This window comes from Aegilops tauschii, chromosome 2, assembly GCF_002575655.3.
Source record: "Aegilops tauschii subsp. strangulata cultivar AL8/78 chromosome 2, Aet v6.0, whole genome shotgun sequence".
Classification (NCBI taxonomy): Eukaryota; Viridiplantae; Streptophyta; class Magnoliopsida; order Poales; family Poaceae; genus Aegilops; species Aegilops tauschii.
In genome coordinates, this window is record NC_053036.3 from 17,552,757 (window position 1) to 17,624,845 (window position 72,089).

At 43.6% G+C, this 72,089-nt stretch overlaps 3 protein-coding genes and 1 long non-coding RNA gene across 5 annotated transcripts in view; 2 read left to right on the forward strand and 2 right to left on the reverse strand.

The window, feature by feature from the left end:
- Positions 1–24,355: 24,355 nt before the first annotated feature.
- Positions 24,356–30,522, forward strand: LOC109778539 (uncharacterized). Of its 2 annotated transcripts, none has more exons than XM_073507726.1 (5): positions 24,356–24,806; positions 24,983–26,212; positions 27,834–29,517; positions 29,664–30,015; positions 30,266–30,522. In XM_073507726.1, the coding sequence occupies exons 1-5, from the start codon at positions 24,537–24,539 to the stop codon at positions 30,309–30,311; spliced, it is 3,582 nt and encodes a 1,193-aa protein (XP_073363827.1). In that variant the 5' UTR covers positions 24,356–24,536; the 3' UTR covers positions 30,312–30,522. The 2 variants fall into 2 exon arrangements, with proteins under 2 accessions (XP_073363827.1, XP_020192694.1); XM_020337105.4 differs by having other exon boundaries at positions 25,025–26,212.
- An 83-nt stretch (positions 30,523–30,605) lies between these two features.
- Positions 30,606–36,676, reverse strand: LOC109778540 (uncharacterized). The gene is made up of 3 exons (XR_002236585.4): positions 35,898–36,676; positions 32,120–32,209; positions 30,606–31,052 (listed from the first exon to the last, which is right to left on the reverse strand). It is a non-coding gene; the product is annotated as an uncharacterized lncRNA (long non-coding RNA).
- Positions 36,677–67,845: 31,169 nt separating this feature from the next.
- Positions 67,846–68,376, forward strand: LOC141040620 (uncharacterized). Its single transcript, XM_073506737.1, has one exon. It carries the CDS (start codon positions 67,846–67,848, stop codon positions 68,374–68,376), a length of 531 nt encoding a protein of 176 aa, XP_073362838.1.
- An 849-nt stretch (positions 68,377–69,225) lies between these two features.
- Positions 69,226–72,089, reverse strand: part of LOC109778509 (putative disease resistance protein RGA1) — an 11,204-nt gene continuing 8,340 nt past the window's right edge. The window contains exons 3-5 of the mRNA XM_045232485.2: positions 71,647–71,746; positions 70,072–71,563; positions 69,226–69,909 (exon numbers count right to left, since the gene is read on the reverse strand). Coding sequence (XP_045088420.2) covers positions 69,837–69,909; positions 70,072–71,563; positions 71,647–71,746 — 1,665 coding nt within the window. The 3' untranslated portion in view covers positions 69,226–69,836. The remainder of the gene's footprint in view (positions 69,910–70,071; positions 71,564–71,646; positions 71,747–72,089) is intronic.

Genomic DNA, 72,089 nt, shown 5'->3' on the forward strand with positions numbered 1-72,089 from the left:
TTTATGACAATTATGCCGACCAACGTGACATAGATTTTATTTATCTAGGAGGTGGTTGAACCGGAAATTCCAACCGACCATATTGTCGAGAGGTTAAATTTAGTTGAAAAGGAAAACAATTACTTGAAGGAAAAAATAAAAAAAATTGAGGAGGAGAACATGATATTGGAGTTGCATGTTGCGGATGTCGTCGATGATCACAAGATCAAGATGGATGCAATGCGGTTGAAGATTAGAAAGATTAGAAAATATGCCATTCATACCGAGGCTTGGTGTCATTATGCAGTTGGATCAATTGTTACCTTGGTTGCGATTATGATCGCATTTGTTGTTGCATTGAAATGTTTTACATAATTTCAATGTATGGTTTAATTAGATGCTCTGGATAGCTATATATATGTTGTTCAATGAGAACTATGTATGTACTTTGGTTTTAATGTGATGATGAACTTTTATTAATTTGGTCACTTATCTATTCATGAGAGCTATATGTTGCCTTCAATTTCAGGGTCTTATAGCTCAAAATAATCAGTAAATGCATGAAAAATAACAAATAAAGTCAGAAAGGTTGAAAATTATTGATGTGGCTTTGAATGGTGCATTTTGAACACAGAAAAACTATGGAGTTCAAGTAAGTTTAAAAAATGAAATCCCTTTATAGTAGATGAGTTTCCGTATGAAACCCTGATACTTCGAAAGAGATTGTCCGTTTTGTACACGAAGTGCATCCAGTTTTTGCCGTAACCCTCTCTACGTTCTTGCACATGCTATGTGGGTGAAATGATGATACCATGCCAACTTTTAACCTTTTCATAGTTGATTTGAAATGTTTTTCAATTTCAGGGTTTTATAGCTCAAAATAATCAGTAAATGCATGAAAAATAACAAATGAAGTCAGAAAGAGTTGAAAATTGATGATGTGGCTTTGAATGATGCATTTTGAACACAGAAAAACTATGGAGTTCAAGTAAGTTCAAAAAATGAAATCCCTTTGTAACAGACGAGTTTCTGAATGAAACTCTGATACTTCGAAAGAGATTGTCCGTTTTGTACACGAAGTGCATCCAGTTTTTGCCGTAACCCTCTGTACTTTCTTGCACATGCTATGTGGATGAAATGATGATACCATGCCAACTTTCAACCTTTTCAGAGTTCATTTCTAGTGCTTTTCAATTTCAGGGTCTTATAGCTCAAAATAAACAGTAAATGCATGAAAAATAACAAATATCATAAAAAATAAATAAATAATTAGAAACAGAATAAAATAAACTTTCATAAAATATATAAGTAGAAACAAAATAAAATAAACTTTAATAACATAAATAAAATTTATGAAACTAAAATTATCAACGTATTTTCTGTTCAAAACATTATAAGCAACCTCTAGTATTACTGAAACTAAAATTATATAAAATTGATGCAAATAAAATTATCAAAGTTTTTTCTATTCAAAATCATTAAAAGCAAAAAGAATTTTCATAAAGAACTTTTTTTGTTAGAAACTTTAATAGCAAAAAGAATTATCATAAAATAAATAAGTATTTTGTTGTAAGTAGAAACAAAATAAAATAAATAAAGCAAAAAAGAAAAGAAATAAACTGGGAAAAATAAAAAAACACCACCTACTGGGCCACCACGGCCTGAATACGACTAGAAACCTACCCATGGGCCAGGATTCAGGCCCGTAGAAGGCCCAGTAGGACGACAGGCAGATACAGTGTGTTTAGGCCTGAAAGCCTGCATTTGAGAGGAGCTCGAGAGGGCAGCGGGAGTGGGGCTTATAAACCACTCTCGAGCTCCCTCAGCTAGCGAGGTGGGACTAAACTTCCGTGCCGCGATGCGGGCAGCACAAAGCCTTTAGTCCCGGTTGGTGCCACCAACCGGTACTAAAGGCATACATTGGTACCGGTTCGTGGCACCAACCGGTACCAATGCCCCCCTTTAGTCCCGATTTGTGCCACCAACCGGGACCAAAGGCCTCTACTTCCCGCCCTTTGGGCTGCTGAAAAGAGGCCTTTGGTCCCGGTTGGTGGCACCAACCGAGACTGAAGGTGGGCTTTGGTACCGGTTCGTGCCACGAACCGGGACTAAAGCTTTTCCTATATAAGCCATCACTTAGCATTTTTTCAGATTTCATCACCAGTTGCCGCCCGACGACGCCGACCCTCCTCGCCGCCGCCAGGCTGCCCCGCCGCCGTCGCCGTCTACCGTGCCCCCGAGCCCACGCCGACGTCGTCCGCCGCCCTCGAGCCCAAGTCGTCGCCGGCCGCGCCCCTGCGCCACGCCCCGACGTCGTCCCGCCCCGCCCCGACGCCGTCGCCGCCCCGCGCCGCCCCTGTCCCGACGCTGCCTCCTCGTCGCCGTCGCCGCGCACCCTGTGAGCGCCGCCCCGATCCCCTCCTCCTCCTCCTTGTAATGGCCGCCGCCGCTGCTGCCGCGCCCCCTAGCTAGCTATTATATATGTGTAGTTTAGATTTATAATTTAGTTGTATTAATTTGGATGTGTAGTTAATTTAGTTGTTCTAATTTAGATGTATTAATTTAGATGTGTAGTTTAGATTTTTTTTGGTGATATTATTATTGAATATGCAAATGTTCATATGTTCATATATATGCAAAGAATATATCAATTTTTTCATAGAACTTTTATGATTTTTTTATGTTGTAATTTTGTTCATAGAATTTTTATGATTTTTTTGTTCATATAATTTTCTTTGTCAAATTATGTATATGTACATATTGTGTAGGAATCTGAAAATTGTGTATGATCAAAGTCATTTATGTATGTTCATATTTAGAAGAAAAAGAAGGAGAGAAAAAATGAAAATAAGAAGAGGAAGAAGGAGAAGAAGAAGAAGAATAAGAAGAAGAAGAGGAGAGGAAGAAGAGGAGAAATAAATAAGAAGATGAAAAAAAGAAAAAAAAGAGTAGAAGAAGAAGAAATAGAGGAGAAGAAAAAGAAATAGAATAATATATTATTCTATTTTTTCTTCTTCTCCTCTATTCCTTCTTCTTCTCCTCTCTTTTTTCTTTTCTTTCTTCGATCTCCTCCTCTATTCCTTTCTTCTTCTCCTCTTTTTTTTCTTCTTCTTCCTCTTCTTATTTTTTATCGGGTATGTCGTTGTCGATATACGTACGCCCCTCCCCGATAACTTTTAGTAAGTACTACTTATAAAGTGTTTAATAGAATTAGTTAGAAAAATAATAGAACTAGTTAAACTAGCTAGTTTATTTTTAGTAAGTACTACTTTATTCTATTTATAGTAAGGAAATTAATAGAACTAGTTTTTTTTGTTAAAGTAATTATTCCCGCATCGACATCGACGATGCCTATCCCGCATCCTCGTCGTTGACTCGGCGGAGGAGGCCGGCTTGATCAGAGGGGCCATGTCCGGGACTGGGCTCCGCCGGGCTGGTTTTGGGAGGTGCTACCTTCCGGGGGGGCGTAGGTTGGTGAGGAGCCAGCCTGTCGTTGACCCGATCCTTGTTTGGTGGCGGTCGCGTGGGCCAGTGACGGTGCCGAGGCTTCCGGACACCGCGGAGGTGGTACGTCACCGTTTCAGCGAGGAGGACCAGCACGTCCGTCGCTACATGGTTGCGTTAGAGGGCAGGTTCGACAATACCTGGCAGGTTCTTCAGGGATCTCACTGGAGCTATTGTCCTGTGATGGTTCCTTCCCTTTCGGTGTCCACCGCCCGCGCCGATACCCGTCGGGCGCCCGAACATGTCCCTAGCGCTCATGCGCCAGCCCAAGAAGAAGGCAAGCTCTCGACTGGTTCCCTGGTTGCTCGATCTCGTTTGACTCTCCATCGCTGACTTTTGGGAATAATACAAAAAATAATAATTTTTTTTAAAAAAATAGTGAATTCCTAAATGTTAAAGAATTTTGAAAAAAAATTCAAAAGCTTTGAAAAGTTCAGGAATTTTAAAAAGAGTCATAAAATTTGTAAAAAGTTCATGAAATCTGGAAAAGAATGTTGACAAATTTAAAAAAAGTTCAAGAAGCGAAGTAAGACGAAGGCTTGCCGGCCATGTCAGCTGCTGTGTAGACGTGTAGTGCAGCGGTGCAGGATGATGTGAGCCACCGTTTCCAAGGCTGGGCGTATGTCACAAACAGCGTCTTGGGTGGAGCACTTTCAGGGCCATGTTGCGCTTTGCGTTCAGTTTTCCTCTGTAAACCAGCCACGTGTTCTTTATCGAGAAAAAAACACAGCAAAAGTAGTTGGCCATCGGGTGAGTCTGAATGTGCAGTTGGAGTTGCCAAGTATACTGTCAGCGACCTTATGCCTACCGCTGGGCTGGTCATGGGGCGGCCAATATGGTTTGGGCTTGCGAATTCACTAGACAGATACAGTACAGAGCAATACAAAGTGGAGAGGCAACAAGTGCAGGGGTTTCGGCCTCCTTCCTCCTCTAGTCCTCTCAATTCTCCATTGACAAGCATACACCCCCTCTGTAATTCTGATTTGTAAACCGAACCTTGTCCCAATTGAGTGAATTAGAAGCCGGATGCCCACAAATGTCATCACGGATTTGTCAGCGTGCCGTGCGCCACCTGCCACGGGCAGAAAAGAGAAACAAATTGCATTGAGAACGTACTTGAACCACAGGCAACTTGTATTAGTATACCAGCCGGCCCGCACATCATGGCTTTGTCCTTATATTAGTGTAAGATTACTACAATTCCTAATCCTTCTTTTTTTTGCGAGATAATTCCTAATCCTCCGTTAATCGCCCTGTCCATCTATCTATTGGTTATTGCAGTTTGGTTCAAATGACACGATCAATCATGCCACCAACCCACTAATTGGAGGTGACGTGCTCCACCAAAGGTCCAACGATGACCTCGAGTTTTGTTCTCTTCTGCCGCCCATGTGATTACCTCTCTTTTCCCGATAATAATTATGTAAACAAAGATTCCCAAGAATAGGCCGTCCACCGAGACTGTTTAAAATACGGAAAGACGAACGCTAAAAGATAAAGCCAGACTAGAGACGTGTTACCACACCTTGTTTTGTCGATCTCCTTGGAGGAATGTGCAGCTAGCTGTTTGATTTGAACCAGTCCGGCCTGATCATATTTATTTTGCGCCCGATCTCATATTCATTTAGGGGTACACTGCCAGCCTTCGTTTTCCAGCGTCTGCCAGTGCAAAACATCAATATATTTGGGCATTTCAAACTTATCAGTGCAAATTATCAGATATAGGCTGTTTATTTACCGAGGTTGCATTCGATTACTGCTTTTCAAACATAAAATAAGTAAACGGCCTATATTCGAGGATTCCATACGTATCACGGAGACAATTAATAGCAGCGTCAGTTTTGCACCTTAGATAACAAGATCTTAAACACTACACAAGTAGTGAGCTAAACGGTCTTATATTAGTTTACAGAGGGAGTACCAAACATCAAATTTGGAAGATCCTGATATTGCTCATCAAACACGCTTCACATAGAATCTCAAGAAAAAGAAAACTGAATGTATAAACATGTACCCGGGTGAAGCATCATCTTTGTTTCGATCAGTAGGTTTGCACAAGTAACTTCAAACAGGCCAGTAGGTTTTGCTCAAGCAACTTCGAACAGGCCAGTAGGTTTTGCTCAAGTAACTTCAAACAGGCAAAGGCATGGTGATTTTCAACATGGGAGGGCATAAAAAGCAACACAATTATTGGATTATCTTAGGGTTCTCACCATGCTGCTAGGTGTCTACATGAGCCAGCGAGCCCATTACCACCAATTATAGTGATGCAATTCTATTCACTTGCCTAAAGCGCTAAACTTACCCTTGAACACAAATAGTTGAACAAATGGCCCATTGATCATGCGGGAAATTCTGAAGACTGGTCTTTCCGTATTGAGGAAAAATGAACTCACAGAAAAGGATCCATGTATAAACAGGAGCTGAATATAATGTTGTGTGCCCAAGTTTTTCACAAAGTACCAAAATTCCGAACACACTTCCAAAATAAATTCGAAGCCCACTGCAAGGATAGATACTAAACATGGCCATAATTCCAATTTACAAGCCCGAATGAGCATTTGTGCACCCTTGCACGGTAGTGATGAACTACATCGAGGTAAAAGTGTAGCAACGTTTAGGATTCACCAGAGCTTTACACAGCATGGAAGGACCTGGGGAAAGCTTCATCTGATCATCTTTTGCTGGCTGAAAGTCTCCGTGACTGATGAATACACCTTCTGACCTTCTTAATCAACTCAACTTAAAAATTCTAGGAGTACTAAATATAATACAAGGTTGAGCGGAGACTGCTCAACAATTTATTACATGCACACCGTTAAAACATAATGGCGGATAGGGTGGCATAACTACTAGCTCACGATAGAAGTGGTGGTGAAAATATCACAACGGAGCGGGTGATATGACTCCTGAAAACTACACCTCTTCGAGCGTCGGGGTGAAGCTCGAGGAGATTTATTGCGGGTGGCGGAAGCGTATATTATACAAGTGACCAATATCCAGGATCGCACGGGACTGACTGGGATTCCTCTAGGCGTCGGACTCACTATCAAACTCTTCATCCATGAGATCGCCTTCGTCAACATCTGGCCAAATCAACAAGCCAGGTGAGTACTATGAAAGTACTCGCAAGACAGTTCGGACATAAGATATAACAAATGTAAACATGATGCATTTGAACAGGTTAACAAGTGCACTCAGACATAGAGATAATACTGCATGGGAGATAAAAGAGAAGTCGGGCGGTAGTCCTCCCGAAATCCCAAAATAAATACTGGGTGCCAAACGAGGGTCTGAATGACTCCTCGAGAGGAAAATGCAGGAACAATAATGCCGTAGTCGGGCGTCGGGGCGACACCACATAAAGGGCTTATAACAGAAAATGAAAGACAATGCGTGCCACAGTCGGACGTCTGAGCGACATCACATAAAGGGCTTATATTGAAAGTAAAAGACAAACATGCCACAGTCGGACGTCTAAGCGACATCACATAAAGGGCTTATATCGAAAGTAAAAGACAAACATGCCACAGTCGGACGTCTGAGCGACGTCACATAAAGGGCTTATATTCAAAGTAAAAGACAAACATGCCACAGTCGGACGTCTAAGCGACATCACATAAAGGGCTTATATTCATAGCTTAGTAGCTCATGAATTTTAAATCATATCAAGAGAATAATCAGGCATGAGATAAATAACAGGGTTAGTCCATCCTTAGGAAAAAAATGTTTAACCAAGTTTACCACTCAAGTTTGGTTACCGGGGATAATACCACGAGGACTTGACATAGATATGGGTACACTGATCACGATACTTGACCTTGGATACGATGACTCGGAAGGATTTGACTCTGCAGAGTTTGTACTTTAACCACAGCCAACGGATTTCAGTAGTCACGGGGACTAGTTCCGTTTACGGTGTTTTGGAAGAAACACGTATAACCAGTACACACCCATTCAACATTCCGAAGCCAGGAATCACCCTCGGCAACGTTCAAGAAAAACCTTGAGACGGGGAGGCTACAACCTCGCGTAGCATGGGATCAAATTTCTATACGCGCGCTCTAAGGGGTGCCCCCCTCTCGGTCCCAACCGGAAACACCCATGCCCCCTGACCGGATGACTGGCTTTAATCCAGGGCCATGGAACCCTCATCCCGGCCCCTCTGTTTGGTGTGTACACGGAAAGAGGTTACCAACTTACTAAACCGCATTCTGGCAGAAAACATGTGGTAGCACGGAAGGGGGAAGAACGATAACGTGACTCCGTCCACGTTAACGTCGGAAATAAATCGGATGACGTAAGGCTGGCATGCTACAACAGTACCACCTTACTGCCCTTCATGTCACCACATGACTAGGCCATCTCTCATCAGAGATCACAGTAACTTTGGAACACACGGGTAGTTGCCTCACATGCAACGAGATACTCACCGATACTCATATGCCATGCACAACCTTTCACGCAAACATGCAAAGCACCTATCATATCAAAGGTTCAAACGTGCTTGCCTGGTTCGGAGAAGTCGGAGTCTAGCTCGGCGAAGTTCGCGGCTCCGTCACCTCTCCCGGAACCTACGGTATAGCGAAAAATGCATACTAACGTGAAAAACCAATGCGTGCATAAAATTTGTTCCAATTTTTTTTCAAATAAATCCCATAAAAAAACTAGACAAAATTATAAGACTGTCAGAAAAAGAATCACTCAAAAATCACTTTTTATTAAAAAGTTATAAGTGTTTCTGTCCAGGGACTCATCTGTAATGAAACAGAAAATATCCAGGGACTTAACTGAGAAAACAGAAAACGGTTCGAATAGAAACGCGCCAGCCCACAGAGAAAACGTACTCTGCCCGAAGGCGCCAACAGAAAACGCTTAGGGGGTGAAAGAAGAGAGGCTGACGTGGGGGTCCACATGTCAGGTTTGAAAAACCTCGCCGACGCCCGAAGGCTGCGGTGGTCGCCGGCGTCGAACCACGGCGAGTCAGGGAGATCGGAGTGTACCAAGAGTATCAGCATGTCCTTCCGCGTTGGTGGGTGGTGGACTTGGGCGTCGGGGAGCACCACGTCGACGACGACACTTTCTCCGGCGGACGGCGGCTCGGGCGATGGTGGGGAACTCCGGTGGTGTGCTGCAAACTTCGAATTGAAGCGCGGGTCAGAAGGAGGGATGCACTAGAGAGCTACTGGCAAGAGATGGGAGGCAGAGGTGCACGCACGGGAGCGAATCGAGCTGGATCTCGTGGCGGGTCGCGGCGGCCGGAGTTGAGGAAGGAGACTCCCTCGGGGCTCTTCCAGTGGCTAGGCGGGGTCTTGGTGGAGTGCAGAGGTGGTGTGGGTACTAGCTGGAGCTCGGGGCCTCTATTTATAGGCGGCTCGAGGGGGTGGCCGTGAACGGAGAATCTCCGGCGAGCGATTACGGCGAGGCAGTGGATGGTCAGTGGGTTTAAGTGGCCAGGCAGCATCAGTGAGATGTACTGGTGCCGTTCCCCCGCTAATCCTGGTCGGTCATGGCGTAATGGCGCTGGTCCACGGCGGGGTGGCCGTACGGGCACGACGGCGGCAGAGAGCGCGCTCCGCGCCCAGTGGTTCACGACGAGGGTGGCAGCGCGCACGGGGGAGTGGAAGACCACGCGGCGGCCTCCGGTGGCTTGGGCGGCGCTGGACGGCGCCGTCTGCGCTGCGCCTCTCTCTGGCGGCCGCAAAGCCGCCGCTGGCGTCGGTCACGGGGCGGCGCACCTCCTGCTGCTCGTCGCCGATGCCCGCAAGCATCCAGGCGCTCGTGCGGTGCAGAGGACAAGGGGGAGGGGACAGGAAACACGGCGACGCCGGGGCACTGGTGAGATTGGCAACGAACACTGAAGAAACGACAGGGGTTCAGACACTGTTAACTGAATTTGACTGAACATGGCATTGACAGTGCTCTGAAGGTGTTCGATGAAATGATATGGTATGAAGAAAAATTTTCCTGGAGCTGGGACTTGGTGAGATGACCTCTCAATGCACCCAGAGGCTGCCTGATTTTTCTCAGAATTTTTGGAGAAGGATTTGAATGAATTTCATCAAATTTGGCAAATCTGGTCCAAACTTGCAGCAAGTATAGTTTGAAAAATTTGAACTGAAGACCAGTGGATTTTCATGGATCTTGGTTGAGGGTTCAAAGGACTAGGAAGGGAAATTGGTTTGGGGGAAAAAATCAAAACATAAATGGTAGCTCCTTTGTAAATCTCCAAGAGCTAGAATAGAAGGCAGAAATTATTTTTGATGAGAAATAAATGGAAAACAAATATATGGCGAGGTTCAACTTGCTGTAGTTGAGGTACATCATGATCCAAAGGTGGGGAAAGGTTTATGGAAGATGATTTGCACATAGGTCATGGCAAGAGAGATTTGTTGAAAGTGGAAAAAGATCATTCCAAAAGCTATAGGGCTTTTCAAAGAAATTTTCAAAAGACATTTTTCCCAAGTGAAAAGCATTTTGGTTTGAGTCAAAATAAAAAGAAAGAACCTCCAAGACCAAAATCAAGTCTTGGGTGAATCCAAATAAAATTCTTGCCATAAAGAAAAATATTTTGAAAGGGAGGGTTCTTTTTGAAGAAAAATTTAAAACACCTCCCTCAAGTCAAATAAATTTTTTGAAAAGGCCAAATAAAATTTTGGGTGTCACAACACCTACCCCCTTAGGAAAAATCTCGTCCTCGAGATTTCAGCTGATCCTCGAATAGATATGGATATTCTGCCTGAAGAAAATCTTCCCTTTCCCATGTAGCTTCATCCTCAGTGTGGTTGCTCCTCTGAATTTTGAAATTTTTTGTTGTTTTCTGACGGGTCCTCCTTTCAGACTCTTCCAAAATCTTTACTGGCCGTTCTCTGTAGGTGAGATATGGTTGCACATCAATGCTCTCATGAGATACATGCTTCTCCGGGTTGTTCACACATTTCCTCAATTGTGAGACGTGGAACACGTCGTGTACGTCTGACAGTTCCTTGGGTAGGTCTAGTTGGTAGGCTACCGTGCCTCTTCGTGCAACTATACAGAATGGTGCAATAAATCTCGGGGCTAGCTTCCCCTTAATTTTGAACCGTTGCAGGCCCCTCATAGGAGACACTCGTAGGTATACGGAATCACCGGGTTCAAAGCTGACCTCACGATGTTTTTGATCGTAGTAGCTCTTTTGTCGGTTTTGCGCTGTCTTGAGTCTGTCCCTGATCTGCTTAACTTTCTCCTCGGCCTCTTTAAGCATGTTTGGGCCGAAGATACGGCTGTCACCTGTTTCTGACCAATTCAGTGGGGTACGACACCTCCGTCCGTACAATGCTTCAAAGGGTGCCATTTGCAAGCTGGCTTGGTAACTGTTGTTGTAAGCAAACTCGGCATACGGCAAACTCTCTTCCCGACTGGATCCATAGGTGAGCACACAGGCTCTCAGCATATCCTCTAGGATTTGGTTCACACGTTCCGTTTGTCCATCAGTCTGAGGGTGGTATGCTGTACTGAAAGCTAGTTGCGTGCCCAGAGCTTGTTGCAGGTGATCCCAAAATTTGGAGACAAATTGGGTGCCTCGGTCGGATATTATAGTCTTTGGGACTCCATGCAAACAAACTATACGGGAGAGATAAAGCTTGGCCAGCCTTTGTGTGGAGTAGGTAGTCTTCACGGGAATGAAATGAGCAACCTTGGTTAGTCGGTCTGTGATGACCCATATGGCGTCATTTCCGCGTTGTGATTGAGGTAGTCCGATGATGAAGTCCATTCCTATTTCATCTCATTTCCACTCCGGTATCCTGTTTGGCTGGAGTAGCCCTGCTGGCTTTTGATGCTCGGCCTTGATGCGCTGACATGAATCGCAACAAGCAATAAATGTGGCTATATCCCTTTTCATACCGTGCCACCAAAATCTTTCCTGAATGTCTTTGTACATTTTGGTTCCTCCAGGATGAATCGAGTATGGAGCGGTGTGGCTTTCGGTTAGGATTTGTTGCTTGAGTTCCTCAATGTTAGGTACGCAAAGTCTGTCTCCGTACCATAATATTCCTTCATTGTCTGTGACGAACTCTGAAGCCTTACCAAGGTTCATTTTCTTCTTTATACCTTCGATGCTGGGATGTCCCTGTTGAGCTTTCTTAATTTGTTCCACTAGGGTGGGTTGTATCTCCAGATTTGATATGGTGCCCTCAGAGACTAACACCATGTTGAGCCTAGCGAACTCTTGCTAAGACTCAGGTCTCAAGTTTTGCGGACCGTCGTTGTCCGGGCTGGGGTTTCGACTAAGGGCATCAGCCACTACATTTGCTTTCCCTGGATGGTAGTGAATGCCGACATCATAGTCCTTGACCAATTCCAACCAGCGTCGTTGGCGTAAATTTAGCTCCGGTTGTGTGAAAATATATTTAAGGCTCTTATGGTCTGTATATATTTCACAACGATTTCCCAACAGAAAATGCCTCCACTCCTTGAGTGCATGGATGACTGCTGCTAGCTCCAAGTCATGTGTTGGGTAATTTTCCTCATGTTTCCGCAGCTGCCTGGAGGCATACGCGACAACTTTGCCATCCTGCATTAGTACACATCCGAGGCCCTTTCGGGACGCGTCACAATATACTTCAAAACTCTTGTGTATATCTGGCACAGTTAGGACCGGTGCGGTTGTTAGTTTCTACTTGAGTTCTTGGAAGCTTTTCTCGCACGCTTCCGTCCATACAAATTTCTTGTCTTTCTTGAGCAACTGTGTTATTGGTTTTGCCACAGTGGAGAATCCTTCAATAAATCTTCTGTAATATCCGGCCATTCCCAGGAAACTCCGCACATCTGTCACGTTGGCGGGTGGCTTCCAGTCAAGTATGGCTTTGACTTTTTCTGGGTCTACGGCCACGCCTTCTTGGTTTAATATATGGCCTAGGAAACCAACTTGCCTTAGCCAAAATTCACACTTGCTAAATTTGGCGTACAACTGATGTTTCCTTAATTCTCCCAAAACAATTCTGAGATGCTCAGCATGCTCTTCTGGTGTCCTTGAGTAAACCAGAATATCATCAATGAACACCACAACAAATTTGTCCATGAATTTCATGAACACTTTGTTCATGAGGTGGACGAAATATGCGGGGGCGTTCGTTAGTCCAAAAGGCATCACTGTGAACTCATATAATCCGTATATGGAGGTAAATGCTGTCTTAGGGATATCTTCTGTCCGTACTTTCAATTGATGATATCCCGATCTCAAATCAATTTTTGAGAACGCCTTGGCTTGTGCGAGCTGATCAAACAAATCATTTATCCGTGGCATCGGATATTTGTTTTTGATGGTGACCATATTGAGAGCTCGATAGTCTATACACAATCTCAGTGTCCCATCCTTTTTCTTGGCGAATAATACCGGCGAACCCCAAGATGAGGAACTGGCTCGAATAAATCCTTTGTCCAATAACTCCTTTATCTGTTTCTTCAATTCTACCAATTCTGAGGGTGCCATTCTATAAGGTTTCTTATAGATGGGAGCGGTGCCAGGTGCTAGTTCAATGCTGAATTCTATCTCTCGGTCTGGTGGCATGCCTGGTAGTTCTTCAGGAAATACGTCAGGAAACTCGCATACCACTGGAACCTTTCTCAGTTCTGAAATGTCCACTTTGTTCAATTTTAGTTGCTGTGACCGTGGTCTTTCTTGAGCTGTAACCTTAATTGTCTTGCCGTGATGATGAGTGAGAATCACGGTCCGATTGAAACAGTCAATAAATCCTTTGTTGGTGGTTAACCAGTCCATCCCTAGGATGACATCCAGTCCTTTGTTTTCCAGCACGTTAAGATTAGCTTGAAACTGTAGTCCTTCGAACTCAATGATCACTCCTTGGCAGTAACTCTGAGCGATTTGCTTATTTCCGGGGGACTTGATGATCATAGATTTTTCCAAGGGAAGTATCGGAAAACCATGTTGCAAAACAAAACTCTTCGAAACGAACGAATGGGAAGCTCCAGAATCAAACAAAACCGTGGCAGGTACTGTGTTGACAGGGAACGTACCGAGCACGATGTCTGGGGCATTCTGCGCTTCTTCTCTGGTCACATGGTTCAGGTGACCCTTCCTGTGGTTGTTGTTGGGATTGAAATTGTTGCGCTTGGGGGCTGGATTATTCCCACCATTGTTCGGCTTGGGGGCCGAGTTCCTCGGCTTTGGGCACTGTTTAGCATAGTGCCCTTCTTCACCACAAGCATAGCATGTGACCCCTGGATGGTATGAGAAGTCCTTGTCCCTGGAATGAAACTGTCTGGTTGGCCTTACAGCAGTAGTTGTGGATTTCCTTGCTTCAGTCCTCTGAACATCCGTCTTGCTTCGGTTGTTGCGAGCAAGGGTCGTCTTATCCCTCTTTCGCTTACGGATATCTTCCAGACTACGGCGCTCATTCTCCAAGGTGATGGCCTTGTCAACCAGAGTTTTAAAATCCGGGAAAGTGTGTACAACCAGTTGGCATCTTAGTGCCGGTGCTAGACCGTCCAAGAACTTTTCCATCCTCTTGTTCTCTGTCATGTGCTCGTCGTAGGCATAACGAGATAGCTGGGTAAACTGACCGTTGTATTCGGTCACTGACATGCCTCTTTGCTTGAGGTCATCAAATTCTCTCTTCTTGATTTTTATGATGCTCCGGGGGATGTGTGCCCCACGGAAGCCTTCCTTGAACTCTTCCCAGGTGATGTTGTGTTCACTGGGATGCATGTGTAGGAAGTTTTCCCACCATGCTGCAGCTGCTCCAGTAAGGTAGTGTGGTGCATAAAGCACCTTCTCATTATCTGAGCACTGAGCAATAATCAGCTTCCTCTCGATAGGGTGGCATAACTACTAGCTCGCGATAGAAGTGGTGGTGAAAATATCACAGCGGAGCGGGTGATATGACTCCTGAAAACTACGCCTCTTCGAGCATCGGGGTGAAGCTCGAGGAGATTTATTGCGGGTGGCGGAAGCGTATATTATACAAATGACCAATATCCAGGATCGCACGGGACTGACTGGGATTCCTCTAGGCGTCGGACTCACTATCAAACTCTTCATCCATGAGATCGCCTTCGTCAACATCTGGCCAAATCAACAAGCCAGGTGGGTACTATGAAAGTACTCGCAAGACAGTTCAGACATAAGATATAACAAATGTAAACATGATGCATTTGAACAGGTTAACAAGTGCACTCAGACATAGAGATAATACTGCATGGGAGATAAAAGAGAAGTCGGGCGGTAGTCCTCCCGAAATCCCAAAATAAATACTGGGTGCCAAACGAGGGTCTGAATGACTCCTCGAGAGGAAAATGCAGGAACAATAATGCCGCAGTCGGGCGTCGGGGCGACACCACATAAAGGGCTTATATCGAAAGTAAAAGACAAACATGCCACAGTCGGACGTCTGAGCGACATCACATAAAGGGCTTATATTCAAAGTAAAAGACAAACATGCCACAGTCGGACGTCTAAGCGACATCACATAAAGGGCTTATATTCATAGCTTAGTAGCTCATGAATTTTAAATCATATCAAGAGAATAATCAGGCATGAGATAAATAACAGGGTTAGTCCATCCTTAGGAAAAAAATGTGTAACCAAGTTTACCACTCAAGTTTGGTTACCGGGGATAATATCACGAGGACTTGACATAGATATGGGTACACTGATCACGATACTTGACCTTGGATACGATGACTCGGAAGGATTTGACTCTGCAGAGTTTGTACTTTAACCACAGCCAACGGATTTCAGTAGTCACGGGGACTAGTTCCGTTTACGGTGTTTTGGAAGAAACACGTCTAACCAGTACACACCCATTCAACATTCCGAAGCCAGGAATCACCCTCGGCAACGTTCAAGAAAAACCTTGAGACAGGGAGGCTACAACCTCGCGTAGCATGGGATCAAATTTCTATACGCGCGCTCTAAGGGGTGCCCCCCTCTCGGTCCCAACCGGAAACACCCATGCCCCCTGACCGGATGACTGGCTTTAATCCAGGGCCATGGAACCCTCATCCCGGCCCCTCTGTTTGGTGTGTACACGGAAAGAGGTTACCAACTTACTAAACCGCATTCTGGCAGAAAACATGTGGTAGCACGGAAGGGGGAAGAACGATAACGTGACTCCGTCCACGTTAACGTCGGAAATAAATCGGATGACGTAAGGCTGGCATGCTACAACAGTACCACCTTACTGCCCTTCATGTCACCACATGACTAGGCCATCTCTCATCAGAGATCACAGTAACTTTGGAACACACGGGTAGTTGCCTCACATGCAACGAGATACTCACCGATACTCATATGCCATGCACAACCTTTCACGCAAACATGCAAAGCACCTATCATATCAAAGGTTCAAACATGCTTGCCTGGTTCGGAGAAGTCGGAGTCTAGCTCGGCGAAGTTCGCGGCTCCGTCACCTCTCCCGGAACCTACGGTATAGCGAAAAATGCATACTAACGTGAAAAACCAACGCGTGCATAAAAGTTGTTCCAATTTTTTTTCAAATAAATCCCATAAAAAAACTAGACAAAATTATAAGACTGTCAGAAAAAGAATCACTCAAAAATCACTTTTTATTAAAAAGTTATAAGGGTTTCTGTCCGGGGACTCATCTGTAATGAAACAGAAAATATTCAGGGACTTAACTGAGAAAACAGAAAACGGTTCGAATAGAAACGCGCCAGCCCACAGAGAAAACGTACTCTGCCCGAAGGCGCCAACAGAAAACGCTTAGGGGGTGAAAGAAGAGAGGCTGACGTGGGGGGTCCACATGTCAGGTTTGAAAAACCTCGCCGGCGCCCGAAGGCTGCGGTGGTCGCCGGCGTCGAACCACGGCGAGTCAGGGAGATCGGAGTGTACCAAGAGTATCAGCGTGTCCTTCCGCGTTGGTGGGTGGTGGACTTGGGCGTCGGGGAGCACCACGTCGACGGCGACACTTTCTCCGGCGGACGGCGGCTCGGGCGATGGTGGGGAACTCCGGTGGTGTGCTGCAAACTTCGAATTGAAGCGCGGGTCAGAAGGAGGGATGCACTAGAGAGCTACTGGCAAGAGATGGGAGGCAGAGGTGCACACACGGGAGCGAATCGAGCTGGATCCCGTGGCGGGTCGCGGCGGCCGGAGTTGAGGAAGGAGACTCCCTCGGGGCTCTTCCAGTGGCTAGGCGGGGTCTTGGTGGAGTGCAGAGGTGGTGTGGGTACTAGCTGGAGCTCGGGGCCTCTATTTATAGGCGGCTCGAGGGGGTGGCCGTGAACGGAGAATCTCCGGCGAGCGATTACGGCGAGGCAGTGGATGGTCAGTGGGTTTAAGTGGCCAGGCAGCATCAGTGAGATGTACTGGTGCCGTTCCCCCGCTAATCCTGGTCGGTCATGGCGTAATGGCGCTGGTCCACGGCGGGGTGGCCGTACGGGCACGACGGCGGCAGAGAGCGCGCTCCGCGCCCAGTGGTTCACGACGAGGGTGGCAGCGCGCACGGGGGAGTGGAAGACCACGCGGCGGCCTCCGGTGGCTTGGGCGGCGCTGGACGGCGCCGTCTGCGCTGCGCCTCTCTCTGACGGCCGCAAAGCCGCCGCTGGCGTCGGTCACGGGGCGGCGCACCTCCTGCTGCTCGTCGCCGACGCCCGCAAGCATCCAGGCGCTCGTGCGGTGCAGAGGACAAGGGGGAGGGGACAGGAAACACGGCGACGCCGGGGCACTGGTGAGATTGGCAACGGACACTGAAGAAACGACAGGGGTTCAGACACTGTTAACTGAATTTGACTGAACATGACATTGACAGTGCTCTGAAGGTGTTCGATGAAATGATATGGTATGAAGAAAATTTTTCCTGGAGCTGGGACTTGGTGAGGTGACCTCTCAATGCACCCAGAGGCTGCCTGATTTTTCTCAGAATTTTTGGAGAAGGATTTGAATGAATTTCATCAAATTTGGCAAATCTGGTCCAAACTTGCAGCAAGTATAGTTTGAAAATTTTGAACTGAAGACCAGTGGATTTTCATGGATCTTGGTTGAGGGTTCAAAGGACTAGGAAGCGAAATTGGTTTGGGGGCAAAAATCAAAACATAAATGGTAGCTCCTTTGTAAATCTCCAAGAGCTAGAATAGAAGGCAGAAATTGTTTTTGATGAGAAATAAATGGAAAACAAATATATGGAGAGGTTCAACTTGCTGTAGTTGAGGTACATCATGATCCAAAGGTGGGGAAAGGTTTATGGAAGATGATTTGCACATAGGTCATGGCAAGAGAGATTTGTTGAAAGTGGAAAAAGATCATTCCAAAAGCTATAGGGCTTTTCAAAGAAATTTTCAAAAGACATTTTTCCCAAGTGAAAAGCATTTTGGTTTGACTCAAAATAAAAAGAAAGAACCTCCAAGACCAAAATCAAGTCTTGGGTGAATCCAAATAAAATTCTTGCCATAAAGAAAAATATTTTGAAAGGGAGGGTTATTTTTGAAGAAAAAATTAAAACACCTCCCTCAAGTCAAATAAATTTTTTGAAAAGGCCAAATAAAATTTTGGGTGTCACAAAGATCTTAAACACTACACAAGTAGTGAGCTAAACGGTCTTATATTAGTTTACAGAGGGAGTACCAAACATCAAATTTGGAAGATCCTGATATTGCTCATCAAACACGCTTCACACAGAATCTCAAGAAAAAGAAAACTGAATGTATAAAGATGTACCCGGGTGAAGCATCATCTTTGTTTCGATCAGTAGGTTTGCACAAGTAACTTCAAACAAGCCAGTAGGTTTTGCTCAAGCAACTTCGAACAGGCCAGTAGGTTTTGCTCAAGTAACTTCAAACAGGCAAAGGCATGGTGATTTTCACCATGGGAGGGCATAAAAAGCAACACAATTATTGGATTATCTTAGGGTTCTCACCATGCTGCTAGGTGTCTACATGAGCCAGCGAGCCCATTACCACCAATTATAGTGATGCAATTCTATTCACTTGCCTAAAGCGCTAAACTTACCCTTGAACACATTCTACCGAAATAGTTGAACAAATGGCCCATTGATCATGTGGGAAATTCTGAAGACTGGTCTTTCCGTATTGAGGAAAAATGAACTCATAGAAAAGGATCCATGTATAAACAGGAGCTGAATATAATGTTGTGTGCCCAAGTTTTTCACAAAGTACCAAAATTCCGAACACACTTCCAAAATAAATTCGAAGCCCACTGCAAGGATAGATAGTAAAACATGGCCATAATTCCAATTCACAAGCCCGAATGAGCATTTGTGCACCCTTGCACGGTAGTGATGAACTACATTGAGGTAAAAGTGTAGCAATGTTTAGGATTCACCAGAGCTTTACACAGCATGGAAGGACCTGGGGAAAGCTTCATCTGATCATCTTTTGCTGGCTGAAAGTCTCCGTGACTGATGAATACACCTTCTGACCTTCTTAATCAACTCAACTTAAAAATTCACATGTCCTTCAGTATCCATAGACCAACAAAGCTTCAATGTTTCAAGCTCTTCTTTCTTCACCAGTGTCACATTCTGTACTTCCTCCATAGACTTCACGTTCTCAAGGCGGCTAATCTCCAACTCTTTACAACTTACATCATTTAGCTGAACAAAGTTGCTGCTCCTACTATTATAAGAGCAAACCACAAACTGGTATGCTTCAAGACCCTGGGAGTTCCTCACAACTATTGACTTCAGGGAGTGCACCTCACCCATCCATCTGTCTACTCTCTCCAGTCTTGCACAGCCCGAGAGATCCAGTGTATGTAGCTTGTTAAGCTTAGCTAGGTTGTTTGGTAGATCAACAAGAAATATGTTATGGGATAGGTCCAAGTACTCCAGACTGGAAAGGCCACTGATACATTCAAGGTAATTGTTGAGACTGTCATCTTCTGGTAGTTGGTAAAAGATAGGATTTAGGAACATGGATAAATTTAAATACCGGAGTTTGGGGAGTTTGCCCCAAACATCTTTTAGCTCCAAGAGTTGCGGCCAGTGATCAGCAAGATGACAACAAGGGTTTGATAAGTTCAAACTCTTGACATTGATAAGGCCACCAAGTGCTTCCACAATCCCTTTAAAGCAAGACCAGAATGATAAGTCCAGATGCTCCATCTTCTTTAGATTGCTGAATGACTCTGGAAGTTCTGTTAGTCTGTAGCACCGTGATAAATCAAGATACAGCAAATTTATTAAGTCCCCAAATGACTGGGGCAGATTCACTAGTCCGGCACAGCCCGATAAATCGATATGAAACATATTTATTAGATCCCCAATTGATTCTGGTAAAGTTACTAGCCCAGAGCATCCTGCTAAATTCAGATACCCCAAGTGCCTTAGTTGACAGATAGAATCTGGTAGCTTCTGAAGGAAGCTCTCCTTCAAGGTTGATCAAGACTAAGTCAAGAGTGAATCAAGTTGATCAACTCAAAAAGCGTAGAAGATGTACCAAGAGGGATCAAGTGATCCCATGGTATGGTAAGCATTGTCCATTGTGCTTTGCGTACTAACCCATGGTCTATGTGAGAGTTCTATGTGGGGTTAGGTACATGTATGGGCATGCGTCAAGAGGAAGATATCACTCAATCCATGGAGAGGATGACATCAAGTGGTGATCGTCAACAAGATTGCCGTGTGCAAGTTCAAGTGGAGCATCACGAAGAGGTCAAGTGCTTGAAGCTTGCCATCCATTATGGTATCAATGGACTTGTGAAGATGTTCCAAAGAGTGGCTCACCCATAGTGGAGTATGGGGGAGCAATCAACTAGTCTTCATCGAGCGAACGCAATCAAGAAAGGTGGTCCAACTTGAGGGAGTCAAGATCGTCATCATCTAGCTCAAGTGGACTTCGTGCAAGGCAAAGGTTTGCCCTTGATAGGTTTTATATTTTACCGGTCTCATGGTGATAATTTGGAGACCGGGTTATAGGATCGATAGCCGTACTATCAAGGGGGGCTCTCAAGTGAGTAGCTTGATCGTATCGTTCATCGAGAGCTCAAACCTTTGCATCCTTGCATCATCTTTCTTGATTCTTATTTGTATTTTATTTTGAGGTTTTAGAGCTTGTGGTTATCTTCGTGACAAGCTCTAGTACTTCGAAAACGGATTTCATATGCCTCTTCTATTGCGTTTTCGGTGTTGGAGGTTTTACCGGTCTTATTCAAGGAAGGGTTCTCACCATTTTCTCTTGGGACTTTTCTATTTTGCTTCTTATTTATATTTCTTTCAATATTGTGTTAGCTCTTGTCGCTAGCTTTCCAACAAACTTGGTTTCATCGAATTCGGAGTCCGTTTGCAAAAGTTATGGCAGTTTTGGTGTTCTAAAAAGGCTGCAGCGGTACTACTGCGAATTGGAGCGGATGTAATTTTTTACTACCACTCCAAAGTGGTACTACCGCGGCTCCTACAATGGTAGTACCGCTCCGGACCAAAAACTCGTCCGAAACTCAGCGGAAGTAGGCACGGTTGTATTTTTTTAGTACCGCTCGCAAGCAATAGTACCGTTACCCCTAGCGGTAGTACCGTGAGGACGAGCGGTAGTACCGCTCCGGCGGTTCTACTAGCCCTTTGCCTCCTCACTGTTGTTTTTCAAAGGGGTTCTACCGCCCTAGCGGTAGTACCGCTCCTTGGAGCGGTAGTACCGCTCTGTGCGGGCTGTGAGGTTAACGGTTGGATTTTTCCCCACCTATAAAAGGGGGTCTTCTTCCCCAATGGACCTTATCCTTTGAGCTCGAGTTCTTCCCCATTGTTGACCTTCTTTGAGCTTGCTAACTCTCAATCCCTTCATGGATTCTTGCTAGTTTTTTGAGGGAAAAGAGAGAGGAGATCTAGATCCACATTTCCACCAATCACTTTCTCCTCTATGTGAGGGGAACCCCTTGGATCTAGATCTTGGAGTTCTTGGTGTTCTCCTTCTTGTTCTTCCTCTCACTTTCCTCCCTAGCATTAGTTGCTTCAGTGGGATTTGAGAGAGAAGGACTTGGGCACTCCGTGTGCCCTTGCCATTGCATTTGGTGCATCGGTTTGAGTTCTTCAGGGTGATACGTGGAAGTTACAAGTTGTGAAGCTTTTTACTCTTGGGTGTTTGGTACCCTTGAGCTTGTTCCTCTTGGGTGCTTGGGCTCCCTAGACGGTTGATGTCACCTCGGAGCCATATTCCATTGTGGTGAAGCTTCGTGGTGTCGTTGGGGAGATAGCCCCAACCTTTGTGGTGTTCGGAGCTCAATCATTGTGGTGTAAAGCTCCGAGCAAGCGTCGGGGTCTCTAATTAGGTTGTGGAGATCGCCCCGAGCAATTTGACGGGTACCGGTGACCGCCCCCAAGGGTTGCCAAAGTGTACGGGTTCGGTGACCGCCCCCAAGGGTTGCCATTTGTACGGGTTCGGTGACCACCCTCAAGGGTCTCTTAGTGGAATCACGGCATCTTGCATTGTGCGAGGGCGTGAGGAGATTACGGTGGCCCTAGTGGCTTCTTGGGGAGCATTGTGCCTCCACACCGCTCCAAACGGAGATTAGCATCCGCAAGTATGTGAACTTCGGGATACATCGTCGTCTCCGCGTGCCTCGGTTATCTCTTACCCGAGCCCTTTACTTATGCACTTTACTTTGTGATAGCCATATTGTTTCTTGTCATATATCTTGCTATCACTTAGTTGTTTATCTTGCTTAGCATAAGTTGTTGGTGCACATAGGTGAGCCTAGTTGTTGTAGGTTTTGTGCTTGACAAATTAACCGTTAGGTTTATTCCGCATTTGTTCAAGCCTAAACCGTAATTATTTTAAAAGCGCCTATTCACCCCCCCCTCTAGGCGACATCCACAATCTTTCACCGATGACTTGATAAAATCCACAGATATTATGGACCATCGACGGCGGAGAGAAGCGTCGACTGGTCAAATCAAAATTTGTTTCATTCATCGAAGAACTCAATGATCCGCATCCAATATGTGTTGATTGGTTGCTTGGTTCCGACGGACGCATCAATTCTTCCAACCCATACATAGCAATATACCTTCACCATTTGTGTGGTTTCCAGTTCTTCCCCTAGGATAATAGCATCAAGAAACCCCTCATCCTTCTTCATCATCATATGGGGTTTCAAACTCTTGAGATGGAAATTTGAGAGATAAAATATTTATTTTCAACATTTAAATATTGCAGAAATGTTTCATCATCAACACTACATTCACACAGTTCAACATAAAAACACATCACTTGTCATTGCATTCAACACTAGAAGCACAATCGAAATAAAAAAGGAAGGAATTTTTTTCTTTACCTTTTGGACATACTATCGAACATGTTGCGGGCGCTAGTGATGGTCGCGCAAGTGTTGACAGCTCATCCTCCACGACCAGCAGCGGGGAAGGAGGAGGAGGAGGAGGGGGAGGGTCCGGAGTAGCAGCGGCAGCTAACAGAGTAGCCAGCTTTGGCTGCCTTCGCCTTCTTGGATGCTGCCACAGCCCAAGGGTCGCACGGTGGGCGCTTCATGTTAGGTGTTGCGACTCCTTTTTTTTTTATCTTTTGACTTGCTTGTATGGGCTACTCCCCACCACCTTGTTTCACTTCGGTCGTTTGGGCTTATCTAAAGCGAAGCGAAAGCCTGTTTTGAGGTCCTATTGCTGGCGGTAGCTACTACTTTCCCCCGACGGCCTAGCCAATTCATCATGCCTCTCCTTTTCAAAAAAAAAATTCATCATGCCTCTCTCCTCATTTGCTACCTCCCTCCACCGCGAATAGCTCGCCCCTTTCCTCAGACGAGGACAGACTGACACAATGCACCCCATCCCTCCATCTCAAACCAGATGGGTTTTGCTAATAATACACTAAAACTCATGAGCACGAACCCCAAAAAAACGGAGACAAATATTCTAGGAACACGCTTTGAGATTTGTGTATGCTCCAAAATTTGCCAGTCGGAATTTTGGCTGAGCGTCAAATTGAAATTAGGCAACTACAATTTAGCAAAAAATTTGTTTTAATGCACGTAGCACATGCTAATTAGTATATATTTCAAAAATGAAGAAAGGAAGAAGCACCAAATAACAATTATAACACTCACATCGGCCGACCCATTACCTCTTGCACGCGGAGAAAACAAATCTAGAACTCGTGATGAAAAAAATTGTTGGCTGCCCTTCCTAAAAAAACTGTTCATCCAGCTTTTTTACAGACTGAAAAATGTATTATTTGAAATACATGTGAAATTTAAATTTTCATACATTAGAAATTGTTCATGTACAAGGAAAAAATTGATAAGTGTGTTAGAAAAATATGTTAATGCGTTTGGGAAAAACTTTATGGATTTTTAAAAATGCTCATGTGTTTGAAATGTTTTTCATAAACTTTAGCAAGGTGTTCATAAACTTTAAAATATTTCCTATAGGATTTAAAAAACTCGTGTATTGGGGAAAGTTAAAAATATGACCAGAAAAATGAAATGGATTTTAGTTTATGATTTTCAATATTCATTTAATCTAAAAATATATTCATCTGACTAATTTATATCATCAGCTTAGAAAACAATTAAAAATTTTGTGTGTTATAGAATGATGTTCACATATATGAAAAATAATACTCGGGTATTTTCAAAATGTGCTCAAACAATTTTATTTTTGGTTGTGAACCGCTTCCGATTGATAGCCTCTACCTGGTTGCTTCCGCTCCTCCAAGGGCATGCCCAGCGTGAGCGTGCTCAAATTTGCCACCAAACCAAAATTTGACGATGGACCTAAATTTCCACATATTTTTCTCTCTGTAACTGATGTACTAGCTCAAATTCTACACTACTAGCTTAAATTCTACAAGGTGGGGCCCACCTGTATCAAAACTAAAGCCGCGGTCCACACACATGGTTTTCCCTATCCATTCACGCCGTGTCTTCTATCTCTACACTCTCCTTGCCCACCAAGCAAAATTCTGCAGATCTTTTCTTTTCTCATAGCCAACCCCAAATCCAATCCTACATTGGTAGGCTCCGGACATCCCCAAAGGCCCCTCTGCTTCTCTCTCCATGTACCTATCAACCCCTCCCCATCCCCACTCGTTGACCACAGGTAAAGAGAGCTCGTTGCAGGAGCAAAGGAGCAGCCATGGCCCAACACATCGTCCAGAGGGCATGCGCGAAGCTCAGATCTGCCATAGGAGATGAAGCCGTTGTGCGTTCCAGCTTCATCGGTGACCTGCGTTATATGTTGGGGGCGCTGGAGTCCATCCAACCGGTGCTGGTGGAGAGAGCCGAGATGGAGCAGTTCAGGAATACACCGGCGGCGAATTGGCTGCAGCTTGTCTGCAGCGCGGCCTACAAGACCATAGACACTGTCAATGAGCTGCACGACGCGAGACCACAGGCTGCTGCAACGGTATCCCACTGCAACTGGCCGTTTATTTTTTTTCTCCTTATTCCGGCGAAGCAAATACTACTATCCATCGCTTGCTTGCTGTCTTCACCGACGTGAGATTGGTTAGAGTATAATTCATTTATCGATATTTTAGCTGTGGTATTGTTAAAATTTCCAATATTCTGATTTCATCACAGTTTGATGTTTTATGTAAGCAAGATAGTGGTCCATATTTGCAGTTGACAAGGAAGCTGCCCCACCTTGCCATCGTGAAGAATGCCATGGCCATCGAGGTGCAGGAGACGAAAAAACTAGTGATCTCAGCAAAGCAGGAGTCTTGTGTTTTATCAGAATATCTGGCAGACAAGAGGTCAAGTCGGTTTCCAAATTATTACCCCGAAATTACCGAGCAACGAAAAACTGGACCAGTTTTTGAGGAAGCAATGGTTTTAGGAAGACGATCAGATAAAGAAAGGATAATAGCCACCCTGCTATGTAGTACTGAGCCCAACATCACGCAAGAGCACATCACCATTCTTCCCATCTATGGGCTTGCAGGCAGCGGCAAGACAACCTTGGCACAAATGGTATTTAACGGTACCCACTCCCTTCAAGGCTATGACTTCCGGGTATGGTTTCATGTGTCTCCCCAGTTGGACTTCCATGCACTAGGTAACTCCATTATTTGTCACGTGTTGGAAAGGCGACAAGAAGCTTCAGACATGGAGGGGATGGAGGGTATAATGAAGCGCCTTCACGAGCTACTTCATCGTAAGAAGGTGCTCCTTATATTGGATGACTTGTGGGAAGAGGATCCCATTCAGTTACAGCTGTTGAAGTCCATGTTAACTTTCTTGGGAGACAAGATGGACGTAATAGTAACGACAGGCAACCAAGCCATCGCTAGGAACATCTGTACAGTTGAGCCGTACAGGCTAAATCGGTTGAGTGATGACACATGTTGGGAAATAATCAAGAAATCCATCGGTTTCGAAGGAGGAGAAGAAGAGTTGGAGAAGATTGGACGGGAGATCGCAAGCAAGTGCTGCGGTGTACCATCAGTAGCTCAAGAGTATGCATCCATTCTACATTTTGCTTCCCGAGATGCTATTACATGGAAACAATTCATGGAAATGAGTATCTGGTCTATTATGAACTATTCTTATTCTTCCCGAGATGCTATTATATCCCTTGCAAGATTCGAGCTAAGCTACAGGAGTATGCCACCAGATTTGAGGCTATGCTTTGATTATTATTGTGCAGTCTTCCCAACTGGCCACAACATAGTCAAAGATGACCTGGTTCATCAATGGATTGCTCTGCACCTCATTGAGCCATCTGAAACATTGTCTGCCGCACAGATAGCTGAGGAGCATATTACCAGGCTTCAGAACATGTCATTCCTTCAAACTGCAGAGCTGGACCACGTGAGTAATTGTCTACTACTCTATTGTACAAAATCTGCTGACTTATAAAGACACAAAACTGAAGTAAAATTTGAGTGAATTGTATCATACTTGTTCCTACTGGATGGATTACTAATGTGTGGATATAGTAGTAGGTATGCCCGAGGGACATGATATAGTGAAGCGAAAGAACAACATACATCTAGGAAACTAAGACATATATAGGCTACTTACTAATTTTTAATTGGAAGAAGAGGATCCAATCGGCTGTCCGATCACGCGCTGGAATCGGCCGCCTTGGTCGAGCAACACGTGCCGCCCAAGTTGATGGCTCCCTTCGACATTATCCTTTCCTGAGCCACCCCTCCACAAAGGGCCTCTTTGATTCAAATAATTTCTAAAATAATTTTGTAGAATTCTAATCTTTGTGATTTTTTCCTACGTGCATTGTTTGATTTGTAGGATTACAATCCATAGGTATTATTCTTATGATTCATTCTTACTTTCATAGAAATTTTTTTACCCCCTCCAACCTAATGTGAACAATTCTATATTTTTCCTGCACACAATCGAACACTCATACTGTTCTTGTAGTATTGAAGAAGACAAGACACTCAATTGTTGTTTTTTTTCCTATTATGTGCTTTACAAAACCTACGAGTCATAGAGGCCCTAAATGTGTTTCCTTCCTGAACCATCCCATCCTCCACCTCTCTCTGTGAAGTCATTGCATCAATGGGGTTCGCCTCGTTTCACCCACCCCCGGGCCGGACACTGCCGCCGGAGACGAACTCACACATAATTAATGTTAATGCAAGAGAGAGTCGGAGCGTCGGTGCTACAAGGATAGACCGCCCGGTTGTGCATATTGCAGTTGGTCGATCAGTGGCGGGAGTGAGCTGCCGACGCACAAGGACATCTGCAGCAGGGTGGCTGCAGATGCTGCAAGTGGGGAAGGGTGGTGCTACGACGAAGATGTGAGGCTACGTGCTACAAGTGGCGACCGGATGTGCTATGAGGTGCAACTGTTGTTGCTGCGAGCGATGACCGGTGGAGCTGCAAGCGGCAATGGCTTCGATGGCGTTGGTGCTACTGTCTACCAAAGAGCTACAATTAGCGACAGTCATGATGCGATTGTGGGAGCTGCAAGTAATGATGGCCGAGCTGCAACCGTCGATGGGCGTGATGCAAGCAGTGCATCCAGGCTACGCCACGGCAATGCATGTGGTGCTGCGAGCCGTCACGGTGGTGCTACATGCTGGGAGTGCGTTCGGGAGTCTTCATCGGCGATGACCATGGTGACCGCAGGTCAGGCCGGAGCAACCCTGATGCCTAGATTTTTGCACGAACTGTCGGTGCAAGACCGTACGGAGAAGATGGTGTAGCGTTGAGGAAGCAGGCGCAGAAGCTGATTTGGGACACTTGGATCTGACAGCATGCGTGACAATATCTAATGGCTAGTGAGGTGATCGATCGGGCCTTTCGACCGGTCGACCGACACCTATTGTTCTCTTTTAAGTTAATGTTAAAATATACCTAAGCTCCACATGTCTAAGTTGCACAATAGTAGTTACACTTGCTCAAGATAAATATTTCGTGATGCATCTTATAATCACGTGCATATGCCTTTAATTTGTTGCAGGCCAGTGGAGCCAATAAGGGTGCAATTTTGTTGACTATGGACGGTGCGGTGCACAACCTGATCGCGACAACGTTCCTAGAAAATTCAAGCTACCATCTAGCCACCAATCATCATGGGAAACTTGATGTGCCTTATGGTAAGTACATAAGAGCACTGCGCTGTGTCGGCTGTAGCAACGTGGAGTTTAAAGGTGGCTCATTTCCACATGAGAAGTGGCTACGTGTCCTGGAACTAACGGAGAGCTCCGTGCTGAAGCTACCGGACTACATCTTGCAACTGAAGCACCTGGGGTATCTTAAGATATCAAAATTTACTGGACTGGTAACTCTTCCAGAGTCTGTTGGGCATCTGAAAAATCTGTTCCATATTGACTTATCAGGATGCTCCAGGCTTGCAGCTCTTCCGGAATCATTTGGAGATCTCGTAAACTTAACCCATGTCAATCTGTCACGATGCCATGGACTGACAGAGCTTCCACAACCACTCCAGAAGCTTGGCAAACTGGTACACCTGGATTTATCATTCTGGTCTTGTTTTGAAGGTATTGGGGAACGCCTTGGTGGCCTCACCAATCTGGAGCATTTGAACTTGTCGCACCCTTGCTGTCATCTTGTTCAGCACCGTTCCGATCTCCAGGGTCTGAAAGATGGTCTGTGCAAGCTCACCAAACTCCGGTATCTGAACTTGTCAGCGTGCCTGAATCCTATCTTTAACTACCCCCAGTCACAAGAGGACAGTCTCAAATTCCTTGGAGAGTGTGTCAGCGGTCTTTCCAGCCTAGAACATTTGGACCTGTCTCATCATACATTTCTTTTTGGTCTACCTGCGAGTCTTGGTGAGCTCAGCAGGCTACACACACTGGATCTTTCAGGCTGCATCAGAATCAGGAAGGTAGGTGAAACGAAGTGTCTCAAGATTATAATAGATCCGAGCAAATGCCGGGGTCTGGAAAGTTGCCAATTTGTGGTCCGTGTTGATGAAGCGGCATACAGAAGCACGAGCAACCTTGCTCAGCTTGAGGTTGTGGACTGTAAAGAGCTGGGGATAAGCTGCCTTGAGAGGCTGCAGTGTTTGGAGGAAGCGCAGAGGATAAGATTAGTTCAGAAACAAAAGGTTGAAAGGTTGAAGCTTTGTTGGACAGTTGGTGAAGCTAGAGGATCTACGAAGGTGGATGAAAATGCTTTGTTAGGAGAGCTAGTGCCACCGCATTCTCTTCGGTGCCTCGAGATATGTGGCTATGGTGGGGAAACCTGCCTCCCTGCCTGGCGGATACGCTGTAATCTTAGAGAGGTCACTATGGAGGACTTCCCGAGGTGTGTGGCCCTGCCGCCGCTGGGTCTATTTCCAAACCTCCAGCGCCTTGTTCTCAGAAGGATGGCCAGAATCACAACGATTGATGCCGGTGCACTGAGTGGAGGGAACATAGAGGCATTCACTCGAGTCTCTAAGTTCACTATAGATGATATGGTGAACCTGAAAGAGTTTAAGTTTGCTGCCGTTGATGAGCTTGCGATTCAGAAATGCCCCTTGTTGAGCTTTGGATCTCTACCGCCCAGAGCTCACAGGTTGCTAATATCAGACTCTGACCAAGTGATGTCTTCATCGGTCAGAGCAATAGATGGTGTGGAAGGCCCTTCTTCTCCGGTAACAGAACTGGTGGTCGAGACCTGCAATTTGCCTCTAGGTAATGATTTTCATTATGTACCTTCTTTTCTGTAAATATATTTTGATCCTTGAGAAGCAATTATCTCCTGTACTTGTATTTTTTTGTAATACTCCAGCATCAGCAATTCCTAATAGTGCTACTTTGCTTGTTTAATGTGCAACTAGGTGACTGGAGTTTGCTTCACCACCTCCCTGGACTCTGCAGCTTGACTATCAATAACTGTTACAGTCTAACCAGCTCACCGGAGATTATCAGCGCCCTATCCTCTCTCCAGTCACTATGTTTCTCTCAGTGCCATGAGCCTATGGAATCACTACCAGCGTTCTTGTGTGACCTCACCTCTCTCCAGCAACTTGCGATCGATGAGTGCCATGGCATTCAATCTTTGACGGAGGACATGTTAGCCAAGCTCACTGGCCTCAAAGCTCTGTATATTTGGGACTGTCCTGAGCTGAAGAAGTGGTGTGAAACAGAGGAGAACAAACAGAAGCTTGCTCCCATCCGAATAAATTTTGAGTATGTCCCCTGCCGATCTTGGCTACTTAAATTGTCTATACAAACACTATTTTGTTTTTTTCTTTCTATGTTCAACCAATAGCACCGTCCTGCTAGTAGGATGGCGCTGCTTTACTGCTGTTTGCTGCTCAGAGTTCCTTCTGTAGAAACACAGCCGCCATCATACACCTCAATTAAAACTGTAGCTTCTCTCTTAAAAAATAAACTGAAATTGTAGCTGATCAAAGTTTTCATCCTGTTAATTATGCAGGAAATTTGATACCAGGAAGACTGGCGTGCATCCTCCAGAAATATAAAAGAAGTGTCTCAGTTCTGCATTAGTGAGCATTAGCCACTGGAACAGTACCGCAAGACCGTCGGCATTTCCTTAGTGGATCGATGATGAACTGATCACTGTCCTCTAGTATGATGGAAACTTTGCGCCAGAAATCCAATTTTTCATCAGAGTACAATTTAATTTGTGTTCATCTGCGGACACTTGTGTCCACAAAAGCATGATTTCAGACACCTTTGTTTGTTTTTTTATCCTTGAAAGTGGCGTTGTACTTAGAAGCTGCATATCTGTTGCTTCATGCAATTCAGACAAGACAGATTAAAGGACGCGACTAGCCAGCAACCGTTGGCTGGCTAGCGGCCCAGGGCACACACCCTTAAATTGGTAGTGAACCTCTCCCAGATCCAACTGGCAAACCAAAAAAGGAAAGAAACAGTCCCTCGCGCACGTGGCCTCCAAGGGAGAATCTGTGATGATCGTAACTGCTACTCCCCCTAACGACATTCATGACAGCCGACGCACCAAACCCTCCTAATGGTCATTAGCGCTCGTAACCATTAGCGATCATGGCATGGTCTCAGTAGTACCTCGCGCCGCTTCCCCCTTCCCAGTCACAGCTCCCCAAAACTCCCCCCTTGACCTCCCCTTCTCCATCTACCCTGTTCTCCATTGCCACAACTGTTGTCCCACGCTTTGCTGGCCATGGACCTGAAAAGTGAACTTCCATCTTGATGTGCCCTCTCAGCTCCTCTTTTACAAAACTCTGTGGAACCAAGGGTCTATTAGTGAGGGAATATACAATAACATGGCAGTTAATGCTTGTGATACTGCAAAAAAGAACTACCGAGACATTATGCATGCAAAATAATGTGTTTTTTGGGCAAGTTGGTACGATGTGCAGGCAACTCGTGCTGAAAACACAGGAAAGCCCTCTCTTGAAAGTGCTATTCTAGTTTATGCTTGGATTTTTTTTGCAGGTATCTACAGAGTGTTGTAGGTTGCGCAAGGCTGCTGTTTTTTGATTGATCGTCAAGCTTGGCAAAGCTTTTGGGCAAGTTGTGTATATGTGTAGGCAATCAGGGAGAAAAAAAAATGCAGGCAACTCATGTTTCTTGTGTGGCAGAAAAATAAATTAAGGAGAAAAGAGGTCTTGAAAGTTACAGGGTTTGGCTGTTACTAGTGATTTTTTGGGGCAAATATCTCCTTGAACTACAAGTTGCAGAATTGTAGCAGTAGCAGTAGCTGCTGTGTTTTCGTTGTGAATTTTGCTACTAAATTTTGGGCAATGTATCTATCTGGGGCTTTGCCGTACATGTAGCTGCTGTGTTGGTTGTGCTTCTGGCTGTTCACATATCTAGGCAAGTTTCTACAATGTTTGGGCAAGTAGGGAATGGTTTAGAGGCAACTCATGTTTACTTGGTTGTGTGAAAAAAAAACATAACCCTCTTGAATTTCTGGTTTTAGCTTTTGCTTTGGATTTTGGACATGTATCTCCTGAGGCTAATGGTGTATGCAGGTGAAAAAACAGATTGATTTATTGGACACCCATACTCAAAACCCAAGAAGCAAAAAATAGATAAAAATGTTTGCACCTTTATATGGGTTTCTTCTAAGCAGAAACTTGCATATAACAATTCAGGCAATATTGACCCCTTTTTTGCTCGTACAATATTTGACTAACCAGCCCACATATCGAATCAGGGAATAGAGCAAGCTATTGGGGGTTGTGTGAAGTTTACCTTGAAGTGTGTAGTGAAAAATATTTCTTGCTTGCTAAAAATGAACCAGGGTGCAGAGGAGGAAAAGAAAGAGAAGGTTTGATTTCCTCACCTTGTTCATCCTGATTGCAACTCCTTTTCCAATGTTTTCCCCTTTTTTTTTTCTTCCAGCATGAACAACTAGTATTGATTTTTAGTGCACCTATTGCAAGAAAACGGTAAAAAGGAAATAGTGAGCAACTATAGCGGTTTTTAAGCAAGTCAAGTATTGACAAAAAGCTAGTCCTGTCTGTCAGTACATGAAAAGTGTTTCAGTTTCCTTTCTCCGGCTAATGGCTGTTGCACATTCGGAGAAACCCCTTGACAACAAGCTAGTCTTGTCAGTACATGAAAACAAAAAAGAGGAGCCAAGTTCTAGGGTTTGTTTAGGCAAAATCACTATTGGCAGTAAGCAACCCTTGTGTGTTTGAGGCAACTCCTCTTTTTTTGCTGAAACAAAAAAAATGAATAGCTTTGTGCGAAGCTTACCAGGAAATGGATGTTCAAGCTTCTTCCTTCGGCGTGTGCAAAAAACCTCAAAAAAGTTATGCTACAACCAAAGGGAGAATATCATACGGAAACCAACATTCGGTGGAAACCGGTGAAAACCACGAGAAAAAGATGTTTTAAAGTTTCAAAAATATCTGAAAAAAATGTGAGATGTTAAGAGGATGATGTTTTATTGCTACACAAATTTTCAAGTTGAAACACATTACAAGATGTGAGCTATGAAAAAGACAAAATCAGCGTTGAATAGTGCCGAATAGTAATGTCACTATTCAGAGCTGAATTTGTCTTTTTCTTAGCTCACATCTCGTAATGTTTTTCAACTTGAATTTTTGTGTAGCAATAAAACATCACCTTCTTAACATCTCACATTTTTTTCAGATTTTTTTAGAACTTTAAAATATGGTTTGCACGAAGTTTTCATTGAATATTGGTTTCCGTATGATATTCTCCCACAACCAAAATGGTTTGCTTGTTGGTTTGGTTGGACCAAACGAAAACTTTTTAAGCGTATCAAATTGGTAGAAAAAAACTATGAATCTTTGGAGATTTAGGCAAGTAATGTTTATATGTGGAGAACATATCCTATTGTAAATATCAACTTTGGTTCCAATTATAAATCAGTTTGTTTCTAAAATGTATCTCTGGGCAACTCACGCCAGTCTCTCTAGCAACTAACTAGCTTTTACTTTTACTTACAAAGCCTTGATCCCAAACAAGTTGGGATAGGCTAGATATGAAACCCTTTCACGAGGACTTCCCAGGAGGTCACCCATCCTAGAACTACTCTCGCCCAGATGGGTTTCATACCCAAAAGACTGGCTAGTTTTTACGTTGGCTCGCCAAGCCTATCACAACCCTTAGATATGAAACCCTTTCATGAGGACTTCCCAGGAGGTCACCCATTCTAGTACTACTCTCGCTCAAATGGGTTTCATGCCTATGGGACTGGCTAGTTTTTACGTTGGCTCGCCAAGCCTATCACAACCCTCCTCCTTTACCCGGGCTTGGGACCGGCTATGCCTAGAAGACATAGGCGGAGTTCTCTAGCAACTAACTAGATGATACTTATTTTGGGCAACTCGCGTCAATATCTCTAGCAACTAAGCATCATGCGTTGGGCAAGTTTTGGACACTTTCTGCTCAAATTGTCGACGATTCTAGCCCCTGCATCCCCACGCCGCAAACCACCCTCGCATTCAAAAATCATCAATTCTCACACGGAGCGAGTACTTGCCTAAGTGCTAGTTATAACTTGCCGGCTTGCACTAAGAAATTGCCTGAAGAAAAATAGCTGATTGAGTCCAATGGAGACGGCATATCCATTGGAGAGGACCACATTCTCTAGTACATCAAGGTACAACAACGCATCATGCAATCAGTGTAGCACTAGCATCTGCACATGCTAATAATTCACACAGCTGCACCTCATCTCGTTCTCAAGCACTGAACTAGGAAGGAATTTTGCATGCCATCCACATCGGTATCCATGGTGGGCATGCACCTATGAACATGCTGCCATTAGCACAATTAGCTAATTGCTCTTCTCGTAGTGATTTTCTGGCATTGTTAGGCAAGTAATGTTTATATGTAGGCAATTTATCCTATTGGAAAATAGCAATGTGAAAACTGAATCAATTTGTTGGTAAAGAATATCTCTGGGCAACTCATGCCAGCATCTCTAGCAAATAACTATCATGGGCTGGGCAAGTTTTAAAGTTTAAAGTTTTGGGCGAAATAAAACCCAACACTCTCAGGAGCAAATCTCTGGGCAACTCATGCCAGCATCTCTAGCAAATAACTATCATGGGCTGGGCAAGTTTTAAAGTTTAAAGTTTTGGGCGAAATAAAACCCAACACTCTCAGGAGCAAATCTCCAGGCAACTATCATGAGTTGGGCAAGTTTTGAACACTTAATAAATCATAATGCACATACTTCCACAAAAACCAAACCAATGTGAAATCCCCTTGAAAAACATTTAATTCAACATAGAACCTTGATGGCCAGGTGGTACCTCGGAAGGACACCTTTCGGTATTTGGGGTCAATGTTGCAGGAGGATGGGGGTATTGATGAAGATGTGAACCATCGTATCAAAGCCGGATGGATGAAGTGGCGCCAAGCTTCTGGCATTCTCTGTGACAAGAGAGTGCCACAAAAGCTAAAAGGCAAGTTCTACAGGACGGCGGTTCGACCCGCAATGTTGTATGGCGCGGAGTGTTGGCCGACTAAAAGGCGACATGTTCAACAGTTAGGTGTGGCGGAGATGCGTATGTTGAGATGGATGTGTGGCCACACGAGGAAGGATCGAGTCCAGAATGATGATATACGAGATAGAGTTGGGGTAGCAACAATTGAGGAGAAGCTTGTCCAACATCGTCTGAGATGGTTTGGGCATATTCAGCGCAGGCCTCCAGAAGCTCCAGTGCATAGCGGACGGCTAAAGCGTGCGGAGAATGTCAAGAAAGGGCGGGGTAGACCGAATTTGACATGGGAGGAGTCCGTTAAGAGAGACCTGAAGGATTGGAGTATCACCAAAGAGCTAGCTATGGACAGGGGTGCGTGGAAGGTTGCTATCCATGTGCCAGAGCCATGAGTTGGTTGCGAGATCTTATGGGTTTCACCTCTAGCCTACCCCAACTTGTTTGGGACTAAAGGCTTTGTTGTTGTTGTTGTTGATAGAACTACTCCCAAATCTCCAATAGATACTAGAAAATTGATTGTAGGCAACTTTCGGGCATTATTAGGCAAGTTAGTGCAAATTGTTGACTACAAAAAATGGCTGGAACTCAAATTCACAAAAAAGTAATAGGTCGCAGGACAGATCATATGCACATAATATTAAGAATGCAGCGACAAAACTACATTCAGTACATAATATAAGGTACTATAATCAACCCTCTACTTCCTAGTATATCTCCAATTTAAAAATGCGAAATGTTGTTAACTACTATAATAGTAATCAAATCAACAACCCTAGAAGGAATGTCATACAGATTGGTTATCTATGTCGGTACATATGATCCATATTCCACGCCAATAACAAAACCTATTGGAAATACCAACACTTCTGCAAATTAAAATCAAATTTTTGCTAAAAAAATCTCGGGCAACTCGCATCAGCATCGCTCACTACTACCTATCCTGCGTCCGGCAAGTTTTGGGAGAAACAAAAGCCAACACTCTCGGTGGTGGATCTCTGGACAACTTGCGCTAGCATCTATAACCTCTAACTATCATATGTTTGGGCAAGTTTTGGACACTTCCAGATCAACATTGAATCTCATCATGTCATCAACATCACAGAAACACAATTCATGAGTATGTAGATAGACCATATTCACCTCAAGAAGCTCCTGCTTGGCATCATCCATGCCCTGGACATCATCAAATCATCTTGGGCCGGCGACGCTTGTCTGCACTGCCACCTGCCGGGTTGTGGAGCAGATCGACAGTCCACCACGTCCTCCAGCATCTGACCCAGAAGATTGTATGCACGCCGTCAATCCAATCCACAGCCCTACGAAGGCTGCGTGAGGATTGCGTGGCCAGGGAGATCGGGATTGCAGGGGGTCCCGAGGGGCGCGCGAGCAGGGGACCCCGTCGCCAGTTGGAATCATCAGGGGCCGGCCTCGAGATGCACTGAACCGGCGAGAGACCGAGGCGGCGGGGCCCAAGACGACGCCAATAGGGAGAAGCTGGGCACGGGGCCGCGTCGGCACCAGTCTGGGGCGGGGGCCATGTCGTCTTGCGCGGGATGATTCGCTGCCGGTCGATGTGCGTCGGCGGTGAAGAAGGCTGGTGGAGGAGGGGCTCCGGCGCGGGATTTGGCTCGGTGGAGCCGCCGACGCGAGGGCCGGGCTGGTCGAGGGGTGGCGCAGTGGATCTTGCCAGATCCTGTCCATGGCGGTGCTACACCGTTGAGGGTGGAGGCGGATCAGCGTGCCAGGGGAGGTGGACGTCCGGTGCTTGTCGGAGGCAGGGAAGGGAGTTGGCCGGGGTTGGTAGGAAGGTGGGGCCTCGTCGGCGCCGGTCTGGGGCAGGGGCCATCGCGGGAGATGCGCAGGGGGGGAGAGAGGAGTGGGTCGTGGGGTACGGCCAGAGAGATGCGGTTGTGTGGATTAGGAAAAACAAAAATTCTCCGACCAAAAGACACCTGAGACTCACGATATAGATCGGACGATGCGTGAGGTGTGTGCTCGGGAGCTCTAACGAGCACAGCTGCACTTTTTAGGTTTTAGGCAGATTAAAAATGTGATACAGGTAAGAAACATTTTTTTTTCTGAAAACATTTATTCAGCTTCAACTATTGTTTTGAGTGGTTGATATGTACTTCCTCCGACTTGTTCAACTACTTTTAACTAGAGAGGTAGTACCTTTTGTACTTGTGTGCTGTGTGATGCTATCATATATCCTAAATCTTCATAGGTATTTATTTCTCGTTCCATGTAAGTTCGAACAAGTCGTGAAAGAAATATATTTAGGTCACTACTCGCTAGTACAGAACAGCCCATATCAGTTTCAGTTGGACTATCTGAGCTGGTTTTCACTTCAGTACGTGTCAGTGAAAAATACTGCAGTCATTTCTTAGACTGTTGGAGATAGTACTAGCACACTAAATGTACAACGGTTTTTTTTTCACGAATACGCAAAGCTTGCGTATCTTTTCATTGATAGGTAGAAGAGAACAGAGTAACAAGAGGGGAGAAAGAGGGATACAACACGGCACACACTCTCCTAGCCTAAAACTCCAGAAACAAGACCTAGAGCAGCAAAGCCGCGTCACGAACAAGCCGGTCACCATCGTCACACGGCCATGCCATCAGGACGGAGCAAATCAACGTACCCCCCACCTTGAAACGCCAAGAAGAGTCGGCAAGTGGGTTGCATGATCGGACCGGCCTGAGGAAGAAGACATGGAAGAAGCGCCGGCGATGTTGTACATTGCGCCTCGGATGTCCACATCTTGAAAAGCAGCCCAAAACCAAGCAGGGTGTCCAACATCACCAATTTCAACACCGAAGACACCACGAGCAACCAAGACGACGCCTTCATGAAGGGGGACGACATCGGGACGCCGCCGCCGTCTGGTCTGGAGAATCGGACCAAGGGTTTCCCCCGGTGCTTGAAGGAGGACAGGTCGAAAGGCCATGGCAACGCCTTCAAGAAGGAGACGGCATCTGCAGATGTCGCCGCTGCCAGCACCGGCAAGCCGAGCAAGGATTTCGTCCCGGCCTTTGACCGAATCACCCCAAATGCCGCCGGATCAGGAATCGAAGACAAGGAACCCATGTAGCTGGCTGGAACCACCACGGCAGGGAGAGATGCACCCATCACCAGACAAGAAGGTGACTTGGGCGCCGCCGGATGCACCAACACAACTCACTGCAGGCACCAGATCCACCACCAACGCCATGGTCCAGAACCGGGCGGGGAAAAGGATGCGCCGCCGCCAGCAGCACCAAAGCCAGCCGAAGAGAAGGCATGGCAGACCGAGAGCCATGGGGAGGAGGAGCCGGCAAGGGTAGGTCGTGGAGTTGGGAGGCGCTGGAGGAGGTGGAGCACGGGGAGACACGCCGCACCGGGCAGGCCGGCGACGGCCCGGCCAAGAAGCCTCGAACACCATGGTCCTGGGATCTGGCGCCGGCAACAGCAAGGGTGCTGGAGGCCCTACAGATTTGGCGCGAGAGAAGGTGGTTGGGGCGAGGACGCGCCAGCAACAGCCGAAGCCCACAGGGAAGGGGGCGGTCGAGGGCCGGGGAGGAGGAGCCGGAGGTAGCACGCCGGCGCCGGAGCGCGACGGGATCCGACGGGAGAGGTGTGGAGGGGGGAGTGGCTTGCAGTCGTGCCGGCCGAGGCGCCCCGCCGCCACCTTCCTGGGAGCCGGCGCAGCTTCGCCGGCCGCTCCTCTGGTGGCGGCGAGGAGGCGGGGCGGGGCGGGAGGGGGCCGCGGGCTAGGGTTCCCCCGCCGGCGCCAGGGGAGGCGACGCGGGGGTCGGGGGAGGCTAGAAAGTAAGGTGTCAGCTTGACTATAAGTTGTACCATGTACAACGTTTTGGCAGTTTAAATATTAGGAACAGAGAGTGTATCTCAAACGAGTTCACATGCCTTAGACATATTATCAAACATGTGTGGCGACGAGTTTGATTGCCACCATGGACTTTCAGAGCACGAACCAGGTTGACTAGTGTCGGCTTCAGCTCCTCCAACGAGCCGACCATGTCGTCCACCGCTGCTAAATCGCCACCGACGCAACGGTCGAACTTGGCGGTCTGATCGCGCATCCCCTAATCCGCGATCTGATCCTTGAGGTCGTCGAGTTGACCCATGATGTCGTTGATCCTGCGCACCTTGGGAGCCAAGATCGGTAGAGCTCTAATCCCAATTGCCACTACCTACACACGGTGACTGTTTTGAGAAAGATATAATGAGGTTTATGTGTGATAAAGCGTATCGTATCACGGGGTTTGGATGTACCGGCGAAGTTTGCACCAACTTTCGAGGTGAGGAAGGGCAATGCACGTTACCGAAGAGGCTAGCAATGATGGAAGGGTGAGAGTGCGTATAATCCATGGACTCACATTAGTCATAAAGAACTCATATACTTATTGTAAAAGTTTATTAGCCCTCGAAGCAAAGTACTACTACGCATGCCCCTAGGGGATAGATTTATAGGAAAAGACCATCGCTCGCCCACGAGTATAGGGGATAGATTTATAGGAAAAGACCATCGCTCGCCCACGAGTATAGGCGATCTATCGTAGTCCTTTCCATAAGTAAGAGTGTCGAACCCAACGAGGAGCAAAAGGAAATGATAAGCGGTTTTCAGCAAGGTATTCTCTGCAAGCACTGAAATTATAGGTAACAGATAGTTTTGTGATAAGATAATTTGTAACGAGCAACAAGTAACAAAAGTAAATAAAGTGCAGTAAGGTGGCCCAATCCTTTTTGTAGCAAAGGACAAGCCTGGACAAACTCTTATATAGAGAAAAGCGCTCCCGAGGACACATGGGAATTATCGTCAAGCTAGTTTTCATCACGTTCATATGATTCGCGTTCGGTACTTTGATAATTTGATATGCGGGTGGACCGGTGCTTGGGTGCTGCCCTTACTTGGACAAGCATCTCACTTATGATTAACCCCTATTCCAAGCATCTGCAACTACAAAAGAAGTATTAAGGTAAACCTAATCATAGCATGAAACATATGGATCCAAATCAGCCCCTTACGAAGCAATGCATAAACTAGGGTTAAAGCTTCTGTCACTCTAGCAACCCATCATCTACTTATTACTTCCCAATGCCTTCCTCTAGGCCCAAATAATGGTGAAGTGTCATGTAGTCGACGTTCACATAACACCACTAGAGGAGAGACAACATACATCTAATCAAAATATCGAACGAATACCAAATTCACATGACTACTAATAGCAAGACTTCTCCCATGTCCTCAGAACAAACGTAACTACTCACAAAGCATATTTTTGTTCATAATTAGAGGAGTATTAATATGCATATAGGATCTGAACATATGATCTTCCACCAAATAAACCAACTAGCATCAACTACAAGGAGTAGTCAACACTACTAGCAACCTACAAGTACCAATCCCAGACTTAGAGACAAGAATTGGATACAAGAGATGAACTAGGGTTTAAGAGGAGATGGGGCTGGTGAAGGTGTTGATGGAGATTGGTCCCCTCCCGATGAGAGGAGCGTTGGTGATGACGATGGCGATGATTTCCCCCTCCCGGAGGGAAGTGTCCCCGGCAGAACAGCTCCACCAGAGCCCTAGATTGGTTCCGCCAAGGTTCTGCCTCGTGGCGGCGGAGTCTCGTCCCGAAAGCTTGCTTTTGATTTTTCCTCGGCGGAAAGACTTCATACAGTAGAAGATGGGCACCGGAGGGCCACCAGGGGGCCCACGAGGCAGGGGGCACGCCCAGGGGGGTAGGGCGCGCCCACCCTCGTGGCCAGGGTGTGGGCCCCCTCTGGTATTTCTTCCGCTCAATATTTTTTATTATTTCCAAAAATAACTTCCGTGGAGTTTCAGGACTTTTGGAGTTGTGCAGAATAGGTCTCTAATATTTGCTCCTTTTCCAGCCCAGAATTCCAGCTGCCAGCATTCTCCCTCTTCATGTAAACATTGTAAAATAAGAGAGAATAGACATAAGTATTGTGACATAATGTGTAATAATAGCCCATAATGCAATAAATGTCGATATAAAAGCATGATGCAAAATGGATGTATCAACTCCCCCAAGCTTAGACCTCGCTTGTCCTCAAGCGGAAGCCGATAACGATAAATATGTCCACATGTTTAGAGGTAGAGGTATCGATAAAATAAAATACAGACATGAGGGCATCATGATTAATCTCATAACAGCAACATATATGGACATTGTCATATGATTTTTTATGCTCAAGTAATAATCTATTCACAATGCAAAGTATGAATCAGAAACTTCATTGAGAACCAACAAACTATAATCTCAGTAATTGAAGCAATTGCAATTTATCATAACATCAGAAAGAGTCTATGTCAGGGCTTATCAGCAAGTCCACATACTCAACAGTCATTTAGTCTTTCACAATTGCTAACACTCACGCAATACTTGTGGTTATGGAGTTTTAATCGGACACAGAGAAAGATAGGGGCTTATAGTTTCGCCTCCCAACCTTTTATCTCAAGGGTAATGTCAACAATAATAGTTCATGCTAACTCACATCCAATTAGGTATATGTATCAGGATCTTTCCAACACACTGTGCTTGCCGAAGGATAACATGTAAAAAAGGAAAGGTGAAGATCACCATGACTCTTGCATAAGGTAGAAGATAATAATAAAAGATAGGCCCTTCGCAGAGGGAAGCAGAGGTTGCCATGCGCTTTCAGGGTTGGATGCACAAAATCTTAATGCGAAAGAACGTCACTTTATATTGCCACTTGTGATATGAACCTTTATTATGCAGTCCGTCGCTTTTATTTCTTCCATATCACAAGATCGTATAAAGCTTATTTCCTCCAAACTAATCAATCATACATATTTAGAGAGCAATTTTTATTGCTTGCACCGATGACAACTTACTTGAAGGATCTTACTCAATCCATAGGTAGATATGGTGGACTCTCATGGCAAAACTGGGTTTAAGGGTATTTGGAGGCAGAAATAGTATCTCTACTTGGTGCAAAGAATTTGGCTAGCATGAGGGGGAAAGACAAGCTCAACATGTTGGATGATCCATGACAATATACTTTATCTCAGACATAAGAAAACATAACCCATTACGTTGTCTTCCTTGTCCAACATCAACTCTTTAGCATGTCATATTTTAATGAGTGCTCCCAATCATAAAAGATGTCCAAGATAGTATATTTATATGTCTAACCTCTCTTTCTTTATTACTTCCTATTAATTGCAACGATGACCAAAGCTATGTTTGCCAACTCTCAACAACTTTTAATCATCATACTCTTTATATGTGAAGTCATTACTCTTCATAAGATCAATATGATCTCTTTATTTATTTTTATTCTTTCTCTTTTCTTTGATTCCCTCAAGATCATAGCAAAATAATCAAGCCCTTGACTCAACACTAATCTTTATTATATAGCTCACGGACTTGATTACATAGAGGGATCATAAAGCAAAACTCAAAACTAGATCATGCCCTAAACTTTATTCTACTAGATCAAGATACTACTAAAAGGATCGAACTAAGAAAAACGATAAAGATAGAGATGTGATGGTGATACGATACCGGGGCACCTCCCCCAAGCTTGGCAGTTGCCAAGGGGAGTGCCCATACCCATCTGATTATGTCTCCTTTGTTGGTGAAGAAGATGGAGGTGATGATGGATAGTCGCACATCGAGCGTAAGAGGTCCTCCAGCTTGCGGATAATGCCCTTGAGTGCGATGATATGCTCCTTCAATAAAATATTTTCACGTGTGAGATACTTGTTTTGTATACGAGCTAACTCAATCATCTTGAAAGCTTCGATCTCAGTTGGGGTCAGAAGATTGTGATCAAGTTGAAGGATGTCTTCTGCTGCCGGAGCTGGGTCCTCCGTGGCCTTCTTGATCCCTTCATCCTTGTTGATCTCCATGGGTTCTTCCCTCTTCAGCTCTATTTTCATTAGCCAAGCATCGTTGTCACCATTGTGGACGACATGATGCCTGGCCTTGACAACCCTGACAGAAAACAGCTCGAAACAAGAATAGAGGATAATTGCGTGACACGGGGGTCAAAACCTTCGAGAGATTATATAACGAATTTTTACCGACCAAAATACGTATCGTGCAAGAAAACGGAGTCCGGAGAGTGCACGAGGTGCCCACGAGGCAGGGGGTGCGCCTAGGGGGGTAGGGCGCGCCCTCCACCCTCGTGTCCTTCCCAGACTGCTTCTTATTTTTCTATTTTTCTAAACATTCCAAAACGGAGAAAAATTGCCATTAGAACTGTTTTGGAGTCGGTTTACTTACCGTACCACATACCTATTCCTTTTCGGAGTCTGAAACGTTCTGGAAAGTGTCTCTTATGTATTCCTCCGGGGTTATGGTTTCAATAACATTGGTTTCAACATTTATAGGATTACCTGAGATATAATGTTTGATTCTTTGACCGTTCACCACCTTTGGAATTGTGCCTTCGAAGTTGTTGATTTTTATGGCACCGGAACAATAGACCTCCTCGATAACATAAGGACCTTCCCATTTAGAGAGAAGTTTTCCTGCAAAAAACCTTAAACGAGAGTTGTATAAAAATACATAATCACCTACATTAAACTCACGCTTTTGTATTCTTTTGTCATGCCATCTTTTAACTTTTTCTTTAAACAGCTTGGCATTCTCATAGGCTTGTGTTCTCCATTCATCAAGTGAGCTAATGTCAAATAACCTCTTCTCACCGGCAAGTTTGAAATCATAATTGAGCTCTTTAATAGCCCAATAAGCCTTATGTTCTAATTCAAGAGGTAAGTGACATGCTTTTCCATAAACCATTTTATACGGAGACATTCCCATAGGATTTTTATATGCAGTTCTATAGGCCCATAATGCATTATCAAGTTTCTTGGACCAATTCTTTCTAGATCTATTAACAGTCTTTTGCAAAATTAATTTGAGTTCTCTGTTACTCAATTCTACTTGACCACTAGACTGTGGGTGATAAGGAGATGCAATTCTATGATTAACATCATACTTAGCAAGCATTTTACGGAAAGCACCATGAATAAAATGTGAACCACCATCAGTCATTAAATATCTAGGGACTCCAAAACTCGGAAAAATAACTTCTTTAAGCATTTTAATAGAAGTGTTATGATCAGCACTACTAGTTGGAATAGCTTCTACCCACTTAGTAACATAATCAACAGCAACTAAAATATGTGTATATCCATTAGAGGCAGGAAACAGTCCCATATAATCAAAACCCCAAACATCAAATGGTTCAATAACAAGTGAATAATTCATAGGCATTTCTTGACGTCTACTAATATTACCAATTCTTTGACATTCATCACAAGATAAGACAAACTTACGGGCATCCTCGAAGAGAGTAGGCCAATAAAAACCGGATTGCAATACCTTGTGTGCAGTTCTATCTCCAGCATGGTGCCCTCCATAAGCCTCGGAGTGACACTTGCGTAGGATCTGTTCCTGTTCATGCTCAGGTACACAACTTCTAATAATACCATCTACTCCTTCTTTATAAAGATGTGGGTCATCCCAAAAGTAATGTCTCAAATCATAGAAAAACTTTTTCTTTTGCTGGTATGTGAAACTAGGTGGTATAAATTTAGCAACAATGTAATTAGCATAATCAGCATACCATGGAGCATTATGAGAAGCATTTATGACATTTAATTGTTCATGAGGAAAGCTATCATCAATAGGTAGTGGGTCATCAAGAACATTTTCTAACCTAGACAAGTTGTCTGCAACGGGGTTCTCAGCTCCCTTTCTATCAATAATATGCAAATCAAATTCTTGTAGCAAGAGAACCCATCTAATAAGTCTAGATTTAGCATCTTTCTTTTCCATAAGATATTTAATAGCAGCATGATCAGTGTGAATAGTTACTTTAGAATCAACAATATAAGGTCTGAACTTATCACAAGAGAATTCAACTGCTAAGAATTCTTTTTCAGTAGTAGCATAATTTCTCGGGACATTGTCTAGAGTTTTACTAGCATATTGAATAACATTTAATTTCTTATCAATTCTTTGCCCTAGAACAACACCTACAGCATAATCACTAGCATCACACATAGTTTCAAAAGGTAAATTCCAATCAGGTGGCTGAACAATAGGTGCAGAGATCAATGTTTTCTTAAGTATGTCAAATGCTTCTACACAATCATCATCAAAGACAAATGGTATATCTTTTTGTAATAAATTAGTCAGAGGCCGAGAAATTTTTGAGAAGTTCTTAATGAACCTCCTATAAAAACCGGCATGACCAAGGAAACTTCTTATACCTTTGATGTCCTTGAGACATGGCATCTTTTCAATAGCATCAACTTTAGCTTTATCAACTTCAATACCTCTTTCAGAAATTTTATGCCCCAAGACAATACCTTCATTAACCATAAAGTGGCACTTTCCCCAATTCAAGACAAGATTAATTTCTTCACATCTCTGCAAAACTTGATCAAGGTTGCTCAAGAATCATCAAAAGAGGATCCATAAACGGAGAAGTCGTCCATGAAAACCTCACAAATCTTTTCACAAAAGTCAGAGAATATAGCCATCATCCATCTTTGAAAGGTAGCAGGTGCATTACATAAACCAAAAGGCATACGTCTATAAGCAAAAGTACCGAAAGGGCAAGTAAAAGTGGTCTTATCTTGATCATCAGCTGACACAGGTATTTGAGAGAAGCCAGAATAACCATCTAGAAAGCAAAAATGTGTATGTTTGGATAATATTTCTAGCATTTGATCAATAAAAGGTAAGGGGTAATGATCTTTTTTAGTAGCTTTATTTAATTTGTGGAAAACAATTACCATCCTATAACCTGTAACAATTCTTTGCGGAATCAATTCATCTTTATCGTTAGGAACGACAGTAATACCTCCCTTCTTAGGGACACAATGGACAGGACTTACCCACTGACTATCAGCAACGGGATAAATTATACCTGCCTCAAGGAGCTTTAATATTTCCTTTCTTACCACTTCTTTCATCTTAGGTCAACAGTCGTTGGTGATCAAAAAACTGCTTTGGCATCTTTCTCCAAATTTATTTTATGTTGACATAGAGTGGGACTAATGCCCTTAAGATCATCAAGAGTATATCCAATAGCAGCACGGTGCTTCTTCAGAGTTTTCAATAATTTTTCTTCCTCCTTCTCTGAAAGGTTCGCACTAATAATAATAGGATATATCTTCTTTTCATCAAGATAAGCATATTTAAGAGTATCAGGCAATGGTTTAAGCTCAAACACGGGATCACCCTTGGGTGGAGGAGGATCCCCTAGGATTTCAACAGGCAAGTTGTGTTTCAGAATAGGACCCTGTTTAAAGAACACTTCATCTATTTCCCTTCTTTCATTCATAAACATATCATTTTCATGGTCTAGCAAATATTGTTCCAAAGGATCACTAGGAGGTACGACAATAGAAGCAAGACCAATAATTTCATCTTTACTAGGTAATTCCTCTTCACGGTGTTGTCTACGAAATTTAGATAAGTTGAACTCATGAGACATATCACCTAAACCAATAGTAACAACATCCTTTTCGTAGTCTATCTTAGCATTAACAGTGTTCAATAAGGGTCTACCAAATATAATGGGACAAAAGCTATCTTGTGGGGAACCAAGAACAAGAAAATCAGCAGGATATTTAGTTTTCCCACACAAGACTTCAACATCTCTAATAATTCCCATTGGTGAAATAGTATCTCTATTAGCAAGTTTAATTGTGACATCAATTTCTTCTAACTCAGTAGGTGCAATATCATGCATAATTTCTTTGTATAAGCCAATAGGTATTGCACTAGCACTAGCACCCATATCACACAAGCCATGATAACAATGATCTTCTATCTTAACAAAAATGACAGGCATGCCTACCACATGTCTATGTTTATCTTTAGCACAAGGTTTAGCAATTCTAGCAGTTTCATCACAGAAATAAATAACATGCCCATCAATATTATCAGCCAAGAGATCTATAACAATAGCAATATTAGGTTCAACTTTAACTTGCTCAGGAGGTGTATAAGTTCTAATATTGCTTTGACGAACCACAGTTGAAGCTTTAGCATGATCCTTTATTCTAATTGGGAAAGGTGGTTTCTCAACATAAGCAGTAGGAACAATAGGATCATTATAAGTGATAGTCTTTTCTTCAACGTTAATAGGTGCAGCTAATTTTACTTCTATGGGAGGATGATATTTAAACCACTTCTCCTTAGGGAGATCAACATGAGTAGCAAAAGATTCACAGAAAGAAGCTACTATCTCAGAGTCAAGTCCATATTTAGTGCTGAATTTACGGAAAACATCGGTCTCCATAAAATATTTAACACAATCAAACTTAGGTGTCATACCTGACGCCTTACCTTCGTCGAGGTCCCAATCTTCAGAGTTGCGTTTAATTCTTTCCAATAAATCCCATTTGAATTCAATAGTCTTCATCATAAAAGAGCAAGCACAAGAAGTATCGAGCATGGTGTGATTGTTATCAGAAAGCCGAGCATAAATTTTTTGAATAATCATTTCTCTTGAGAGCTCATGATTGGGGCATGAATATAACATTGATTTAAGCCTCCCCCAATCTTGAGCGATGCTTTCTCCTTCGCGAGGCCAAAAATTATTTATATAATTACGATCACGATGAACAAGATGCATAGGATAAAACTTCTGATGAAATTCCAATTTCAATCGTTTGTAGTTCCATGATCCCATATCATCACATAGCCTATACCATGTCAATGCATCTCCCTTCAAAGATAAAGGGAAGACCTTCTTCTTAATAACATCATCGGGCATACCTGCAAGCTTAAATAATCCACAAACCTCATCCACATAGATTAGGTGCTCATCAGGATGTAATGTTCCATCTCCTGCAAAAGGATTAGCTAGCAGTTTTTCTACCATACCCGAAGGAATTTCAAAGTAGACATTTTCATTTTCAGTAGGTTCAGTAGGTTGAGGAGCAACTCTTTGCTCTACTGGTCGGGGTGAAGATACCCCGAACAAGCCCCTCAGAAGATTACTTTCCATAGTAACAAGTGACAGTAAATTTCAGCACACTATATAGATTTTTCCTTACCAAATTTCACCTACCAAAGGCGCTTCACTCCCAGGCAATGGCGCCAGAAAAGAGTCTTGATGACCCACAAGTATAGGGGATCTATCGTAGTCCTTTCGATAAGTAAGAGTGTCGAACCCAACGAGGAGCAGAAGGAAATGATAAGCGATTTTCAGCAAGGTATTCTCTGCAAGCACTGAAATTATAGGTAACAGATAGTTTTGTGATAAGATAATTTGTAACGAGCAACAAGTAACAAAAGTAAATAAAGTGCAGCAAGGTGGCCCAATCCTTTTTGTAGCAAAGGACAAGCCTGGACAATTTCTTATATAGAGAAAAGCGCTCCTGAGGACACATGGGAATTAGCGTCAAGATAGTTTTCATCACGTTCATATGATTCGCGTTCGGTACTTTGATAATTTGATATGTGGGTGGACCGGTGCTTGGGTGGTGTCCTTACTTGGACAAGCATCCCACCTATGATTAACCCCTATTGCAAGCATCCGCAACTACAAAAGAAGTATTAAGGTAAACCTAACCATAGCATGAAACATATGGATCCAAATCAGCCCCTTACGAAGCAACGCATAAACTAGGGTTTAAGCTTCTGTCACTCTAGCAACCCATCATCTACTTATTACTTCCCAATGCCTTCCTCTAGGCCCAAACAATGGTGAAGTGTCATGTAGTCGACGTTCACATAACACCACTAGAGGAGAGACAACATACATCTCATCAAAATATCGAACGAATACCAAATTCACATGACTACTAATAGCAAGACTTCTCCCATGTCCTCAGGAACAAACGTAACTACTCACAAAGCATATTTATGTTCATAATCAGAGGAGTATTAATATGCATATAGGATCTGAACATATGACCTTCCACCAAATAAACCAACTAGCATCAACCACAAGGAGTAATCAACACTACTAGCAACCTACAAGTACCAATGCCAGACTGAGAGACAAGAATTGGATACAAGAGATGAACTAGGGTTTGAGAGGAGATGGTGCTGGTGAAGATGTTGATGGAGATTGGTCCCCTCCCGATGAGAGGAGCGTTGGTGATGACGATGGCGATGATTTCCCCCTCTCGGAGGGAAGTGTCCCCGGCAGAACAGCTCCACCAGAGCCCTAGATTGGTTCCGCCAAGGTTCCGCCTCGTGATGGCAGAGTCTCTTCCCGAAAGCTTGCTTCTGATTTTTCCTTGGACGAAAGACTTCATATAGGAGAAGATGGGCACCGGAAGGCCACCAGGGGGCCCACGAGGCAGGGAGCGCGCCCAGGGGTTAGGGCGCGCCCCCACCCTCATGGCCAGGGTGTGGGCCCCCTCTGGTATTTCTTCCGCTCAATTTTTTATTATTATTTCCAAAAATAACTTCCGTGTAGTTTCAGGACTTTTGGAGTTGTGCAGAATAGGTCTCTAATATTTGCTCCTTTTCCAGCCCAGAATTCGAGCTGCCGGCATTCTCCCTCTTCATGTAAACCTTGTAAAATAAGAGAGAATAGGCATAAGTATTGTGCCATAATGTGTAATAACAGCCCATAATGCAAGAAATATCGATATAAAAGCATGATGAAAAATGGACGTATCAGTCCCCGGCGGCCACTCATAAGGAAAGCAATCAAAGAACACCTCATGCTCCGATTTCGTTACATAACGGTTCACCATACGTGCATGCTACAGGAGTTGCAAACCTCAACACAAGTATTTTTCAATTTCACAATTACTCAACTAGCACAACTCTAATATCACCACCTTCATATCGCAAAACTATTGCAAGGAATCAAACATATCATATTCAGTGATCTACAAGTTTTATGTAGGATTTTATGACTAACCATGTGAATGACCAGTTCCTGTCATCTCTCTAAATAGATATAAGTGAAGAAAGAGAGTTTAATTCTTTCTACAAAAGATATGCCCACGCTCTAACAAATATAAGTGAAGCTAAGAGCATTATACAAATGGCGGTTGTCTAAGTAAAGAGAAACAGGCAATCCAAACTTCAAATGATATAAGTGAAGCACATGAAGCATTCTATAAAGCCATACTCAAAAGATATAAGTGAAGTGCAAAGAGAATTCTATAAATCAACCAAGGACTATCTCATACCAGCATGGTGCATAAAAGAAAAGTGAAAACTAAATGCAAAAGACGCTCCAAGATTGCACATATCGCATGAACGAAACGAATCCGAAAACATACCGATATTTGTTGAAGAAAGAGGGGATGCCTTCCGGGGCATCCCCAAGCTTAGACGCTTGAGTCTCCTTGAATATTTACTTGGGGTGCCTCGGGCATCCCCAAGCTTGAGCTCTTGCCTCTCCTCCTTTTCCTCATATCAAGACCTTCTCGATCATCGAACACTTCATCCACACAAAACTTCAACAGAAAACTCGGTAAGATCCGTTAGTATAATAAAGCAAATCACTACTCTAAGTATTGTTGGAAACCAATTCATATTTTGTTTTTGCATTGTGTCTACTGTAATATAACTTTTCCATGGCTTAATCCACTGATATAAATCGATAGTTTCATCAAAACAAGCAAACTATGCATCAAAAACAGAATCTGTCTAAAACAGAACAGTCTGTAATAATCTAAAAATTCACCATACCTGTGGTACTCCAAAGATTCTACCAAAATTAGGAAAATAAAAAATTTGTATAGAAAGACAGTGCAAAAAGAATCAGAACCGTTTGACGTTCGAGTAAAAAAATTAAAAATCGCGCACTACAGCCAAAGTTTCTGTCCTGCACCGTACAAACCAAAAAGCATTGTGAACATCCTAAAGGCAAACCTTGGCACATTATTTTTATAATACAATGGAATTGTACAAGGGGATAATTATTTTTATTGAAAAGTTGCTGTAATCAAGATTCACAAAGTTTCCGTGAGCATGAACAAACTTCAAGGCTAGCTCCCACTTCAACAATTCTTGTCTTTCTCACTTTCACTTTCCTTTTTGAAAAGTTTCGGGTCCCCTCTTTATTTTTTTTGTTTTTAAACTATATAAAAGCACTCAACAGAAATAAATAACTCTCTAAAACTTCCGGGTTGTCTCCCTGGCAGCGCCTTCTTTAAAGCCATTAAGCTAGGCATATAGTGCTTAAGTAGTGAATCCACCCGGATCCCAAGGTATATCAAAGCCAATTTTAATTAGCAATGATTTGGCATTTAGTAGTGAGCACAAGGCAACATATATCAAGCAATGAAGAAGTCTAACTCTCTTCCTATGCATCGGCATGTCATAAAAGAGCAATTCATGCACACATAGTAAAGGCCAATGCATAGTATAAACAGTTTCTTGCAATTTTTTCGTGTTGGAAACATAAAGGGGCGGAGATGTAGTTCCCCTCTCATAATAATTGCAAGTAGGAGCAGCAAGCACATGCATATTATATTCATAAAAATCACCATGTGCAACGGTAAAAGGCAACCCATCAATATAATCCTTAATAAGTGCAACCTTCTCCGATATAGTGTAGTTTGGAGAATTCAAAAAGATAATAGGACTATCATGCGTGGGTGCAATAGCAACAATTTCATGTTTAACATAAGGAACTATAGCAAGTTCATCTCCATAAGCATCATTCATATTGGCATCTTGGCCACAAGCATAGCAAGCATCATCAAAAAGGGATATTTCAAGAGAATCAACGGGATCATAACAGTCATCATAGCAATCATCCTTCGGTAAGCACGAAGGGAAATTAAACAATGTATGAGTTGAAGAGTTACTCTCATTAGAAGGTGGGCACGGGTGATCAATCTGCTCTTCCTCCTTTTGTTCTTCGCTCTCTTCCTCATCTTTTTCATCCAATGAGCTCACAGTTTCATCAATTTCTTCTTCCATAGATTCCTGCAAAATATTAGTCTCTTCTTGGACAGTGGAGACTTTCTCAATAAATTCATCAATACCGATTGAATTCATAATTCTCATACCAATATTTAAGGATAGCTAAATTTTCAGGTCTATAAACAGCATCATAAAGATTTTCAAAATCTTTGAACATAGATTCAATTTCATAAGCACCCATAAAAGCAACAGATTCTTCTATTTGTTCCACATCATAGTAATCATATATACCTCTAGCATAAGAAGCCAAGGTTTCATTCTCATTAAATTTGCATGAAAAGGGAAGGTGTGGAGCCTTCATCCTAGAGCAACAAGTATAATCATATCTCAAGCATAGTTGCTTAGCATACCACTTCAACATATAAATTTGATCCCATAATAGTTTCCCTTTTTGAGTCAAGCGATAATCCCTAAAGTATTCACGTTGGTCCAACGTGTCTCCCATTACATAATTGAATGAGGTTTTCTCAGGATTATCAAAGTAGTACATAATATTTTTCACATAATGATCATCGAGGGTTTTAGGAGGTTCCCCATCTCCTTGAGTAGCAAGTACACCTAATTTTTTTGGTATTTTGTGTTCCATATCCATAACTAAAGATAAAGAACAACTAAGAACAGCAAATAAAAATTACTTAGTGATAAAGCAAACAAGCACACACGAGAATATTCACCCCACGCTATGACTCCCCGGAAACGGCGCCAGAAAAAGGTCTTGATAACCCACAAGTATAGGGGATCAATTGTAGCCTCTTTCGATAAGTAAGAGTGTCGAACCCAACGTGGAGTTAAAGGTAGAACAAATATTCCCTCAAGTTCTATCGACCACCGATACAACTCTACGCACGCTTAATGTTCCCTTTACCTAAAACAAGTATAAAACTAGAAGTACTTTGTAGGTGTTGTTGAATAGGTTTGCAAGATAATAAAGAGCACATAAATAAAAACTAGGGGCTGCTTAGATAAAGACACAATAAAGTAAATATAGCGAGTGTGGAAAAGTGGTGGTAGGAGTTGCGAAATTGTCCCTAAGCAATTGGCTACTTTACTAGACCGATAGCAAGTTTTATGTGGGAGAGGCTGATGAGCCACAAGTATAGGGGATCTATCATAGTCCTTTCGATAAGTAAGAGTGTCGAACCCAACGAGGAGCAGAAGGAAATGATAAGCGGTTTTCAGCAAGGTATTCTCTGCAAGCACTGAAATTATAGGTAACAGACAGGTTTGTGATAAGATAATTTGTAACGAGCAACAAGTAACAAAAGTAAATAAAGTGCAGCAAGGTGGCCCAATCCTTTTTGTAGCAAAGGACAAGCCTGGACAATTTCTTATATAGAGAAAAGCGCTCCCGAGGACACATGGGAATTAGCGTCAAGCTAGTTTTCATCACGTTCATATGATTCGCGTTCAGTACTTTGATAATTTGATATGTGGGTGGACCGGTGCTTGGGTGGTGTCCTTACTTGGACAAGCATCCCACTTATGATTAACCCCTATTGCAAGCATCCGCAACTACAAAAGAAGTATTAAGGTAAACCTAAAAATAGCATGAAACATATGGATCCAAATCAGCCCCTTACGAAGCAACGCATAAACTAGGGTTTAACCTTCTATCACTCTAGCAACCCATCATCTACTTATTACTTCCCAATGCCTTCCTCTAGGCCCAAACAATGGTGAAGTGTCATGTAGTCAACGTTCACATCACACCACTAGAGGAGACACAACATACATCTCATCAAAATATCGAACGAATACCAAATTCACATGACTACTAATAGCAAGACTTCTCCCATGTCCTCAGGAACAAACGTAACTACTCACAAAGCTTATTCATGTTAATAATCAGAGGAGTATTAATATGCATAAAGGATCTGAACATATGATCTTCCACCAAATAAACCGACTAGCATCAACTACAAGGAGTAATCAACACTACTAGCAACCTACAGGTACCAATCCCAGACTTAGAGACAAGAATTGGATAGAAGAGATGAACTAGGGTTTGAGAGGAGATGGTGTTGGTGAAGATGTTGATGGAGATTGGCCCTATCCCGATGAGAGCAGCGTTGGTGATGACGATGGCGATAATTTCCCCCTCCCGGTCGGGAAGTGTCCGCGGCAGAACAGCTCCGTCAGAGCCCTAGATTGGCTCCCCCAAAGTTCCGCCTCATGGCGGCGGAGTCTCGTCCCGAAAGCTTGCTTATGATTTTTCTTCGGACAGAAGACTTCATATAGCAGAAGATGGCCACCGGAGGGCCACTAGGGGGCCCACGAGGCAGGGGGCGCGCCCTACCCCCACCCTCGTGCCTGGTGGGTGGCCCCCTCTCGTATTTCTTCCGCTCAATATTTTTTATTAATTCCCAAAATGACTTTCGTGGAGATTCAGGACTTTTGGAGTTGCGTAGAATAGGTCTCTAATATTTTCTCCTTTTCCAGCCCAGAATTCCAGCTGCTGGCATTCTCCCTCCTTATGTAAACCTTGTAAAATAAGAGAGAATAGGCATAAGTATTGTGACATAACGTGTAATAACAGCCCATAATGCAATAAATATCGATATTAAAGCATGATGCAAAATGGACGTATCAACTCCCCCAAGCTTAGACCTCGCTTGTCCTCAAGCGGAAGCCGATAACGATAAATATGTCCACATGTTTAGAGGTAGAGGTGTCGATAAAATAAAATACGGACATGAGGGCATCATGATTATTCTTATAACAGCAACTTATATGGATATTGTCATATGATTTCTTATGCTCAAGTAATAATCTATCCACAATGCAAAGTATGAATCAGAAACTTTATTGAGAACTAACAAACGATAATCTCAGTCATTGAGGCAATTGTAATTTATCATAACATCAGAAGGAGTCTATGTTAGAGCTTTTTAGCAAGTCCACATACTCAACTATCATTTAGTCTTTCACAATTGCTAACACTCACGCAATACTTGTGGTTACGGAGTTTTAATCGGACATAGAGAAAGATAGGGGCTTATAGTTTCGCCTCCCAACCTTTATCTCAAGGGTAATGTCAACAATAATAGTTCATGCTAACTTACATCCAATTAGATATATCTATCAGGATCTTTCCAACACACTGTGCTTGCCACAGGATGAAATGTAAAAAGGAAAGGTGAAAATCACCATGACTCTTGCATAAGGTAGAAGATAATAATAAAAGACATGCCCTTCGCAGAGGGAAGCAGAGGTTGCCATGCGCTTTCAGGGTTGGATGCATAAAATCTTAATGCGAAAGAACGTCACTTTATATTGCCACTTGTGATATGAACCTTTATTATGCAGTCCGTCGCTTTTATTTCTTCCACATCACAAGATCGTATAAAGCTTATTTCCTACACACTAATCAATCATACATATTTAGAGAGCAATTTTTTATTGCTTGCACCGATGACAACTTACTTGAAGGATCTTACTCAATCCATAGGTAGATACGGTGGACTCTCATGGCAAACTGGGTTTAAGGGAATTCGGAAGCACAAGTAGTATCTCTACTTGGTGCAAAGAATTTGGCTAGCATGAGGGGGAAAGGCAAACTCAACATGTTGGATAATCCATGACAATATACTTTATTTCAGATATAAGAAAACATAACCCATTACGTTGTCTTCCTTGTCCAACATCAACTCTTTAGCATGTCATATTTTAATGAGTGCTCTCAATCACAAAAGATGTCGAAGATAGTATATTTATATGTAAAACCTCTCTTTCTTTATTACTTCCTATTAATTGCAATGATGACCAAAGCTATGTTTGTCAACTCTCAACAACTTTTAATCATCATACTCTTTCTATGTGATGTCATTACTCTCCATAAGAACAATATTATCTGTTTGTTTCTTTTTATTCTTTTCTCTTTTCTTTTATTCCCTCAAGATCATGGCAAAATAATCAAGCCTTTGACTCAACACTAATATTTATTATATATAGCTCACGGACTCGATTACATAGAGGGATCATAAAGCAAAACTCAAAACTAGATCATACCAAAAACTTTATTCTACTAGATCAAGATATTACTAAAAGGATTGAACTAAGAAAAACGGTAAAGATAGAGATGTGATGGTGATACGATACCGAGGAACCTCCCCCAAGCTTGGCAGTTGCCAAGGGGAGTGCCCATACCCATATGATTATGTCTCCCTTGCTGGTGAAGAAGATGGTGATGATGATGGGTAGTCGCACATCGAGCGTAAGAGATCTTCCAACTTGCGGATAATGCCCTTCAGTGCAACGATATGCTCCTTCAACAAAATATTTTCACGTGTGAGATACTTGTTGTATACGAGCTAACTCAATCATCTTGAAAGCTTCGATCTCAGTTGGGGTAAGAAGATTGTGATCAAGTTGAAGGATGTCTTCTGCTGCCGGAGCTTGATCCTCCGTGGCCTTCTTGATCCCTTCATACTTGTTGATCTCCATGGGTTCTTCCCTCTGCAGCTCTATCTTCATTAGCCAAGCATCGTTGTCACCATTGTTGGTGGAGGGGGATGAGATGATGCCTGGACTTGACAACCCTGACATAAAACTGCTCGAAACAAGAACAGAGGACAATTGCGTGATACAGGAGTCAAAACCTTCAGGAGATTTTATAATGAATTTTTACCGACCAAAATACGTATTGTGCAAGAAAACGGAGTCCGGAGAGCGCACGAGGTGCCTACGAGGCAGGGGGCGCGCCCAGGGGGTAGGGCGCGCCCTCCACCCTCGTGGAGGCCTCGTGTCCTTCCCGGACTGCTTCTTATTTTTCTATTTTTCTAAATATTCCAAAACGGAGAAAAATTGCCATTAGAACTGTTTTGGAGTCGGTTTACTTACCGTACCACATACCTATTCCTTTTAGGAGTCTGAAACATTCTGGAAAGTGTCTCTTATGTATTCCTCCGGGGTTACGATTTCAATAACATTAGTTTCAACATTTATAGGATTACCTGAGATATAATGTTTGATTCTTTGACCGTTCACCACCTTCGGATTTGTGCCTTCAAAGTTGTTGATTTTTATGGCACCAGAACGATAGACCTCCTCGATAACATAAGGACCTTCCCATTTAGAGAGAAGTTTTCCTGCAAAAAATCTTAAACGAGAGTTGTATAGCAATACATAATCACCTACATTAAACTCACGCTTTTGTATTCTTTTGTCATGCCATCTTTTAACTTTTTCGTTAAATTTTCATAGGCTTGGGTTCTCCATTCCTCAAGTGAGCTAATGTCAAATAACCTCTGCTCACCGGCAAGTTTGAAATCATAATTGAGCTCTTTAATAGCCCAATATGCCTTATGTTCTAGTTCGAGAGGTAAGTGACATGCTTTTCCATAAACCATTTTATACGGAGACATACCCATAGGATTTTTATATGCAGTTCTATAGGCCCATAATGCATCATCAAGTTTCTTGGACCAATTCTTTCTAGATCTATTAACAGTCTTTTGCAAAATTAATTTGAGTTCTCTATTACTCAATTCTACTTGACCACTAGACTGTGGGTGATAAGGAGATGCAATTCTATGATTAACATCATACTTAGCAAGCATTTTACGGAAAGCACCATGAATAAAGTGTGAACCACCATCAGTCATTAAATATCTAGGGACTCCAAACCTCGGAAAAATAAATTATTTAAGCATTTTAATAGAAGTGTTATGATCAGCACTACAAGTTGGAATAGCTTCTACCCACTTAGTAACGTAATCAACAACAACTAAAATATGTGTATATCCATTAGAGGCAGGAAAATGTCCCATATAATCAAAGCCCCAAACATCAAATGGTTCAATAACAAGTGAATAATTCATAGGCATTTCTTGATGTCTACTAATATTAACAATTCTTTGACATTCATCACAAGATAAGACAAACTTACGGGCATCCTTGAAAAGAGTAGGCCAATAAAAACCGGATTGCAATACCTTATGTGCAGTTCTATCTCCGGCGTGGTGTCCTCCATAAGCTTCGGAGTGACACTTGCGTAGGATCTGTTCCTGTTCATGCTCAGGTATACAACGTCTAATAACACCATCTACTCCTTCTTTATAAAGATGTGGGTCATCCCAGAAGTAATGTCTCAAATCATAGAAAAACTTTGTCTTTTGCTGGTATGTGAAACTAGGTGGTATAAATTTAGCAACAATGTAATTAGCGTAATCAGCATACCATGGAGCAGTATGAGAAGCATTTATGACATTTAATTGTTCATGAGGAAAGCTATCATCAATAGGTAGTGGGTCATCAAGAACATTTTCTAACCTAGACAAGTTGTCTGCAACGGGGTTCTCAGCTCCCTTTCTATCAAAAATATGCAAATCAAATTCTTGTAGCAAGAGAACCCATCTAATAAGTCTAGGTTTAGCATCTTTCTTTTCCATAAGATATTTAATAGCAGCATGATCCGTGTGAATAGTTACTTTAGAATCAACAATATAGGGCCTGAACTTATCACAAGCAAATACAACTGCTAAGAATTCTTTTTCAGTAGTAGCATAATTTCTCTGGGCATTATCTAGAGTTTTACTAGCATATCGAATACATTTAATTTCTTATCAACTCTTTGCCCTAGAACAGCACCTACAGCATAATCGCTAGCATCATACATAATTTCAAAGGGTAAATTCCAATCAGGTGGCTGAACAATAGGTGCAGAGATCAATGCTTTCTTAAGTATTTCAAATGCTTCTACACAATCATCATCAAAGACAAATGGTATATCTTTTTGTAATATATTAGTCAGAGGCCGAGAAATTTTTGAGAAGTCCTTAATGAACCTCCTATAAAAGCCGGCATGACCAAGGAAACTTCTTATACCTTTGATGTCCTTGGGACACGACATCTTTTCGATAGCATCAACTTTAGCTTTATCAACTTCAATACCTCTTTCAGAAATTTTATGCCCCAAGACAATGCCTTCATTAACCATAAAGTGGCACTTTTCCCAATTCAATACCAGGTTAGTGTCCTCACATCTCTGCAAAACTCGATCAAGGTTGCTCAAGCAATCATCAAAAGAGGATCCATAGACGGAGAAATCGTCCATGAAAACCTCACAAATCTTTTCACAAAAGTCAGAGAATATAGCCATCATGCATCTTTGAAAGGTAGCAGGTGTATTACATAAACCAAAAGGCATACGTCTATAAGCAAAAGTACCGAAAGGGCAAGTAAAAGTGGTCTTAGCTTGATCATCTGCTGACACAGGTATTTGAGAGAAACCAGAATAACCATCTAGAAAGCAAAAATGTGTATGTTTAGATAATCTTTCTAGCATTTGATCAATAAAAGGTAAGGGGTAATGATCTTTTTTAGTAGCTTTATTTAATTTGCCAAAATCAATTACCATCCTATAACCTGTAATAATTCTTTGTGGAATCAATTCATCTTTATCATTAGGAACGACAGTAATACCTCCTTTCTTAGGGACACAATGGACAGGACTTACCCACTGACTATCAGCAACGGGATAGATTATACCTGCCTCAAGGAGCTTTAGTATTTCTTTTCGTACCACTTCTTTCATCTTAGGATTTAGCCGTCGTTGGTGATCAATAACTGGTTTGACATCTTTATCCAAGTTTATTTTGTGTTGGCATAGAGTGGGACTAATGCCCTTAACATCATCAAGAGTATATCCAATAGCAGCACGTGGCTTCTTCAGAGTTTTCAATAATTTTTCTTCCTCCTTCTCTGAAAGGTTAGCACTAATAATAACAGGATATATCTCCTTTTCATCCAGATAAGCATATTTAAGAGTATCAGGCAATGGTTTAAGCTCAAACACGGGATCACCCTTGGGTGGAGGAGGATCCCCTAGGATTTCAACAGGCAAGTTGTGTTTCAGAATAGGTCCTTGTTTAAAGAATACTTCATCTATTTCCCTTCTTTCATTCATAAACATATCATTTTCATGGTCTAGCAAATATCGTTCTAAAGGATCACTAGGAGGCACGACAATAGAAGCAAGACCAATAATTTCATCTTTACTAGGCAATTCCTCTTCGCGGTGTTGTCTACGAAATTTAGAAAAGTTAAACTCATGAGACATATCACCCAAACCAATAGTAACAACATCCTTTTCGCAGTCTATCCTAGCATTAACAGTGTTTAAGAAGGGTCTACCAAATATAATGGGACAAAAGCTATCTTGTGGGGAACCAAGAACAGAAAATCAGCAGGATATTTAGTTTTCCCACACAAGACTTCAACATCTCTAACAATTCCAATTGGTGAAATAGTATCTCTATTGGCAAGTTTAATTGTGACATCTATATCCTCTAACTCAGCAGGTGCAATATCATGCATAATTTGTTTGTATAAATCGATAGGTATTGCACTACCACTAGCACCCATATCACACAAGCCATGATAACAATGATCTCCTATTTTAACAGAAATAACATGCATGCCTACCACAGGTCTATGTTTATCTTTAGCACAAGGTTTAGCAATTCTAGCAGTTTCATCACAGAAGTAAATAACATGCCCATCAATATTATCAGCCCAGAGATATTTAACAATAGAAATATTAGGTTCAACTTTTACTTGCTCAGAAGGTGTATAAGTTCTAATATTGCTTTTACGAACCACAGTTGAAGCTTTAGCATGATCTTTTATCCTAACAGGAAAAGGTGGTTTCTCAACATAAGCAGTAGGAACAATAGGATCATTATAAGTGGTAGTCTTTTCTTCAACTTTAATAGGTGCAACTACTTTTACTTCTATGGGAGGATGATATTTAAACCACTTCTCCTTAGGGAGATAACCGTGAGCAGCAAAAGATTCACAGAAATAAGCTACTATCTCAAAGTCAAGTCCATATTTAGTGCTAAATTTTCGGAAAACGTCGGTATCCATAAAAGATTTAACACAATCAAACTTAGGTGTTATACCTGACTCCTTACCTTCTTCGAGGTCCCAATCTTCAGAGTTGCGTTTAATTCTTTCCAATAAATCCCATTTGAATTCAATAGTCTTCATCATAAAAGAACCAGTACAAGAAGTATCGAGCATGGTGCGATTGTTGTTAGAAAGCCAAGCATAATTTTTTTGAATAATCATTTCTCTTGAGAGCTCATGATTGGGGCATGAATATAACATTTATTTAAGCCTCCCCCAAGCTTGAGCGATGCTTTCTCCTTCGCGAGGCCAAAAATTATATATATAATTACAATCACGATGAACAAGATGCATAGGATAAAACTTCTGATGAAATTCCAATTTCAACCGCTTGTAGCTCCATGATCCCATATCATCACATAGCCTATACCATGTCAATGCATCTCCCTTAAAAGATAAAGGGAAGACCTTCTTCTTGATAACATCATCAGGCACACCTGCAAGATTAAATAATCCACAAACTTCATCCACATATATTAGGTGCTCATCAGGATGTAATGTTCCATCTCCTGCAAAAGGATTAGCTAGCAGTTTTTCTATCATACCTGAAGGAATTTCAAAGTAGACATTTTCATTTTCAGTAGGTTCAGTAGGTTGAGGAGCAACTCTTTGCTCTACTGGTCGGAGTGAAGATACCCCGAACAAGCACTTCAGAGGATTACTTTCCATAGTAACAAGTGACAGTAAATTTCAGCACACTATATAAATTTTTCCTTACCAAATTCCACCTACCAAAGGCGCTTCACTCCCTGGCAACGGCGCCATAAAAGAATCTTGATGACCCACAAGTATAGGGGATCTATCGTAGTCCTTTCGATAAGTAAGAGTGTCGAACCCAACGAGGAGCAGAAGGAAATGATAAGCGGTTTTCAGCAAGGTATTCTCTGCAAACACTGAAATTATAGGTAACAGATAGTTTTGTGATAAGATAATTTGTAACGAGCAACAAGTAACAAAAGTAAATAAAGTGCAGCAAGGTGGCCCAATCCTCTTCGTAGCAAAGGACAAGTCTGGACAATTTCTTATATAGAGAAAAGCGCTCCCGAGGACACATGGGAATTAGCGTCAAGCTAGTTTTCATCACGTTCATATGATTCGCGTTCAGTACTTTGATAATTTGATATGTGGGTGGACCGGTGCTTGGGTGCTGTCCTTACTTGGACAAGCATCCCACCTATGATTAACCCCTATTGCAAGCATCCGCAACTACAAAAGAAGTATTAAGGTAAACCTAACCATAGCATTAAACATATGGATCCAAATCAGCCCCTTACGAAGCAACGCATAAACTAGGGTTTAAGCTTCTCTCACTCTAGCAACCCATCATCTACTTATTACTTCCCAATGCCTTCCTCTAGGCCCAAACAATGGTGAAGTGTCATGTAGTCGACGTTCACATGACACCACTAGAGGAGAGACAACATACATCTCATAAAAATATCGAACGAATATCAAATTCACATGACTACTAATAGCAAGACTTCTCCCATGTCCTCAGGAACAAATGTAACTACTCACAAAGCATATTCATATTCATAATCAGTGGAGTATTAATATGCATAAAGGATCTGAACATATGATCTTTCACCAAATAAACCAACTAGCATCAACCACAAGGAGTAATCAACACTACTAGCAACCTACAGGTACCAATCCCAGACTTAGAGACAAGAATTGGATACAAGAGATGAACTAGGGTTTGAGAGGAGATGGTGCTGGTGAAGATGTTGATGGAGATTGGCCCTCTCCCGATGAGAGGAGCGTTGGTGATGACGATGGCGATGATTTCCCCCTCCCGAAGGGAAGTGTCCCCGGCACAACAGCTCCGCCGGAGCCCTAGATTGGCTCCGCCAAGGTTCCGCCTCGTGGCGGCGGAGTCTCGTCCCGAAAGCTTGCTTATGATTTTTCTTCGGATGAAAGACTTCATATAGCAGAAGATGGCCACCGGAGGGCCACCAGGGGGCCCACGAGGCAGGGGGCGCGCCCCCACCCTCATGCCTGGTGTGTGGCCCCCCTCTAGTATTTCTTCCTCTCAATATTTTTTATTAATCCCCAAAGTGACTTTCGTGGAGATTCAGGACTTTTGGAGTTGCGCAGAATAGGTCTCTAATATTTGCTCCTTTTCCAGCCCAGAATTCCAGCTGCCGGCATTCTCCCTCCTTATGTAAACCTTGTAAAATAAGAGAGAACTAGTGGAGTGACCCGCGCATTTGCGCGGCTAGATTCGTATATGTCGTAATAATTATTACTTTAAATTTGAGATAATATTTAATATGCTTAATAAGATAGTAGCACTTCGGGAAATCATCTATTCCAAACAAAACTATAATAACTTTAATTTATATACAACGATAGCTAATGTATGAAAAGTTTCATGACACGTTCACCTCTTAATTTGTACATCAAGTGTCAATGGTAGTGAGAAACTAAAGCATGAACACGTCCTTGCTATGCCCTTTCTAAAATATCTTCTAGAGAATGTTCAACCTGGTATTTGAATATAAGTTTTTGTGTTGTCTTATCTTCACCCACGTCAGTCATTACGGTATTACCACTATATAGTGCAATATCTTGGATCTGACTACATGCTTATGTTTGCCTTGCTGTAACTGCGGTTGTTGGACAGCCAAATATTGTTCCATTTAACTAAACCAGTATCAAATACTGAGGGGTTGCTGTAAACACTAGTAAAGTACACATCAATAACATGTATATCCAATATACTTTTGTTCACTTTGCCATCCTTCTTATCCACCAAATAGTTGGGGTAGTTCCGCTTCTAGTGACCAGTCCCTTTGCAGTAGAAGCACTTAGTCTCAGGCTTAGGTACAGACTTGGGCTTTTTCACTTGAGTAGCAACTTGCTTGCCGTTCTTTTGAAGTTCCCCTTCTATCCCTTTGCCCTTTTCTTGAAACTAGTGGTCTTGTTAACCATCAACACTTGATGCTCTTTCTTGATTTCTACCTTCGTCGATTTCAGCATCGCGAAGAGCTCGGGAATTACTTTCGTCATCCCTTACATACTATAGTTCATCACGAAGTTCTACTAACTTGGTGATGGTGACTAGAGAATTCTGTCAATCACTATTTTATCTGGAAGATTAACTCCCACTTGATTCAAGCGATTGTAGTACCCAAACAATCTGAGCACATGCTCACTAGTTGAGCGATTCTCCTCCATCTTTTAGCTATAGAACTTGTTGGAGACTTCATATCTCTCAACTCGGGTATTTGCTTGAAATATTAACTTCAATTCCTGGAACATCTCATATGGTCCATGACGTTCAAAACGTCTTGGAAGTCCCGATTCTAAGCAGTTAAGCATGGTGCACTAAACTATCAAGTAGTCATCATATTGAGCTAGCCAAACGTTCATAACGTCTGTATCTGCTCCTGCAATAGGTCTGTCACTTAGCGGTGCATCAAGGACATAATTTTTCTGTGCAGCAATGAGGATAATCCTCAGATCACGGATCCAATCCGCATCTTTGCTACTAACATCTTTCAACATAATTTTTCTCTAGGAACATATCAAAAATAAACACAGGGAAGCAACAACGCGAGCTATTGATCTACAACATAATTTGCAAAATACTATCAGGACTAAGTTCATGATAAATTTAAGTTCAATTAATCATATTACTTAAGAACTCCCACTTAGATAGACATCCCTCTAATCATCTAAGTGATTACGTGATCCAAATCAACTAAACCATGTCCGATTAACACGTGAGATGGAGTAGTTTCAATGGTGAACATCACTATGTTGATTATATCTACTATATGATTCACGCTCGACCTTTCGGTCTCCGTGTTCTGAGGCCATATCTGCATATGCTAGGCTCGTCAAGTTTAACCTGAGTATTCCGCGTGTGCAACTGTTTTGCACCCGTTGTATTTGAACGTAGAGCCTATCACACCCGATTAACACGTGGTGTCTCAGCACGAAGAACTTTCGCAACGGTGCATACTCAGGGAGAACACTGTATCTTGAAATTTTAGTGAGAGATCATCTTATAATGCTACCGTCAATCAAAGCAAGATAAGATGCATAAAGGATTAACATCACATGCAATCAATATAAGTGATATGATATGGCCATCATTATCTTGTGCTTGTGATCTCCATCTCCGAAGCACCGTGCATGTGATCTCCATCTCCGAAGCACCATCATGATCACCATCGTTACCGGCGCGACACCTTGATCTCCATTGTAGTATCGTTGTCGTCTCGCCAACTAATTGCTTTTATGACTATCGCTACCGCTTAGTGATAAAGTAAAACTATTACATGGCGATTGCATTTCATACAATAAAGCGACAACCATATGGCTCCTGCCAGTTGCCGATAACTCGGTTACAAAACATGATCATCTCATACAACAAATTATATCACATCATGTCTTGACCATATCACATCACAACATGCCCTGCAAAAACAAGTTAGACGTCCTCTATTTTGTTGTTGCAAGTTTTACGTGGCTGCTACAGGCTTAGCAAGAACCATTCTTACCTACGCATCAAAACCACAACGATAGTTTGTCAAGTTGGTGCTGTTTTAACCTTCGCAAGGACCGGGCGTAGCCACACTCGGTTCAACTAAAGTGAGAGAGACAGACACCCGCCAGTCACCTTTAAGCAACGAGTGCTCCGAACGGTGAAACCAGTCTCGCGTAAGCGTACGCGTAATGTCGGTCCAGGCCGCTTCATCTCACAATACCGCTGAACGAAAGTATGACATGCTGGTAAGCAGTATGACTTATGTCGCCCACAACTCACTTGTGTTCTACTCATGCATAGCATCAACGCATAAAACCAGGCTCTGATACCACTATTGGGGAACGTAGTAATTTCAAAAATATTCCTACGCACACGCAAGATCATGGTGATGCATAGCAACGAGAGGGGAGAGTGTTGTCCATGTACCCTCATAGACCGACAGCGGAAGCGTTATCACAACGCGGTTGATGTAGTCGTACGTCTTCACGATCCGACCGATCAAGTACCGAACACACGGCACCTCCGAGTTCAGCACACGTTCAGCTCGATGACGTCCCTCGAACTCCGATCCAGCCGAGTGTTGAGGGAGAGTTTCGTCAGCACGACGGCGTGGTGACGATGATGATGTTCTACCGACGCAAGGCTTCGCCTAAGCTCCGCAACGGTATTACCGAGGTGTAATATGGTGGAGGGGGGCACCGCACACGGCTAAAATATCGTATATCAAGTGTGTTTAGAGGTGCCCCCCTGCCCCCGTATATAAAGGAGCAAGGGGGAGGCCGGCTGCCCTAGGCGCGCCAAGGAGAGGGGGGAGTCCTCCTCCTAGTAGGAGTAGGACTCCCCTTTCCTAGTCCAACTAGGAAAAGAGGGCGGGAAGGAAAGAGAGGGAGAGGGAGAGGGAAAGGGGGCTGCGCCCCCCTCTCCTAGTCCAACTAGGATTCCTCCTGGGAGGGGGCGCGCCACCTCCTGGCTGCTGCCCTCTCTCTCCCCTCAAGGCCCACTAAGGCCCAATACTTCCCCGGGGGGTTCCGGTAACCCTCCGGCACTCCGGTTTAATCCGAAACTTCTCCGGAACACTTCCGGTGTCCGAATATAGTCGTCCAATATATCAATCTTTATGTCTCGACCATTTCGAGACTCCTCGTGATGTCCGTGATCACATCCGGGACTCCGAACAACCTTCGGTACATCAAAAAATATAAACTCATAATATAACTGTCATCGTAACTTTAAGCGTGCGGACCCTACGGGTTCGAGAACTATGTAGACATAACCGAGACACCTCTCCGGTCAATAACCAATAGCGGAACCTGGATGCTCATATTGGTTCCCACATATTCTACGAAGATCTTTATCGGTCGGACGGCATAACAACATACGTTGTTCCCTTTGTCATCGGTATGTTACATGCCCGAGATTCGATCGTCGGTATCTCGATACCTAGTTCAATCTCGTTACCGGCAAGTCTCTTTACTCGTTCCGTAATACATCATCCCGCAACTAACTCATTAGTCACAATGCTTGCAAGGCTTATAGTGATGTGCATTACTGAGTGGGCACCTCTCCGACAATCGGAGTGACAAATCCTAATCTTGAAATACGCCAACCCAACAAGTACCTTTGGAGACACCTGTAGAGCACCTTTATAATCACCCATTTACGTTGTGACGTTTGGTAGCACACAAAGTGTTCCTCCGGTAAATAGGAGTTGCATAATCTCATAGTCATAGGAACATGTATAAGTCATGAAGAAAGCAATAGCAACATACTAAACGATCGGGTGCTAAGCTAACGGAATGGGTCAAGTCAATCACGTCATTCTCCTAATGAGGTGATCCCGTTAATCAAATGACAACTCATGTCTATGGCTAGGAAACATAACCATCTTTGATTAACGAGCTAGTCAAGTAGAGGCATACTAGTGACACACTGTTTGTCTATGTATTCACACATGTATTATGTTTCCGGTTAATACAATTCTAGCATGAATAATAAACATTTATCATGATATAGGGAAATAAATAATACTTTATTATTGCCTCTAGGGCATATTTCTTTCACCCCAAAGGACACACAAGTTTCTCTTAGCCGTGCGCGGTCCCCCCCTCCACAGTTACACACCTCGATCATATCGTCGTAGTGCTTAGGCGAAGCCCTGCGCCGGTAACTTCGTCATCACCGTCGCCACGCCGTCGTGCTGACGGAACTCTCCCTCGGCCTCAACTGGATCAAGAGTTCGAGGGACGTCATCGAGCTGAACGTGTGCTGAACCCAGAGGTGCCGTACGTTCGGTGCTTGGATCGGTTGGATCACGAAGACATTTGACTACATCAACCGCGTTACTAAACGCTTCCGCTTTCGGTCTACGAGGGTACATGGACACACTCTCCCCGCTCGTTGCTATGCTTCTCCTAGATAGATCTTGCGTGATCGTAGGATTTTTTTTTGAAATACTACGTTCCCCAACACCCGGGCCTCTTCCTCAAGCTGGACATTTCAAAAGCCTTCGACTCCGTCAATTGGGCCTTCCTGATGGAGGTCATGCAACGCCTCGGCTTTGGGCAGTGGTGGCAAGACTGGATATGTCTCTCCCTGTCTTCCTCTTCATCAAGAGTGCTGCTTAACGGAAACCCCGGAAGGATGTTCAGACACGCAAAGGGCCTCCGTCAAGGCGACCCAGTATCTCTGATGCTTTTCATCCTGGCCATTGACCCTCTTCAGCAGATCCTCCAACTCGCCTCCCGATGAGGCATCCTCATGCCCATTTTTGCAAGAACGGTCAGATGTAGGATCTCCCTTTACGCTGACGATGCGGGCATCTTTGCGAACCCAGACAAGGATGAGCTTCATGCGATTTCTACAATTCTGAAGACCTTTGGGGAGGCAAGCGGACTGATCACAAACTTGAGCAAGACCGAGGTCTTCCCGATCAGATGTGCCGACATTGACCTCCAGGATGCGCTGTCAGTCTTCCCTGCCAAGATCGCCACCTTCCCGGGACACTACTTGGGGCTCCCCCTACATTATCGCCGCCTTAAAGGGGTTGATCTGCAACCCTTCATCGATAGGTTCGCAGGCAGACTACCAGGATGGAAAGGAAGGCTTCTCGACAAGCCTGGCAGGGTGGCACTCACTCAGTCTGTCCTCACGGCCATGGCCACCTTCCACATCACAGCTCTCAACTTGTCAGAGGGGGCACTTAGAAAGATCGAAAAAATCATTCGGGCCTTCATCTGGCAAAAAGAGGACCAATCTCAGACCTCGGGAGGTCACTCCCTTGTTAACTGAAAGACCGTCTGCCGCCCAAGGCATTTGGGCGGTCTTGGGATCATGGACCTGGAGAGATTTTGCCGTGCCCTGCGCCTCCGGTGGCCTTGGCTGCAATGGACTGACCCAGAAAGGCCATGGGTGGGATCGGAACTGTCGTGTGACCAATCAGACATGAGCCTCTTTCGCGCATGTACCTCCATTACGCTGGGCAATGGGCATAAGGCACTGTTCTGGCATGACAACTGGACCGGTCACGGTCCGCTCAAGCTTCTAGCTCCACAGCTTTACAAGATTACCTCCAGAAAGAACAAATCGGTGCACAACGAGCTCCTGAACGAGAACTGGATCAGGGCGGTGGCCAGACTGCAGACCATTCAGCAGCTGGGAGAATTAGTGTCTCTCTTGAATCACATTAGTCAGATCACCCTCCTCCCTGACCAAGAGGACACCATTCACTGGAACTTAACCACCTCGGGGACATACTCAGCCGCCTCTGCCTACGGCGCACAATTCTTTGGCTCCTACTCACATTTCGACACGACCAAGGTCTGGTCCGCAAACGCTGAACCTAAGTGCAAGTTCTTTGCTTGGCTAGCTCTACACGGCAGAATCCTCACTGCGGATATGCTGGCTGTGAGGGGATGGCCTCACGACCCCAGATGCCTGCTTTGTCTTCAGCAGGCAGAAACAGCAACTCACCTCTGCAAAGACTGTCCCTTCACAGTCGCGGTCTGGAACCAGGTGAACACTTGGACGAATGAAGGCGTTCCAATCTCGGGCTTCCTCCCGAAGCCAGGAAACGTGTCTGACTGGTGGGACAAGACTCTGAATTCACAGTCCAAACAAGTGTGCAAGAGGCGCAGTGGAAGAATCATCTACACGATATGGTCGATATGGAAGGAGCGAAATAGGCGGGTGTTCACTGGACAGAGGCTGGCGCATCGCGAGGTGGCGGCTCTCGCCCTAGACGCAATCAATCAGCGTGACCTGGCGTTTGCTGGCAGCCTGCCAACCGCAGGCATTTGTTAATCTAGTTTCTAGGTCGGTCTTTTTGTGGTTTCTGCGACGTTCCCTAAAAACGCTCGCCCTCTGTAAATTGCGTCCTTTCGCCATCTCTTCTATAAGAAAAAGGCAGTGCTCCTGCCGGTTCCTAAAAAAAAAAGAACTGAAATATTACCAAACCGAATTTTATAGCACATGCCCAGTAGTATGAACTTACTTACATTGGGTGACAAACGTGGCAAGATTCAAGGGTTCAACTGAGCATTACACAGCATATAAATTACGCTCAAGATCTCGGATTAAATGATTAATTGTACAGAATGCGGAAAGAAGCTGTCCAAAATCAAATCATCATGTTTTGCTGCCTGAAAGAGTTTTCAGGCGAACATACGTTACAAGAATAGCTGGTAATTTTTTTCATTCTACTGCAAAAAAATTTCATCACAACAAACACAATCCATTGCCACTGCATCTTCCTATGCCGCCTCCACCTCGTTGCCCGATGTCTCATCCTCCACAATCTCCTGCCTGCTAGTACTAGCAGGTTCCCTGCAAAATGTACAAGGTCAGCAACTCGCACAATTTAAATCGAGTTCAGATCAGCGATGGGTACTGCATTTTTGCACACAAACTACTTTGAGCAGGGACACACGAACCAACGTAAGAAACGTAGGATAACAGCAAAACAACGAGCAATATGATGGTACATACTCATAATTTTTGTTGGGAATCTGCGCCAGCAATTTCTTGTTCTCCTCAACCTGACACCACTTGTCCAATTCCGGACAGTCAAAAATACACAGATCCTTGAGGCTGGTGAGTTTCTGCATGCTATCCGGTAACGCGTTGAGGTGCCTGCAGCGGACGATCTTGAGTTCCTGGAGAGAGTTGAGCTCACCCAAGTACTCCGGGAGGCATGTTCCGGCGTAACCGTTAACCTCAAGGCACTGCAGATTAGGTGGTGGCACTAATTGCCTCAACAAAGCACTGTGCTCCACTCGCCCGACAGTGTCCAAAGTCCAAGAAAGCTTCAATTTTTGAAGCTTATGTTTCTCCATCAATTTGAATCTCTGTGCTTCATCTTTAGACTTGACCTTTTCTAGGCAGCTTATCTGGAGCTCTTGGCAACTTACCACCTCCAGCTGAACAATGTTGCTGCTGCTATACGCATTCTCATCGTCAACAATGTGAACCACAAATTGGCAACTCTCTAGACCCCGGCACTTCCTCAGATCTATAACCTTGAGAGGCTTCATTTCACCAACCTTCTTGAGTCTGATGCAGCCTGAGAGATCAAGTGTGTGCAGGTGGTTGAGGTCACCTAGACTCGCAGGCAGACCAAAAAGAAATGTGTGATGAGACAGGTCCAAATGTTCTAGGCTGGAAAGACCGCTGACACACTCTCCAAGGTATTTGAGATTGTCCTCTTGTGACTCTCCATGGTAGTAAAAGATAGGATTCAGGCACGCTGACAAGTTCAGATACCGGAGGTTGGTGAGCTTGCACAGACCATCCTTTAGCCCTTGGAGATGAGAGCGGTGTTGAGGAAGATGACAGCAAGGGTGCGACACGTTCAAATGCTCGAGATGGATGAGCCTACCAAGGCGTTCCCCAATCCCTTCAAAACAAGACCAGAATGATAAATCCAGGTGTATCAGTTTGCCTAGCTTCTGGAGCGGTTCCGGAAGCTCTGCCAGTCCATGGCAGCGTGACAGATTGACATGGGACAAGTTCAAAAGATCCCCAAATGATTCGGGAAGATTTGCAAGCCGAGAGCAGCTTGACAAATTGATGTGCACCAGATTGACAAGCTTCCCAACCGATTCAGGTAGGTTTAGTAACCCGTAGCAGCCTGATAAGTTGACATGAACTAAGCATATTAGCTTCCCGAATGACTCCGGCAGGTTTAGTAGATCAGAGCAGCCTGATAAGTCAATGTGGAACAGATTTTTCAGATGCCCAAAGGACTCTGGCAGAGTAATCAGTCCAGTGAATTCTGATATCTTAAGATACCCCAGATGGCTCAGTTGACAGATGGAGTCTGGTAGCTTCCGCACGGAGCTCCCTATGAGTTCCAGGACACGTAAGCTTTTCTTACGTGAAAATGAGTCGTCTTTAAACTCCACTTTGCTACAACCGACACAACGCAGTGCCCTTAGAAACTGCTGGTAGTCTTCATGAAGTTTCCTCTGAGGATTGGTGGCTAGATAGTACTCCCTCTATAAACTAATATAAGAGCATTTAGATTACTAAAGTAGTGATCTAAACGCTTTTATATTAGTTTACGGAGGGAGTAGCTGTCATTTCGTAGGAACGTTGTCGCGATGCCATGCAGCAGATTGTGCATAGTGAACAAGATTGCACCCTTATCATTTTTTCCACTGGCCTGCAATAAATTGAAAGATATACAGATAATCATAAGATGCATCATGAAATATTTATCTTCAGAAATGTAACTACTATTGTGCAACTTAGACATGTTCAACTTAGATATGTTTTAACATTAACTAAAAAGGAGGATGCTAGGTGTCTGTATCTTCTTGATGCTTCATTTTGAGCCAATAAAATACATTCTTTATCGAAAAAAAACTAAAAAGGAGGATGCTAGGTGTCTGTCAATCCATCTGAAGCCTAGATCAATTGCCTCGGTTCCCGTTAGATGTGCCGCACTTCGCTGTTAGATCTAGGTGTCCCAAAAATATCAACTTCTGCCCAGACATGGAGTTTCT

Bases quoted from the DNA above. Each gene is read 5' to 3' on its own strand.
- LOC141040620 (XM_073506737.1), top strand. From the start codon at position 67,846: ATGCCCATTTTTGCAAGAACGGTCAGATGTAGGATCTCCCTTTACGCT.
- LOC109778539 (XM_073507726.1), top strand. From the start codon at position 24,537: ATGGCCCAACACATCGTCCAGAGGGCATGCGCGAAGCTCAGATCTGCC. The intron at 24,807-24,982 runs GTATCCCACTGC...ATTTCATCACAG, and splicing joins GACCACAGGCTGCTGCAACG to TTTGATGTTTTATGTAAGCA. The intron at 26,213-27,833 runs GTGAGTAATTGT...AATTTGTTGCAG, and splicing joins AAACTGCAGAGCTGGACCAC to GCCAGTGGAGCCAATAAGGG.